At 43.2% G+C, this 72,089-nt stretch overlaps 2 protein-coding genes across 6 annotated transcripts in view; one reads left to right on the forward strand and one right to left on the reverse strand.

Moving 5' to 3' along the window:
• CCDC146 (coiled-coil domain containing 146) overlaps positions 1-5,348 on the forward strand; it is a 71,907-nt gene extending 66,559 nt beyond the window's left edge. The window contains exons 17-20 of the mRNA XM_083464012.1: positions 1,151-1,279; positions 1,919-2,056; positions 2,807-3,055; positions 4,637-5,348. Of these exons, the coding sequence (XP_083320138.1) occupies positions 1,151-1,279; positions 1,919-2,056; positions 2,807-3,055; positions 4,637-4,840 (720 nt within the window). The 3' untranslated portion in view covers positions 4,841-5,348. The remainder of the gene's footprint in view (positions 1-1,150; positions 1,280-1,918; positions 2,057-2,806; positions 3,056-4,636) is intronic.
• A 2,422-nt stretch (positions 5,349-7,770) lies between these two features.
• Positions 7,771-59,237, reverse strand: GSAP (gamma-secretase activating protein). 5 transcript variants are annotated; one of them, XM_083464014.1, is made up of 32 exons: positions 58,939-59,214; positions 57,755-57,886; positions 52,608-52,684; positions 50,143-50,199; positions 48,109-48,178; positions 46,860-46,916; positions 46,680-46,768; positions 46,272-46,341; positions 45,390-45,436; positions 44,379-44,483; positions 41,313-41,372; positions 40,998-41,041; positions 38,418-38,503; positions 36,644-36,721; positions 34,164-34,241; positions 32,646-32,738; positions 30,145-30,362; positions 28,567-28,636; positions 28,113-28,195; positions 27,577-27,630; positions 26,664-26,792; positions 25,249-25,301; positions 23,777-23,808; positions 22,067-22,128; positions 21,179-21,274; positions 20,343-20,413; positions 19,375-19,469; positions 17,136-17,255; positions 11,313-11,374; positions 9,389-9,493; positions 9,039-9,132; positions 7,771-8,471 (listed from the first exon to the last, which is right to left on the reverse strand). In XM_083464014.1, exons 1-32 carry the CDS (start codon positions 59,030-59,032, stop codon positions 8,380-8,382), a joined length of 2,673 nt encoding a protein of 890 aa, XP_083320140.1. In that variant the 5' UTR covers positions 59,033-59,214; the 3' UTR covers positions 7,771-8,379. The 5 variants fall into 5 exon arrangements, with proteins under 5 accessions (XP_083320140.1, XP_083320142.1, XP_083320141.1 ...); XM_083464016.1 differs by lacking the exon at positions 57,755-57,886 and having other exon boundaries at positions 58,939-59,237; XM_083464015.1 differs by lacking the exon at positions 50,143-50,199 and having other exon boundaries at positions 58,939-59,215.
• Between the last annotated feature and the right edge of the window lie 12,852 nt (positions 59,238-72,089).

Genomic DNA, 72,089 nt, shown 5'->3' on the forward strand with positions numbered 1-72,089 from the left:
GGGGAGGAAAAAAACCCCGCAGGAACTCACAAGACATTTTCATCTTGCGAAGCAAGCCCATAGGAGATTCGTTTTGCGAAGCACCTCCAAAACGGAAAACTCTTTCGTCTATCGAGTTTCCGTCTTGCGAGGCATTCGTCTTGCGGGGCACCACTGTACCTAAATTCACACTTTCCAAAATAATACACAAACCAAATCACAGCCATCATTTGAAATTCACATTTCTCTGAATTTTGCAATGCAAAGTAATGGTGCATAAAACTCTATACAGTAGTGAAAGTAACCTACAAAAAGGCATTATATCAGGGGAAATTGCTTTGCAAAAGTGTGTCTTTTAAGATAAATTTGCATTAAAATGCTGGGCTTTAAAAAATAAATTGCTAACTGGTGTGGGAATGTGGAGAACTGAATTTAAGAGTGGAAAAACTAGAAACTGAGAGAAACCAAAATGGTGGGATTTGTCCACCCCTCATCCCTACTTGTACAGCAATGGCTCATGGTAGATCATATAAAGAAAGGGGTACATTTTGTATAGTGCTGAGCTGCCTACATGACTGCTCAAGGGAACACTCCCCGCATCCTGTTATTTATGAGGTACGGTGGTGGTTTTGTGTTTTAAAGAAAAAAATCATTTCAGAGCACACACGCTGATGTTCTGGTGTTGATTAACAAGCATTTCTCAGTTTCCAGAAATTTCACAATCTAACCCAAGTTTTAATGTGTTAGATTATAATGTATTAGAGAATGTGTAATTGGGAGGGGCAGTTTTACCTTGTTTTTGTGCATCAAAAACCCCTTTTAAAAGTTCTTTTAGTGTATTAAAGAAACCAAAACCTTCCTTTTTCCTGTGATGCAACTTGACTTCTGAGAACAGGAAGGACTGGATGGCTCAGCTTTGTAAGAGGGGGGAAGAACTCGACAGAGGGAATCACCTGCTGATTGTCCATTTCAGATCAGCAGATGTTTCTATTCCACAGAATAGGGACTTTTGTGTGTGTGTGGAAATGGAAGTGTAACAGTGCTGAGTTTGGTTTCCCTGGAATAGAGATAGATAGATAGATAGATAGATAGATAGATAGATAGATAGATAGATAACAATTATGGGAGAGTTACCAAACCTATTTGTCACTCTTCTCTCTTTCTCTTTCAGTTTTCTCAATGCAAGGACAAGATTAAAAGCCTGGAAAAACTGTTTATAGACCCCAGTGGACAAAACAGAACAAGAGCACTACCAGGGAAGGACCTCACTCTAGAAGAGTTGTACCAAAAAATAGATGAGGTAATCACATCATTTGTATGTCCATGAGACTATTGCGGACAAGTGACCATGTTTCATTGTTAACTTGAAGTTGATTGAGAAGGGACATCTTTGAGCAGAACCAGACAATGTGAAAAACAGGTTTCTGCTAAAAACAGCATCCTAATGTTGCCATCTCCCCAGTGCGCTCTATGTAAAAACACTTTATTCTATGTCCTGAAGTTGTCACAAGTCCTTTACCCCACCCTACCAGCCAGGGATGTTGAACACCAATGGAGAAATGTGGAGCATCACTTATGCCAAGTGACATGGAATAAGTCATACTACACGTTGTGGAGGGTAGAGGCAAGAACTCACTCGAGGATGTTGTTTCAATGGGATGCCCTTCACAATAACTGGTTATTGTTTGATTAATTTTATTAAATTTATATACCACCCTTCATCCAAGTATCGCAGGGAGTTTACAGTCAGAAGAGCAAATTTAATTTTTAATTCAGATAATTGAAACCCATGAAATTCTCCTGAACCACTGCCAACCAACCCTGAAACACTCTTTTATTTTAGAATATATAATGCATAATCAACTTTATAAAATGGATTTTTGTAGACTTCGTCCCTGATGATTAATTGCATACATTAATGAATCTGTTTACACTATAGTTAGAAATAAAGTTGACACAAAAAGAAGAGAAATTGCTTGAGAAGGACTTTATCTTTGAGCAAGTTGCCCGGCTGACGGACAAAATACATGCCAAGGCTGAAAACGGCAAGGAGGACACATTAATATTGGCAAAAAAGGTAAAGTCATCCACTATCCAGTTCAGATACAGATATCCACACATTTCAACAGCCTTCAACATGTCTGTTGGTTGCTTAAATTGGAGTGGGTACATTTTCTTATTCCAAAATCCAGGTGCTTTAACCTCCAATGACTTCTATCTTATTCCTAAGAAATTCTATGAACACAGAATTGTGAGGTGCATATATTGATTTCAATAGATTGAGATTGAAATTGCAACATTAACTCGCATCCAGTTGTAATATGAACAGAATTCAAATCCACATCCTTGTCCACATTCTGATGCAGCTAGATTTGCGTAAATACCTTGAGTTGTAAAGGAGTCCTAGTATAAAATTATTTCTCTAGAGAAAAGTGTGGCTCCATATTATTTTTTATCAGATTGTGCCTAAGCACACAGAAGGGTTAACAAAGCAATCTTATGTACACAGATGGGGAAAACATGGAGTGGCTTTCTCTCTCTTTTTTTGGCCAGGGCAGAAAGTTAGAGTGACAGACTTTCCGGGCCCCTCCCCTGGTCAGCCATTGTTGTTTTTAATGTTTTTATAGGAGGGGAAATAAAGTATGCGACTCAAGGGCTGACACAGCTTGTTGGCCTTCCTGGGGACATGTTAGAGTAGCTGGAGACCTTTGGATCCTGCAGCTCTCGAGATGGATGATTTTCAGGTGCTTCAGATGAGACAGCAGCAGAGCTTCCTGGCTGCTTTGGGGAACTGGGTATATCATGGTGCTTTTGCTGCTCATTTCAGATGAATGGACTACAAGAGAAAATAAAAAGTACAACCCAAAAAATGATGGCTCTTATTGCAGAGCTGTCTATGAAACAAGCACACGCCATTAAGCTGCAGCAAGAAATGAGAGACAAAGAACAGTTTTTAATGACCATCACCTCCAGGTTGGAAAAAGGTCTCCCACTTCCTAAGGATGTAGAGACTGAGTGGTCAAAGGTCTTGCGCGATGAAGAAGTGTATAAAGCAGCAATGGAAGCCAAAGCAAAAGTGAGTTTCTGCCGGGATACTGCTCTTTGCAAGCTCATTTTGTGTTTTCTCCAATGTCAATTTACAAAGAGGTTCCGGTAACTCTTTGACGTGGACTTCTAGGTGGTAGTCAAAGGCCTATGTTGCATTGGTAGCACCATTCTGACAGAATCTCTACTTGGCTGCATCTTATAGCCCTTCAGATCCTTAAGCAGCTCTTCAGAGCGGGTCTGCCCAAGAATATCCCACTTTAGACAAGGTACCTAAGAGATCGTTTGATGTTGCTACAGCTCAGGTTTATCATTTAAAGTAATTGTTATAGACCGTGCAGGAGGTGCAGGAACTCGCAACTTTTTTTGACTGACAACCCTAAGTTGTTGAGCTTCTTTCAGGAGGACACAAAAGTTGTTGAACTTTTTCTGGGGAGCTTCTGAAAACAGGCGGCACGTTGCCTCCTTTAACGAGCTTCTTTTGGAAGAGAAGCAAAGCGCCGAAAACGCGCACCACGCCAACTCCCAATCTATCTCAGTTCCTCCACCCGGAAAACGTGCTTTCTGCCTGCAACACCAGGATGATGATGGACACAGATAGGGTCTGCTGGAACGCTCTGGAGAGATGCCAGAACTAAGTTCTGGAGCGTTCAGGCTGAAAAAAAATGCTCTGGTTATAACATCTCAGTAATAAGAGAATAGCGAGGAGCGAGCCCAAGTGCTGTTGAAGCTGGCAACTATGTATAATTTGTGGAGTGAGACTACAGCCAGATATATTCTCTCAGAAGAACATGCTCTTGCAATCTGGTGGCATCTAGATTTTAGAATTTCTACTCCCATCAGTCTCTGATAGGACAGCCATGGAAGACAGCTGTGGAACTTATCAGCCTTGATATTCATATTATTATCATTGCTGAACCCAGATATCAGAGCCATGGCACTAGACAGGCTCCTTAACTGAAGCTTGGGGCCAAGCTAGACATAATGTAGATGATTTGTGATAAGGACAGGTACTGTATTGACAATCTTTTTCCTCTGCAGTACTAACAGTAGCTTAGAGGAAGGTGACAAATTAGGTTGGAGAAAACAATGCCATGGGAAAGAGCGAAGCTTTCCCCTCCCCATTCAATTCAGCAGCCAAAACAATGAAAAAATGCACAATAGTACAAACTGCTTGATATCTTACCTATCTGTGCTCTTGTCTACAATAATCCTACCGTTGAAGAACACTTAAAGTGCAAAATTTTATTCCATGTGAACCAAAACACAGAAATCCTCCCAAAATTCACACTTCTCCAGATTTTGCAATTCAGCCAAGTAATGTGTATGTTTTGCATTAGGGGAAATAGCTTGGTAAAATGTGTATGTTGGGGGGGGTTGCACTTAAATGCTAATTAATTTTCATAAGGACATTGATTAAGAAACAACAAAAAATGATGTGGAATTGTGGAGAACTGAACTTCAGATGGGAAAAATGAGAAACCGAAAAATGACAGGTTTGCTTATCCCTGGTGCACACTAATGTCCTGGTTCTTTTGAAACATATAGCACTCATAACAGCTGTTTTAATTAATAGCCTGCATTTAACCAGTTAAAAATTTTGTGTTTACAGCGTGCTACAGAAGAGGAGCAATATTCCTTACCAACTTCTGTATTCACCACAGCCGAGCAACGTCCCAATGCCTACATCCCAGATGATGAAAATGTTCTCCCTCTGCCCCGGCCCTATGGCGCACTGGCTCCTTTCAAACCAGGCGAGCCTAGTGCAAATATGAGGCATATAAGGAAGCCAACTGTGAAGCCAATTGAAGTCTAAAGAGACAGAACCTTGCAGAAGTTATAATTCAGGGCCTACTCTTAAGTTCAGAGTCAGAACTCCCCACAATGTCATTACTAGGGCATAACAGACCACACAGTGTTGTTGACAAACATTCCCTAGTGTCACACAACACTTAATGAAATGAATGGTGTTGTACAGTAAGGGGTTGGCAAATTGTACCCTCTTAAGTATTTTTTATTTAAAAACTCTAAAGCAGATTTCCCCATATATTTGTGTTGCAAAAAAAATTTGTATTTTAAATAATCACAAGTAGTAAATTAGACATAGATCATCATCAGTACAATCCTCTTACCTGTATGCAGTTAGTTTCCAAACATTTAAGGCAGTATTTTGAAATGTTTGGAGGCTGCCAAGTAGTTTGGTAGCTTTATCTCCCATACTTTATACAATCGGTTATTAACATTTACTACCTGTGCCTTCTTGTTTTCTGCAGATGTATGAAGTACTCTTTCAATGAACAAATAAAAGTAACTGTGAAATAAAATGAGGTGGTTGTGCTTATTTAAATTTGTGATTACATTCCTTCCTCTTAAAAGGCAAAGAAGATGGTTTGGTAACTTTAGATATCTGCATTACAGTAGCAAGGAAGCATTACCACAAAAATAGGAAAGGAGTAAATTCTTGCACTTAGATAAACAAAAGACCAGTATGTTTTCTAGGGTGTGCACCAACCACAGGAATCTGTTTGGCACTTTGTAAAGCAAACTACCTTGGTTGGAGGAGATTTATTGGTTGCCTGATTTAATTGGTCCACCCAAGTCTACTTGATTTACCTTCCCCCATTCACTATTTTGGGAGTGGTTTTAAAAAGATTTCACTTAACCCCCCACCCCCAAATGTTTTGCCAGCAGACATGTTTTGAAGATTGCAGACATGACAGAGGTGTCCCTGCCTGAGTAACAAAGCCGCTGATTTGTGTAGACAAGTAAGATATGAGTCTCCTGTGCTGGGCACTTAAAAGCTTGACCTGTCAAGTCACAATGCATTCCTCCTACTTTCCTCTCCCCATCCTGGCATTATCTTCAAGCTTGGAAGAGACAAGCTATTGCTCTTGAAAACCTGCATCCTGCCAAGAGCAGGAGAATAATAATAATAATAATAATAATAATAATAATAATAATAATAATAATTTCTTATTTATACCCTGCCCTTCCTGGTTCAGAAAACCAGGCTCAGGGTGGCTAGCAACAAATTTAAAACAATTGATGCAAGAAAAAAACAGCATAAAATACAGTATAAAACATGAATAACAATAAATTCAGAATTCAAAAATCAATTTAGGGGGGAAATCCGTCCAATAAACATTAGATGGTCATCAGGGCTACCTAGCTAAATTAGTCCTATTTGGGCTAGTGAGGAGACCAGAGGAGAATTAGCTGTGGGATCCCAGAGCAGGTAATCTTCATAAAAAGGGGGGGGGGGAGGGAAGGAAGGGGAATAAAAGATCAGGCTAAGTTCAAATTGAAAGCCAGGCGGAATAGCTCTGCAGAAGGAAGTTAAATCCTGTAGGGCCCTGCTCTCATGGGACAGAGCATTCCACCAGGTCGGAGCCAATACTGAAAAGGCCCTGGCCCTGGTGGAGGATAATCCGACTTCCTCAGGGCCCGGGACCTCTAAACTATGATTATTCATGGATCTTAAGGTCCTCTGCAGGGAATGCCAGGAGAGGCGGTCCTGTAAATACGAGGGCCATAAGCCACAAAGATTAGAGTGTGTTGTCAATTACAGACTAAACCTGTCAGCCATTAAGGAGATCCCCCAAATGAGGGCTGGTCCTTTAGGGCAAATGAGGCACTGGCCCCCTCCCCAACTTCAGTCTGCCCTCAGCCAGCCCTGCCTGCCTGTCTTCTTACAGACAAGCAATCCAGAAGGGGACATGGCTGTCAGCTTCCTCTCCCCGGGCCTCAGGGTTGGCATTTTAGACCTCAGGAGGAAGGAGGTAGGGGAGAAAGTAGCATCAGTTGCCTGTGCCTGTCAATGTCCCTGACTCCAGCTACAGTTGTCCTCTCTACCTTCCAGTCCAACCACCTCTGCCCCCTCTTCAGCTGCTGGCGCTTAAGCTAGAGACTTGAGTTGCAATTTTTCAACGTTGTTCCCTCTCCCCCTCCTCCATCCTGGTTAAACTTAGAGACACAGTTTCACTTTTCTACAGCTTTTTTTAAATGTCTGGATTTATGAGCCAGACAAGACAGGCATTCCCACTTTGATTCATGTTAACCTTGAAGAAGCCTCCGATCCTTTTGAAGTACCCTGTACAATATTTTGCACTTCTCCACTTACTAGATCTGAATCCCACACATATTTTAATCCTGTTGCATAGTTTGTGACTAATTTCAGTGGGACTACTCTTGAGTATGAAGTAATGGGCTTAGGTAGACCATGACATAGTTGGGTACCACCCATTAGGCTTATATAGCAAAACAGTTACCTGTTTAAAATGATGCTCTGACTAAAAAGACTTTAGTACCCAGCACTCTGATGGAATAAATTTCAGCTGCAGTTTTTCCACAATTAATTATAGTTCCATCCTACTGGAATAGGACATTCAAGTATGCAGAGTCTGACTTAAATATGTGGAAGAAGTCTTTGTTCACTATAAGTCCAACGCTTAGATAACGGGGGTTTTTTGTAGCTGCAAGGAAAATGACATCAGTTTAATGCTATGCCAGCATGTAGGAAACTGAAAATGTTCCTGATTGGAATCCAACTTTTCTATTGCTGTTGCTGTTCACAGCTAAGAAAACAAACAGAGAAGCCTAGTGCTTTACAAAAATAGGTGAGAAGCAAGAGCGAGATGCGTGACTTTTTTGATAGCAACTATTTCTTTTCGCACTGACACTTGATCTACATCTATCGGCAAGAGAAACATTCTTGTCCTACTGATTTAAATGCAAATCACCTCTCACTTCAATATCAACAAGCTTTAATAATGCTTAACTTAAAAGTGGATCATACCCACTGATTGCTAAGGGAGAATACAGATATAAATATGCCTCAGTTGAAATTTAGTTGCCTTGCAGAAGTTTCATGTGATTGTAGCAAAATATACAAAAGAAAGATGACATTTTACATAAGCAAGGATATATTAAGTTTCAAAATTATACATTTATTCCCATTATTTACAGAGAGCTATTTTAATCATACTTCCCAAGTTCATAAATCGATCGCCTTATACATCAGTGTACAACAGCTGCTGGTTTCTTTTTGATCTGTTATATAGTTACTCCACATTCAGAATTTATTTGCCAGAATCTGAACTGGAGTAGCAGGCAAATTAAGCGTAAGTTCATAATTCCATGTAGGTACCTGAAAGTCACCACATTTTGGGAACAGCAACTTTGGCATGTATCCCATTACTAATAATATGTAGTGACAATGAGAAAGTCATTATACTAAACTCTCTCTAAGTAGTCAGCGGAAGTTTCAGTAGTTCTCCTGAATCAGTACATGTCACTAACAGACATAGCAAGGCTGAGATGCAGCTGAGGTAAGAAGGTCGCTTTCGATAAGTTTCACTAAAGACCTAAGAGCAGAGTCGTGTGCTTCAGTGCCAACTCTTCCACACATCTTGCATTCATGTTTTCCTGTGCCACAGAAGTGATCCATCCTAGGAAGGATACAAAGGGCGTGAATTTGAGAGGCTTATAGTTAACGCTGGTGGATACGAATGCGAAAAAAAGCACAATTTGTTTTTTAGCACTCCTAAAAAAACCCCACTCATGTCACACGGCTGGCATATGGGAATCTCATCACAATGGTTGCTTCTCACGGCAGCAGACGCGAAAGAGGAAGGTGAGGTTCTGTAAGTAACCAGTGTGATCTGGAAGGAGCTTCTTAGCAGACACAGTGCCTCATCTGAAATGTGTAAATGTGCACCAGACACTGATGAATTTAGTGTTTAACAAGCGTGCCACAATAATTTTGTTTTGCTGCTTACCTGCTTTTCCGGTGTATTTATATGTAACCAACATTCAATAAAAATGTGGTTTTTTTGGAGGAGAGGGGAGGATAATTTTGCCACTAATTAGCATTAAGGAAGCTGCAAATTGGGGCTTAATAATTCTATATTCCAGCAAGGTACATGTGAACCTCAGAACAACATGGCAATAGCAAGATGAGATGCATTTTTAAACAATCAAGGAACTTGGGTAGAAAACTGCAGGAGTATAATTACCTTGACTCTCCACCTCTGCCAGCATATTGACCAAGTAGTTAAGCGGAAGAAACTCTATTTGAGGTGACAAACTCTCCATAACTAGCATACTGTACTGTGAAGGAAAATGCATTTTAATTATTGGATTAATACTAGGAATAACAGCAAAGCCCTTTAACTTCTAAGACTCAATTTATCCAGATCCCCTCATCTCTCTTCCCCGCTTTCCTGCTACGCCATTTAGACTAAGACACTCCTGTCTTCCAAACTTCTGATCTGGTGTTCCACTCAAGCAAATGGAGGTTTGCAAATTTCCATGTGGACAAGAATCACAACAACTTCAAGTTGAGGTTTAATCCCAAAATGCTTACCTGTTTATTGCTGAGTTTCTCAAGCAAGAGTTTAACATAGTTCCTTGCAATACTGTTGGTGCTTACAGGGTGATTCCAGAGTTGACTAACCTTACGACCAGTTGCCTATAAGACAAAATAAAATAAGGTTAGATATCTAAAGGGCAAAGCAGCATTGATCTGTTCCTTTTTGGATGATGATTAATTTACACTCCAGTCCAGTCCTAAACCACATCGACTCAGATATGAGTCACACCAAGTTCAATGCTGTTTACTCCTAAGTAACTAGGGTTAGGACTGCAACCTTATTCTGCCTAAATAACTATTATTAATAAACAATAATAGCACAAGCCACAATTTCAGATGTAGGCTTCATGATAAAGGTAAAGGTAAAGGTACCCCTGCCCGTACGGGCCAGTCTTGACAGACTCTAGGGTTGTGCGCTCATCTCACTCTAGAGGCCGGGGGCCAGCGCTGTCCGCAGACACTTCCGGGTCACGTGGCCAGCGTGACGAAGCTGCTCTGGCGAGCCAGCACAGCGCACGGAAACGCCGTTTACCTTCCCGCTAGTAAGCAGTCCCTATTTATCTACTTGCACCCGGGGGTGCTTTCGAACTGCTAGGTTGGCAGGCACTGGGACCGAGCAACGGGAGCGCACCCCGCCGCGGGGATTCGAACCGCCGACCATGCGATCGGCAAGTCCTAGGCGCTGAGGTTTTACCCACAGCGCCACCCGTGTCATGATAGCCATCTTCAAATATCTAAAAGGCTGTCACATGGAAGATGGAGCAAGCTTGTTTTCTCCTGATCGGGAGGGTAGGACACGAACCAGTTGAATCAAGCTACAAGAAATGTAGCTCTAATAGCAAATGACGTGCTTTCTCCACTATAGTGAAAATCCTGCTTGTACAATGTGGTCAACAGCATTCTTTAGACTCCAGAATTCTTCCGCTAGTGCCCAAAAGGTCAAATGCAGCCTAGCAGAGGGTCTGCAATGGTCTGCTTCCATCCCACAAAGCTCTGCCCTGTTAAATGCCAGGTAGCTGCTTTTGTTACTTTTCGTATAACGGCTTTTTCCCTACCAATTCACCAATAAAATCATCAGGGCAACTGAATCAAGAGACAAGTGTCAAAAAGGGACAAAAGATTAATGTTCCTAATAAGCTACATACAACAAAAGAGGCAAAGTAATATTAGTTCTGGCTCCAAACCTAAATTAAAGTGTAATTGAAGAGTTCTGACCCTAAGGCTGATGAGGATTTAAGATGCAACACTGCAGCCCCTGAAGGAATGCCATTCAGTGGACTCCTTCCACTCCCTAAAACAAAATGTAGCAAGGACAGAACCAGCTTTGTTTTTGCCATGCAGCCAAATAAAGAACCCCTTTCTGTAAGGAAGTTCAATTAGCCCTTCTTGTTTCTTGAAATAGACATGGCAGCCTATAGAAAGGAATGCAAAACTACAAGCCCAAGTTCAGGCAGCATACAAAGCTACAAAGCTGACTGATGGCTGAGCTCAGTGCAGTCGCTGGAGAGAAGCAAAGTGGTCACAATCTCACCTTGGTTGTCCACACTAAATCTTAACGTTCAAATGAAGATCCTGTCTCACTGGCTCTGCAGAAGTGAATCAATGGCCAGAGACAACACGGTCTGGCTTTCAGTCCATGCCATTTTAAAACATTTCCCCTGTTAAAAGCTAATTACCAGGACTCAATGTTGTTTTCTCATTACCTTAAGCCAACCTTAAGCCATGATAAGCTTTTGACACACATTCTACAAGTGGCTATTTTACAGTTATTCAGATCACTCTCCTCTAAGCCCCACTTCCCAAATTGGGAAATTGTTAACCTTTTAATGGAATAAAAGTAGTACGGCTGACTTCATCAATAAACACGTATGTTCCCCACAAACAGATTTAATACGAAACAAATAAATCACACAGTTACCTCAGGAAGCCTTATAAGGATACTCAGTTTGAGCTTCTCATTCTTTTCGGTGTTATCCAGCTCTGAAAACAAAAGGATACGATAAAAAGAAAGGGAAAAGGTCACTGACTATACAAATCCTCATTCAGCTACATTTACTCCAAGTGGCACTAACTTAAAAAGTTAATCACATCCTATTCCCTTATGCAAGCTTTTCCTTTCTTTTTTTATAGCCTTTTTAAAGCAAATAATAATAATAATAATAATAATAATAATAATAATAATAATAATAAATTTATATCCCACCCTCCCCAGCCGAAGCCAGGCTCAGAGAGGCTAACAACAGTAAAGTAATACAGCATTCTAAAATCAATTCATTCTAAAATCAGTTCAAAATCAAATTAATGACAACCATTGGACTAAAGTTCTGTGAGGAAATGGAAGCGGGCAGGAAGGGCTGAGCTGCCATCGCCACAGCTGCCTTCCATTTGCTGCACAGAAACAACATATGCCGCTGGGAAGAAGTGAAATACAGTGGAACCGCAGTTTTCAAGTGCCTTGGAAGCTGAACGTTTTGGTTTTTGAACACCGAAACCCTGGAAGTGAATGCTTCTGTTTTTGAACACACCTCCGAAGCCTAACAGCTTCTGAGGCGCATTTCTCCATTTTCTCAATGGAATTTGCTGACTGCCCATTGCGCCTTGGTTGTCAAACATTTCGGAAGTCGAACATTTTTCCAGAATGGATTGCGTACCGAGGTACCACTGTAATGTTTTCATTTCCTTTTGAAGGAATATTGTATGGAAAAAGAAATGGCTGGATAATATAACGTCTCTGAAAAAGAAGTCGAAACAAAGTCATCTCCCTTCTTCCTGGGGCATTTGTGGTTTCGGAACACAGCGCATGAGGTGCAGCAATGGTGGACCAGCTGCCACTTTGCCTTTTGGGCTTCAGCAAGGTTTAAAAAATCCTGAGCAAACACCAGTAGCCACCTCACCTCAGTACAGATCCGCCTCCCACCTCCCAAAGGGAACCATGATGTGCCTCCTGCTTATTTTGAACTGTATTTCATTCAATTTAGAGGGATAATGGTGTGATAAATGGAGGTAACTGAAGAGAATTTGATTTTGGAGGAGGATCAGGACAGGAAATTAATGGGGTAATGGGGTAATTAATTGAACAGATCTGGACGACATGTGAAGATATTATCTGGTGATTAGGACAGAAAATTAACTAGCTTGCCTTTCATGAAATAGAGTTCTAGTAATTGTTTCTCGATATGCATATATGCATATAAATTAGCATATACAAATTTCATACAATGTTGTGCCTGTGGGCTCTGGATCACTGTAGCATTTTTGCACCTCCCTGCTACCTGCCCACCCAGACACATTTCAGTACAATCATTCAATATCACCACATAAAACTAGAAGAATGGGGCCACAGATAATAAACTAAATCCCAGTAGTGGGCACATCCCACACAGTCATTAGGAAAACAATAAGTCCACTTCAACGGTTCTCCCTTTGTCTATCACTCAAGGGGGAATCCCACCAAACCAAACTGACCCTCTACCCTGTTGGAGGAACTGGACATGGTGGAAGAGGTTAATTTCCTTCATGAGAACAAATCACCCCATCAATAAGGTAAGCCAACAGGTGCATGGTTAGCCAAGCCAGTTGCTATGGCAACAGCCCAGTGCCCCTTATCTAAGTGATCGAGGCACATCAGTGGGTCTGGGGTCTTGTGCTGTAGTGTTGGAATCAGTCTTGTGAAGTGGGTGAGTCTGACTAGACGCATGAGTGTTATGCATGTGTGTTATGTCTTGAAGTGCTGGAACAAGAGAAATACTTTGTACTTGTATATCTCTGTATCTGTAGCTACAAAGCCTACAAGCTGTATGCACATATCGCTGTCTGGAATTGTATTTATTGAAGCCTTATCTTCTGCAGCAGTAAACTATTTTGGACCTTAAGATGCCTCTGTGTGGTGACTGGAACTTGGGGAAACATCCACTACATGTCTCTCTCACCTCAGATTCCCAACATATCAGGCTGTCACCATGGGTGAGGGTTAGAGAACTGTTTCCCACCTGGCTTACAACATCCTATATCAATATCCTGACTGAGTGTCCCTTTTGTGTCAGCCTCTTTGGGGATGGCATCGCACGGGCCAGTTGTGACCGACTCTGGGGTTGTGCGCTCATCTCACTTAAGAGGCCGGGAGCCAGCGCTATCCGCAGACACTTCCGGGTCACGTGGCCAGCGTGACGAAGCTGCTCTAACGAGCCAGCACCAGCACAGCACACGGAAACGGCGTTTACCTTCCCGCTATAAAGCGGTACCTATTTATCTACTTGCACTTAGGGGTGCTTTCGAACTTCTAGGTGGGCAGGAGCTGGGACCGAAGGACGGGAGCTCACCCCGCCGCGGGGATTCGAACCGCTGACCATACGATCGGCAAGTCCTAGGCACTGCGGTTTTACCCACAGCGCCACCTGCATCCCTACCGCCAGCCATAGCAGAACCTTATTTTTTTGCAACCAGCCCTTCCCTGCTTAGTCCTCAGTAGGACTGCTCCCAATGGGGAAAGTGGGGCAAGGCAGGCTCTGGACCCCACCTGTATTCATTTAGCCTATATATAGTATTCATTCAGCAGTGATAATTACAGCTATCATATAAAAGTAGCGAGAAAGAATGTGACTTGCATTATGAACACACATAGACGTATTTCACTCGGTAAGACTTTCGGAATGAAAAGAGGATTAAAAATGACACTTACAACCAAGAATTCTAAACAATAAATATAAAAGAGACCATTGAACTTGCATGTTTTTTCCTTCGTGAAAATTAATCAATTACCGTATTTTTCGCTCTATAACACGCACCCGACCATAACATGCACGTAGTTTTTAGAGGAGGAAAATCTGTAGGCATGCCACCCGTAGGCATTCCCTCCATAACACGCACAGACATTTCCCCTTACTTTTTAGGAGGAAAAAAGTGAGTGTTATGGTGCAAAAAATACGGTAATCTTATCCAAGTAGGGGAAGCACATTAACAGAAGCAGAACTCCTACAAGGCATTAAATCGCCCTCCTAGCTTTGGCAGTCAAACCAGGAAGGTACCATGGTTGATAGTATCAAATACTGCTGCAAAATCAAAGAAAACCAACAGCATCACATTCCTTTGTCTGTCTCCCAACACAGGTCTTCCTTCATGCAGGGCAGCCAAGTCAGTCTCTGCCCCCAGCCCAGGCGTCCAATTGAAGTTATCCAGGAAACTGGTTTCATCCCAGAGTATCTGGAGCTTTAGCTACAAAGAACTAGGGCTTAGCTTTTCAAAAGGGTGGAAACCAAGGTATAGCGTCATAACGAACAGAACACCCAAGCCTGTGCCGCAAATAAACCAGATTTATATAGAAAACTGATCCAGATTTTCATGTAGTGTCGTGCTGGCTAAAAATACCCTCCATTTCTTTAAGAAAAGATGGCCTTGAATTGCATTGAGGACAGTATGCAGAATGTGTCTTAATGGTGATTTTATTAATGTATATTCATATCCAAATGTATATTTGTACTTTGCTATCAACCCTGCCCCCCTCAAAACACCTTGTAAGCAAGACAACTTATGAAACCAACGTTTTAAATCTCAGTTACCTTAGCTCACGATCTAAATATGTTTGAGCAAATCCGCTCTCAAATATAATTTTAATGTAATTGCCTGATTGCATATTAGCATGAATTCAAGAACACAGGATTTTACCATAGCCTTTCTAATGTATAACCCTATTTGTGCATTACTATTAAAATAAGGGACGCAGGTGGCGCTGTGGTCTAAACCACAGAGCCTAGGGCTTGCCGATTGGAAGGTCGGCAGTTCGAATCCCCACAACGGGCTGAGCTCCCGTTGTTCGGTCCCAGCTCCTGTCCACCTAGCAGTTTGAAAGCACACACAAAAAGTGCAAGTATATAAATAGGTACCGCTCCAGCAGGAAAGTAAACGGCGTTTCCATGCGCTGCTCTGGTTCGCCAGAAGCAGCTTAGTTATGCTGGCCACATGACCCGGAAGCTGTACGCCGGCCTATAGAGCGAGATGAGCGTGTAACCCCAGAGTCGTCTGCGACTGGACCTAACGGTCAGGGGTACCTTTACCTTTACTTTTTTATTAAAATAATACTTTCAAGTTAAGTGGCTGGGACCAAATTTTTATACAGCTACAAGAAAAAGTTAAAGAAAAAAGAAAAAGAAAGTCCAGTTACATTGAAACAACTGCTTCTTAAATGCCAAACGCAGTTGACACTGAAAAAGTACATCTGCTCTCCCTGTAGTGTGTAGCTGCAAAAACATGTGCTGCAACCTATTGGCTGTTCATTTCTCCAGCAGCAACCCATAATGTTTAAGGGGAAAACACATGATGTAATCACATGATGTCACACATTTCCTTAACAACAAATTACAGAAATAAGAGGGTGCTGTTTCGATCATCATCACATACAGTTCTGGTCCGATGCATCATACTTTAAGTATGATGACCTTCAGAATAATAAAACATAAAGCTTTTAAAAACTGGAATATTTGCTCTTTCTACAAATCATAACATCTCTTTATCATGGCAAAACACAACCATTAACGAGAGTGAACTTGTTCGGGAGAGAATTTTGTTAACCAAACTACTTCAAAATCCTAATGAGGAACCAAAACATCAGTCCCTCCAGGCTGCTTCACAGTTTAGAAGTCCACACTTCCAAGGCGGAACAGACTATTAGTTCAGTCAACTTAGATGTTTTATGGTTGTTGGAACCACGCCTCCTCCCCTAATAAATGCCAGCTGAACAGAGCTATATAAAGCAGAAGCACAAGAGATGAGATTTGCAAAATCGATGGAGGTGACAGAGAAACACTGTGGGTGTGTTATTGTAAAGCTGTAGCAACGAGTACTCTGGAGGAAGTGAAGTCCCTTTCCAGTATTTCCATTTCCGAGGTAAATACATTACGACCTGTGCAAGGAACACAGTAACTGGAAAGGGCCCCAGAATTGTAGGATCAAAACCTACATGCAGAAGACTTCCACCCAATTACTGCCATGTATGTCAATTTATTTTAGATCTACTGTTTACGTAATTAAACCATTCTAACACAAAATTTTCTCCTTTCTATGCTCTTCTATCAGCATGAATTCAGTGAAATCAAATATTTCTGCCCACAATTTACGGTGTTCTTTGTTGCAGCTAAAATATTTGAATTGAACTTAAATATTACAGAGATAACATAAAATGTCTTGTGGCATCTTAAAAGAATAACAAATTAATGAGGCATAAACTTTTGTGGGCCTATGAAAGGTGAGGCAAGACACTTCTGTTTATGCTACCCTTCCAAATATCTCTCTATCAGTGCTATAAACACAAGAGTATGAAGAGCAGTGAAAGACTGGAATGAATCTTAGTCTCATGTCCTGCCCCTCTGGAGAGGTTAGTGTGAACCAAAATCCAACTCTTTTTGGTACACATCCTCTTTTTTAAAAACAAAACAAAACCCAGACCCACTTATATGGGCATATATTTATTTACACAGAGAGAGATAGAGAGATAAGAGAGATATACATGCAGGCCTCATTTCATACTGAAGTTTGTGCTATGTATGTGGCAGTGGAAATTCAAGACTCTCTCCTGCAGGCCATCCCAAATAACAAATCTACTTACTAGGACACGGCGTGATGCCAGCTTCCGTCACTTTCGTGTAGGACAGGGAGACTTAATTTCCAAATAACAGTTGTTACTGTTCTAGTGTTCTATTCAGAGCTGCTCGCAAATAGTTAACGATGGGATATGGAAAATCCATCTTACCTTTCAAAAGTTTCATTACGCACTTCTCCGTCAAATGTAGCACTCCATGGTCAATGTAATGCAAGAGTGCATGCAAAGGGAGACATCGGATGCCCAGCGCTATATGCAGAGTATGAAATCCTGCAGTTTGAGAGAGAGAGAAATATTCCTCAGCAAAAGCAAAAGCAAAGCAAACACCCTATTCAGAACTGCTGGGTGAGGTTCGACTAAGCAGACCTACTGAAATTAATAGACCTAATTTAGTCATGTCTATTAATTTCAACATCAACATCAAAAAGCTCAACATCAACAAAAAGCTCAACATCAAAAAAACGAAGATCATGGCCACTGGGCCCTCCTGGCAAATAGAAGGGGAAGAAATGGAGGCAGTGAGAGATTTTACTTTCTTGGGCTCCATGATCACTGCAGATGGTGACAGCAGTCACGAAATCAAAAGACGCCTGCTCCTTGGGAGAAAGGCGATGGCAAACCTAGACAGCATCTTAAAAAGCAGAGACATCACCTTGCCAACAAAGGTCCGTATAGTTAAAGCTATGGTTTTCCCAGTAGTGATGTATGGAAGTGAGAGCTGGAGCATAAAGAAGGCTGATCGCCAAAGAATTGATGCTTTTGAATTCTGGTGCTGGAGGAGACTCTTGAGAGTCCCATGGACTGCAAGAAGAACAAACCTCTCCATTCTTAAGGAAATCAGCCCTGAGTGCTCACTGGAAGGACAGATCCTGAAGCTGAGTCTTCAATACTTTGGCTACCTCATGAGAAGAGAAGACTCCCTGGAAAAGACCCTGATGTTGGGAAAGATGGAGGGCACAAGGAGAAGGGGACGACAGAGGACGAGATGGTTGGACAGGGTTCTCAAAGCTACAAACATGAGTTTGACCAAGCTGTGGGAGGCAGTGGAAGACAGAAGTGCCTGGCGTGCTCTGGTCCATGGGGTCACGAAGAGTCAGACACGACTAAACGACTAAACAACAACATTAATTTCAATGGATCAACTCTGAGTAAAAATAAGCAACAGGTTACACCATTACTCTAATGGCCTCACAAGTGACAAGATGATTAGCCACGTTCTCTGGCAAAAACATTCTTAATTGGATTGAAAACCAGCCCAAGTCTATTGGGTCAGATGAGAAACCCCTTGCTGTTTTGGGAAACTGCCCAGCAACATGGGCAACAAGGAAATTTCTCCAGAGCTGCTTCTCAGAAAGCTACAGTGCAGTCAACATCATAAGGACCATTCCTCTTTTCATGGATAACTCCTCTGAATCTTCCCTGCTAAGAATAAGATTCGCCCAGTGGCTCATGAAGGTGAATTGGTTATGGAAGCAGCATTTGTCACCAGCAATTTGCCAACATTATTTGTGCATCAGGAATATTTCTTAGAATGGCGTGGGGATGATGGCATAGGACAAATTCAAATCAATGTTCACCTGTTAGTTTTGATTGTTTGTACTGCTAGATAAGAACACCTTATCTTGACATGAAGGCGGCTGGGGGGGGCACAGGAGGAAGGAAAGATAATGCCAAGCATCCGTTCCAGCTCTGCCAGCCCCACAGAGTCCCCTCTCGCAACTGCCTGGTAGGAAAGATCCTGACTTATGGTTTTTTTATTGGGATTTTATCACTGCCTTGGTAGGATCTGTATCATGAGGGGCAAGATATAAATTATTGTACTAAACAACCAATGTAAAAAAATTCAGTAAAGTTTCCTCTGTATACAGACACAGGTGGGGACTGAAGAAAGCTAGCCCCCAGAAATGGGCACAATGACTTTTATATTTCTCCCTTTCTTACAAGAAACTGAGGGTATACGTGGCTTTTCTCTCCTACAAAATTACACTCTGACAACAACCCCATGGAGGTATGTCAGAATGAGAGAGAGAGAGAGAGAGAGAGAGAGAGAGAGAGAGAGAGAGAGAGGGGGAGAGAGACTGGCCCAAAGTTCAGATGATCAGCCTCACAGTTAAGCATAGCTGTCAACTTTCCCTTTTTTTGCGTGAAATTTCCTTATTCTAGCGCCGTTTCCCACTGCTATCCCGGATTGTTAGATATCCCGTAGACTGTCCCCAGGACAGGTGAGGCTGCTGATCCCTCATTTTCAAATCTGAAAGTTGACAGCTATGCAGTTGAGCAGCAACTTCAAACGCAGGTCTCCAGTCCAGTGCATCCATAATTACTACAGCATTTTGGCTCTCCCTGCCTAAATGAATGGAACACACAGCTTGACTGTCCTAGGACTTACCAGGAGGCAAAGGCATGCACATTCCACTGGTGGCCTGTAGAATCTGACACATGATACAGAATACGACCATCTCATCCAATCTTCCTTCCTGCCTACTGCATAAAAGATAAGAACAGCATGGAATGTAAGAACGGCAAATTCACATACTTCCCTGAACTCCTTTCATTATTCATAGTCCAGCTTCATAAACCATATGCTCACCCTTCCTCTTGCAAGCCAGCTGCAATCTGGAGAACCTGCTTTGTTAACCAGTTTTTCCAAAACAGGGAACTCCGATTTACTGTAATTTAATATCAGTTTACTAGCCAGGACATTAGGTCAGCCTCTCCGGGTCAAAGCCACACTGGCAAGACAATGAAGCAAAGGATGAAGGGGTTTGCAAACTTGTTTATGCATCTAAAATACTTTTAGCCCATTCTTCATTGACAAGTAATCCCAGGAGAGAGTATAATAAAACCATTTAAGGTGCTACTGGAAGGAATTTTTTTTATTTTGTTTCGACTACGGCAGACCAACACGGCTACCTACTTGTAACTAAAGTGCCTCAGTTTCCCTTAATACAATACAAGACTTGACACCCATTTCTGACCTCACAAACCATGTATTACGTAGTAAGGAATGCTATGTCTAAAATGACCCTTCTGATGCTTAAACTGGAACATAAGCATGAAACAATACATTACAGTCTAAAAATTAAAGCAACAGTTGTAGAATAACTACATTTTGTGGTGTTTCATAAGCAGAACATGTTGAATGAATTTGTCACAGGCAATAACAAAAGATTAAATAGACCTTTATGCATATAAAGCTCTGATCAATGTTTTTAGCAAGTCTACCATGTGTGGAGTCAGGTAATCATGACACAATCTCACCACCCCAAAGAAAAAACACAACACTCTTTTCAGCTTTTGTGGGGGTTCTCTTTTTTACTGAACTTATTGTGACTTAATGGAAAATAATGTACTTACCATGAGAAGATCCAGGGACCAAGACCATATTTCTTCCAAACGTTCTCCATTATCAAGCATATTAGATCCAGCTAGAAAGGGGAAGGGGGGTATATTTGAATTCTTATGTACAAGACTTTCCAATTTTCTAACTTATTCTCAAAATTCTCACAATTATTCACCAGTCATCACTACAATTAAGCAGATTAAAATCATTTACTATGGCTGAAACCTCATTAAGCAAAGTATAGTTTAATTCTGAGTAAACATGCTTAGGGATTGCTCTGCAGGGGACCAGTTCTATGAACAATTACTTTAGAGTAAGCGCTACTGAACTCGAAGGAAACATATCTGTGATTTCCGAGTAACATTCATAGGACTACGCTGTAATTGGACCAACAACATGTGCTGCAATGTGAAAGAAGCTTTCTGGGTAGAGTTGGTGGCCCAGCCAATGTGGTCAAAGAGCTTGCCAACGCACCTGAACCAAGGAGGAGTGAACTCCCCACACATCAGCTGCTAAACAGAGAGTTCAATCCTGCTTTCTCCACAACGTTTGGGTGTGCCAGTAAGTTCCCCATAGGGAACTGTCTGGTGCAGTCAAACCAAGCAGGACGGAGCTCCCCTGCCCATCAGCTGATGCTCCCCTGCTTTCTACAGGGACTGGCACCCATCCTGCCGCTTCTCCATCACACAAGTTGTCGAGTGCAGGGCAGGTGAGTGCTGTTTGGGGGAAATAGTCTCACGGGCTAAATGGTGAGGCCTGACAGCAACACACACATTCTAAAGGGACAAAATGAGGTCTTGCTGTAAAACATTGTTTTACTTTTATACATAGATACATAAAAAGAACCAACCGATTTCGAAACATAATCCACAGCTATTTGGTCAACCTTCTTTTTGGCAACATGCTGCAGGTGCCTTGTGAGATGATCTTTCAACTGTGCTACCATCTGAAAATACAAACCAGTAACTTACAATTCTAATATTGTATTTCTTTTCTTTGTTTTCATTACCGTTATTTTGTTTAATTCATTACCATTAATGAAAATCCTCAACAAAAAATAATCTACAGATATGGCAACGTGCGTTTTAGTAAAATCGTTGGGATATACTTTTTCAAATGCAGCATTAAAAGAAATTGGGTACAAAAATATCCCAAAACAATCCAGTAGGATCACACTGAAGATATCTGTGGTGAGTTCAGATGCAGCACTTGAAGTCATATGACTCACAGCAGCATGGTGCATGAATTAATGTGTTCCTCTCCCTCCACCCATTGTATCATCTTATGCTGTATAAGTATAGAAAAACATGGGTTTATATGCTTTCCGACTATCATGTATTTCTGTGACCTCCACATATACCTGTGACATGGAAACAATAAGTGAACCAATTTATTTTCTGTGCATGCAACCCATACTCCCACTTATTATGTAAATTCCAGAAGTGAAAATTGGGGTCTAGAGCCTTCTATACAGAGAGGGTCTTAGTAGGAGGTTGCCAGTGGGTATTACATGGTATTTTCTCTTCATTCCAAAAGCTCATATTCAACATCAGAAGATTACCTAAGAGCCGTTTACAACGAAAAATTCAACCTGAGGAAATGTGTGAGCATTTCTGTATAGTAGTTTTGCTGACCAAAGAAAACAGAGCTTCATGAGGAAGTTGAACTCTAACATTTGCATTCAGATTTTCCAAAATCCTTTCTTAAACAACTTGTGCCACCTATTGCCAACACGTACCAGTCCTGTTAGCAACCGTTGCTGGTAATCTTCTTCCTGGAAGAGAGGAACTATATTTTCTTCTGAAATTAGACAAGAGAAGGAGAGGCCATATTATGTTGTTGTTATGCAGGGACTATGCTATACATCATACTCCTCTGGGTAACAGGGCACATGTTTGAGCAGCTTCTGAATGTAGTGCCAACATGTTGCCTTCATTTGGATGATCAGGGAACACAGAAACTGCCTTAAACCGAGTCAGCTCATTGATGCATCTATAGCTTGCCAGGAATGGAGAAGAGGGATCCTTCAATGTTGGCCACTGGAGCCAGGACCATTTACGAGCGAAGTATGTTCTCAACCACTGAGTGGTGGTCTTTCTCCATAAGGAAATAAATTTCTTATCAATTTTTAAAAAATATCCATGCATGGCTATGTAAGGCAAGCTCAGTTGAGGGTTGAACATGAGAAAACTTGGGAGTTCTGAGAAGCCTAACATAGGAACAGGCTGGTAGTATCCAAGATGCCCCTCTAACCACCACAAGCCCTTTAGAGCCAGCAGGTCCAGAGAAATCAGGGGAAATAATACAAAATGCTCTTTGTTCTAAAGTTGACATTCATAGCCCACAGCATGCACAGGATCCTTGAAGAGGCGAACAAATGATTATTGGTGTGTAGGTTGGGGTCCTAGAAGCAAAACATTGCTTACTTGCCACTTTGCTTCTTTAAGCACAATGAGCAGTCCAGCTCATGTTTTAGGCCCCCAAACGTAATGGGAATTAACTTGCAGATGCCTTTGAGACAGGACTTTGGTACTTCCAAATGGTACCTCTAAGTTATGTGTAACTGTCAGCACCCTGATCTTGGAACACTTTACTAAAAGTTGCATGATAAATAAACATATTTAGCAAAATACAGAGGGGCTGGGTTCCCCACTGGAATGAAGCAAATATATTTGCCTGCAAACTTATTTCCCACAGCAATCTTTTCATACAAGTACCTCTCCCGAGAAATCTAGAGCAGCGTTCTTGCATTTTAATTAAATGCCCCCCCCCACTTACTTTGTCTTCAGCAAATCTGTGTGATTCACGGTACCAGGCAACTCACCATTTACACACACACAATTTGCATGCAACCACGCACACACGTGGTGCCAGGAACCTGGAAGCGGATTCTGGAAATGGGGAGCACCCTGAATAGTCTTCCTGGCTCGCAAGGAGACCCTCCCCAGAGCCCAAAGTAGACATCCTGTTTGGGCTTGGCAGGGGGGGGTCTCGTCATGAGCCAGAGGGGCAGCAGGGCTTTGTGGAGCTGCTGAGCGTCCCCGCTTAACAGCTGACATGCGGAGTAGCGCAGCCGCCACAGCCACTTCCCTGCATGTCAGTTGTGCAAGCCACACAAGCCGGAGGGGCAGCGTGGCTTCCTTGACCCACTCAGCTGACATGAAGGGAAGCGGGAGGGGGGTGCTGCTGCACTATCCCGCATGTCGGCTGTTAGGCAGGGAGGCTTAGCAGCCTCAACAAAGCCCCCAATGGAGTCTCCTTGCAAGCTAGTAGGACTCTCCAAAGTGCTACCAATATACATGATTTCAGTTACACATGCGACAGTGTAACCCCCATGTAAATTGGGAGTTGCCTGTATGACAAAAATGTCAAGTCTACAGCGAACACTGGGAAGGAATTTAAATATCACTATTTGTAGTCATTTAGTATCAGGGAATACTAGTCTTACCTGTGTTCCATTTATTCAGGCTGGAAAACACTCTAAGTGAAAAGAAAAATGTTATTAATGTGCTTCAAAGGCGGAACTGCTCAAACATATGTAGAAAACACACACACAATCTACACAACAACCACTGATTTCTGAAATGAGAACACAACAGAAACTGAAAACAGTGTCCAGCAAGACATTGGGTCAGTATAAGTGAGTATGTGAATGAGTCAGGATTAGGTCTCTGGCCGGATGGCTAAAAAGAGAAATAGATTATGTTGCTTTATTTGTTTTGGTTTTTTTTCATTATTAATGACCAGTGTAACGTTTTGTAAATAAAAAAGACTCTGAGAAACAGAACCAAATGGTGTTTATTCCTGTAATGGGAATTTCACTAAGAGACAGCTGGAATGCTGCTGCTGCACAGAAGTAAAAGATTCAGGAAAACTTTTCTGTAAAAGGAACTCTGCTGCGGAAAGAAATGAAAACCCAAGAGTAGATGCTCACACACCAACAAATAGAACAGGCAGAAGCTTGCAAAAATGCAAACCCAAACAGGATAAGGTATGAATTATATCACACACCAAACCTGGATAACTAAGTGAATACTAGTAACACAAACGCAGGGACGCAGGTGGCGCTGTGGGTTAAACCACAGAGCCTATGACTTGTCGATCAGAAGGTCGGCAGTTCGAATCCCCATGACGGGGTGAGCTCCCATTGCTCGGTCCCTGCTCCTGCCAACCTAGCAGTTCAAAAGCACGTCAAAGTGCAAGTAGATAAATAGGTACCACTCTGGCGGGAAGGTAAACGGCGTTTCCGTGTGCTGCTCTGGTTCGCCAGAAGCGGCTTAGTCATGCTGGCCACATGACCCGGAAGCTGTACGCCGGCTTCCTCGGCCAATAAAGCGAGATGAGCGCCACAACCCTAGAGTCGGCTGTTTCCATGCGCTGCTCTGCCACAGATACGCCAGTACTGCAAGGCATGCTGTTTTGTCTTGGGGGCAGCCTGAAAATGACAGGGAGGGTGGCCTTTCTGTGTCAGGTGATGCCTGCCTCAGTCAGAATATACAGAAGCAGTTGTCACATGGATCTCTACCATCACACTCTGAACTCCAACATAAATGCCAGTGCTGATGAAAGTGAAGAGGGTGAACACTCAACATCAGAGGTGCCAACTTTTGTTGCAAATGGGGGCATTGGTGTCATGTGTCCCTCGGGGTACATGAGAGATGGGATCAAATTTTGGGGGAAGCCCAACATAACTCAGTCCCAACAAGATGGTGTCCCTGCTTAACCTGATAGCAGAAACCCACACGGTTTGAAGTTACCAATGAACCATTGACTGTTCGCAATGAGGAGCCAAAGTGTTTTTTGGAGGCATCTGCAACTTGTTCTCCAGCTAAATTTCACAAACACACTAAAAACGGACAGACCCTTTAAAATGCAGTCTTTCACTTTCTGGAAACAGCAACGTTACAGAAATCAACTTACTTCTTTGCGTTTTCAAGCAGGCTTTCCGTATATATTGTTCTCTCTTCAGTTCTCTAAATCAAAGTGTAAATTACTTGAATTAAGAACATTATGAGATACAGTCAATTTTATTCTATCAATGTCTGATAAGAATTTTTAAGTCAAAATAAAAGGAAGGAAGGAAGACAGGAAACCTACATTGTCAAATTATGTACTCCAACTGTGCAAGCAACAGCTTCAGAAGTTCTCAGTTAAGTTCCAGAAAACCAGAATACAGTGGATGTGACCCAGAATAAAAGTGGGTCCTCTGCTCCCCAGAATGTTCTTTGAGCTGGCCGAGATTACAAAAAACATGGTTTCCAGATATGTGAATAAGCCTGCCTTGGCCTTCCCACTTCCCACCTCTCTTCTTGTTTATACCGTTGTCTCAGAACAAGCAAGGATGTTACACAATGTTTTGATTCTGTCTTGTTCTAACAAACTGCAGTTTAACCACTCACAGTACTCTAAGTCAGGACACAACGGAGAGCTAATCTCCTTGTGGCTTCACAACAGTAGGATAGTGGGAAATGCATGAACCTGAGTTTCATGTAAGCTAATTCACAGAATGGGAAACTGGTTGCTCATTACACCTGAACCAGCCCTTGCACTGAGTAGGAGAAGCCACGTGTACAAAATCCATAGCCTACATTGGTCACCCCAGGCTGAATCACACCTGTCTGGATGGAAGATAAAAGGAGTACTGAAATGGGATTAGGCAAAGAGATGTCTAAATGAGCATTTAAAGTTACCAGTGAATGTGTGAATCCACAGCAAGGCCCAGTTATTTCTTCACTGTAGGACAAACCTTTCTTCATGAACACAGAACCAATTACCAATAAACGGTGTTTTTTAGTTAAAGAGAAATGAGTGAGTGTGCAAAAATGTGTTATTTCTCTAATACAGCAACCATATATTACAAAACTACTTCTGCCAACAAGCAATTCACATAAAAATTGTCATGCGGTTTAATCAATATGCAAAACCATTTACACATCTGAGTTCTCTAAAGTGTCTTGTGGCTATTTTGTTTTATCTTATCCTCTTTTTCTGTTAGCTTGATGTGGTTGTGGTATATCATACTGTTAGGTCTTTGAATTATTAACTACTAAATGAACTACTTAATGTGATTATAACATTGATATTGGATATTGTTTTGTGGTCTACTGGTACGTCCTATTACATTCACTTAATCTTCTCATATGTTTTTAAATCAACTGCAATTGTTGCACTGGTTGTTATATAGTAATGTATTATAATTGTGGTTACTATACTCTATATATCCTATGAACCACTCTTGAGCACAATGTACTTGTGAGGAACAGAGTATACAGATAAATTGGCTGTGACAAAATGGAAAGTCTGAACCATAATATTCATTACTGAGATCCATTTACCTCAACTGAAAGCAGTTTATCCCGTTCCAGCCTAAGCAGCTTGCTGTTGAAACACATGTGTGGGTCAAAACACCTGGAGCATTCCAAGCTTGAACCTAGCTTTTCCCAGAAGCCTTTGCACTTCTGTACCTTAAGAGAGAGAGCAGAGAAGTTATTTCCTCCTATAAACAAAAGTTAAGCAAAAGAAGATAATGAGACATGCAGAGTCCAGCTTTGGTATGCAAAGAGCTTTAAAGTGAGTGATAGAGAAATTTTGCATCACCCAGACATTAACCTGTTGCACAGCCTCAAAACTGCTAAGTTCAAATGTTTATACACTGAAACAAAATACATGCAACCATCATTTTTCTCCTGAAGATGGGGAAACTTGAGGGTAGGTTTGGTTATGCTAAATCTTCAGATATTAACTTCAACAATTTAGTTGCATGTTGAAGTATTTGGCAGTGACCTTGCTTGTAATTTTAACGCATGCTCAACGTTTTCACATCAGTACAACATAAAACGATTATGTTGAATGAAACATTCACATGGATTCTGAAGGAAATATGAAGTCAAACAATAGTCCTTGAATCCTGCCTGCTCCTGCTTAAACATCTGCCATATAAAATCCACGAGGGTGTGGAATTCTGATATTAATCTATGAAAAACAGTAAATGTTGGAATCACTTCAAAATCCAGGAGCTTAAGGCATTTAGTGCACCATTCAGTCTCAGAGTTTGCAGGTATTGCCTCTTGCAGCAAGTATGCGACAGTATTTGATAGAACTGTTGAAAAACAACGTGGAACAATAGTGTCCCCTAGTGGCAATTTTGTAAAATATGATGAATTACACATACAGATAAACCTACGTAAGTATTTCTGAAAACCACAAAACTCACTATCCTGCTCGCAAGTGTCTCTTATGCAGACATACCTTTAACACAGGTAGTGAGATAATGTGTGTTCTGCATACGATTCCAGGGATATCCTACAAATACAAGAACACAAGATCTTAATCTAGGCTAGGGATGTGGCACCAATTTTCCCTGCAGACTTGGATAGCAGGCTATGAAAAAAAGGGTAATAGTCTTCTCTTCTGTGCTCAAGGTTGCTTCAAGACAACCTGCTTATTAAGCATTCATCCCAATTTGTTTGCAAAAAAAACTGCAGGGAGGCTAGACAACTTTGTGTCAACCAACTGTTGCCCCACATTTTTCAGTGCATTTTCCTGTAACTTTGGGAAGTCCCATTTTGGCCGTGGGTTTGTTGTGCAAGAGTAACACATCCTCTGTAACTGCACAACCTAAATTTGCTGGTCTGTGACTGAATCCCACACAGGAACAGTGGCAGCCTGATACCGCCCCCCAGTTTCCAATTATGAGGCCATATTAAAGAGGAGCGATTACAGACTCTTAATTAAATCCTAGCTGAAGAGAAAGGGTAAGTTCTTCAATTCTGCATTTGTCTTACCTCATTCCAGTACAGCAGTGGTGTATATGGTAAAACACTATCCAGTTTGTTGTCCTTCAGACACATTCTCCAGTACAAAGAAGCTGAGAAAATTGAGAGAACATTTCAATGAAGGCTTTTGGCGACCTCCAAGTCAACGTATTTCCTGCAAATGTTCCAAAAAATACCAGGAGTTCAAAGAATATATAAGATATGAAGAATCGGCATGGGTTTCCTTGGGCTTCTCAGAAGGAGTGGTGTATTAGCTGGACCAGCCCCTGAGAGTCCATGGTTCAAATTCTCTCTCAGCCATGAAGATCTCTGAGTGACCTTGGGCTAGTCAGCCTGACTTAAATTCCCCTCCCAATGGGTTTCTCCTCCAATGATTCGTGACCTCTGAATTTTTAGGCAAACAACCTCATGTGTACAGACCCCACACCACTTCCAGCTTGACACCAATCCTAGAAACACCTACCAATGATAAGTTCCTGTATGGGGTCAAATGTAAAACAAGTGGCTGCGTTCTCTATAATCCACTGGATAATCTGTGAAAGTAAGAATATAAAATGGTCAGCAAAGATTGAGGTGTGAAGGTTTACAGTAAAAATATAAGGACTTTAAATCTCTGTGCTTTGCATTCCTGAGTCAAGACTAAACACACGCCACCTTCCAAATAACCTACAAGCAACAAAGCTTCTTCCTCCTGCCATTTTGATTGGCCATCAAGTCTCCCCAAATCATCTGAATCTTACTGTCGTCTAATTTTTTGAATGCAAATTTATACAATGAGTGCAGATTATCTCTGGAACATTTTCTAGTTTCCCCAACTCTCTACCACTGTACCCATCCCAACCAGATTGTGGTTTTGTTCTGACCTACTTTAGGGCAAGCCAGTGAAACTCATTGCGAAGCTAAACTTCTGTAGGAGCTGGGTTAAAATTCGTACATACCGTATTTTTCGCACCATAGGATGCACTTTTCCCCTCCTAAAAACCAAGGGAAAATGTGTGTGCATCCTATGGAGCGAAGGGACTGGCCGCATCAGTCCCTTCTCCCTCCCGGGGGAAAAGCCCTCTTTAAAGGCTGTGCGGCTCCTGCAGGCTTTTCTACGAGGTGGGGGAATCCCCCCACCTCCCAGAAAAGCCAGGAGAAGCCGCGCAGCCCCTTTAAAGAGCGCGCGGCTTCTGCGGGAGGTGGGGGAAGCTGCAGCAGATTCCCTCCTCCCGGGCTCCCTTTGAAGCAGCAATGTGGGAGGGGAGCAGCTTACACTCGTGTAAGCAGCTCCTCTCCCACTTTCCTCCTTCAAAGCAACTACGGAGGAGAGAAGGAAGGGGACCATGGATCCTCTGCTGGTAAATGCAGCAGATTCCCTCCTCCTGGGCTCCCTTTGAAGCGGCAATGTGGGAGGGGAGCAGCTTACACTCATGTAAGCAGCTCCTCTCCCACTTTCCTGCTTCAAAGTGGAGGGAATCCACTGCAGTTGCGAGCAGAGGATCCATGGCTCTGCTTCCTTCCCTCGAAGCAGGGTGCGGGGTGCAGGGGGAAAGAGGGCAGGAAATAGATGCCGGGCAGGAAGACACAACCACACTTTGACCACTGGAAAGTCCACCCCAGCCTCCCCAGATTTCCACTGAGACGGCCAGGCTAATCTCGATGGCCATAAGTCAGGCTCAGCATTATTAACTGGACTTAGATAAACCATGGTTCCCCTTCCTACCCTCCTCTGAGGCTTAGTTTAAAGCAGCAAAGTGGACAGGAGCCGCCCGCTTTGCTGCTTTAAATAGTTTAGTGCAACATTTGATTCAGAATATTTTTTCCCGTATTTTCCTCCTCTAAAAACTAGGTGCGCCCTATGGTCAGGTGCGCCCTATGGAGCGAAAAATACGGTATATATGGGCTCCTGCTTTCAGATTGCGGCATATTTTCAACGCCAATATTGGAACACATGGCTTTAGCAACTATTTGCTTAATAAAAGGAACTGGGCTGTTATGTTTGACACACAAAATGGCATCCACCTTTGTGCTGCATGAAAAAAATGAATCCTTTCCCCACCTGGGTTTCCAATTCCTTAGTGCTTCCAATATGCAGAAGTAAACAGTGAAGCGCTGCCAGTCTGTCGTTATCCGACTTGCTGTTCCACAGAAACTGCAGCAAGGCCTGCCTGTTTATCGCAACGGTAAATATCCTTCCTGTGCTGCGATCCAAGACCATCGACTTGAGAGGGGAAAGGAGGGTGTTCGTGTGCAAGCTATTAATTTTTGCATTCCCACCTGAATAACACAGGGTTGCGGAGAAGTAGTTTACATTTCACACGGCACATTGAAATATACAAATCCCCTCGTGCCCCAGTGTGATTTCCATGAGGAACAAGCCCTATAATACACCAGTGACTTTTACCCTTCGTTTTGCATGCTTCAGTGTATGACTAATGTCCGGTACATACGGTGTGCTTTTCAGGCGAGTAAGGCTGGTGGCATTTCTCAGAAGGGCTGCAATGCTTTTGCCTTTAGGAGACTGAAAACATGAATCAAGGCAGGAAAGGAACCTCCCGCATCACATGTTTGCCTTTATTCTAAGAGCTTTCGAAAGCTGTGGCTCCTGTGCTACGTGATCAAAGAAAGCTAGCACTGACACATGACCAGTATTTACATTAAACTAATGAAGGGCTGGGACGCGGGTGGCGCTGTGGGTAAAACCTCAGCACCTAGGACTTGCCGATCACATGGTCGGCGGTTCAAATCCCCGCGGCGAGGTGCGCTCCCGTCGTTCGGTCTCAGCGCCTGCCAACCTAGCAGTTCGAAAGCACTTTCAGCTGCAAGTAGATAAATAGGGACCGCTTACCAGCGGGAAGGTAAATGGCATTCCGTGTGCTGCGCTGGCTCGCCAGATGCAGCTTGTCACGCTGGCCACGTGACCCGGAAGTGTCTGCGGACAGCGCTGGCTCCCAGCCTATGGAGTGAGATGAGCGCACAACCCTAGAGTCTGGCAAGACTGGCCCGTACCGGCAGGGGTACCTTTACCTAATGAAGGGCTCACCAGATTTGAAGGGAGGGCAATGGAGGATGCTCATCCACCACATCCAATCTAACAACTATATGGCTTGGTAAAGGTAAAGGTAAAGGGACCCCTGACCATTAGGTCCAGTCGTGGCCGACTCGGGGTTGTGGCGCTCATCTCGCTTTATTGGCCGAGGAAGCCGGCGTACAGCTTCCGAGTCATGTGGCCAGCATGACTAAGCCGCTTCTGGCGAACCAGAGCAGCGCATGGAAATGCCGTTTACCTTCCCGCCAGAGTGGTACCTATTTATCTACTTGCACTTTGACGTGCTTTTGAACTGCTAGGTTGGCAGGAGCAGGGACCGAGCAACGGGAGCTCAACCCGTTGCAGGGATTCGAACCGCCAACCTTCTGATCGGCAAGTCCTAGGCTTTGTGGTTTAACCCACAGCGCCACCCGCGTCCCTGTATGGCTTGGTATTACATATTTATTTCTTAAATTGATATCCCACTCTTACTCACGGAGAAGTCCAGGCAAGCAAATAACAAATGAAAAAGGATTTAAAACTTGACATAGAAGCCCCAAATACAGCCCCCCCTCAGGGGGTATAGCAGTTTTGTGGGGGGTTTGAGGGGTAATTTTTGTCAGGATGTCAACATGGAGAGAGAAACTTAAAGCTCCCGTCTTGTCATAAACCCATTCAAACCTTCCTATGGGGTCATGTTTTCAAAGTGGGGGGAAATATCCCACATAAACTGCCTAGCTTGTCTCACAGTTGGAAGAGGAAAAGGTAGGATAACATTCATGTTTTTGTTTTATATTTGGTGGGTGGGAGCAGGTAAAAGAAAAACTAGAACCATGCAAGCATGCGGTAAAAATGAGAAGATAAAACATTGAGGCTGCAATTCTAGACACAATTCTATCTGGAAAGGAGCTAGGGTTGCCTTATTTCAAAAAGTGAAACTTAGCCAAAGTTGTTGAGTTTTTGTTGTTGTTGTTATTGTTTTGGTTTTGGAAATTTGCCAAAATCCAACACGGGCTGCCATACGTTTAAATTTTCACGGACATTTCAGCAATTTCTGCCCAGACACTGCTCCCAAATTATTGCGAGGTCAAACTCAGTAGTTCTCATACATAGTTCTCCCTTTTTGAAATTAATGGGGCCTGCTCAAGAGCGCACAGTGTATGATGCTCTCCTGTGCAAACACCCATTATCTCCACGGCATATGTGGTGAAAATATGCTGGTGGAAGATGCCCTCAGGGCATGATCTGTCTGTGCACTGAGTACATAGTGGTGTAAATGGCATCTTTGCCAATTTGCCCGAAATTTCATCATTAAAGAGCCAGTGCAGAAAACTGGGAAAGAGCATGACAGTACACACTGGTTAGAGAACTTGAGGCTTTGCTTTTAATTTTATTTTTAAGTTTATTGTTCTTTCTATTTTGCATTGTCCATGTGGGTTTCATTTCTGTAGGGGCACCTGAAGGAGAGAGACAGAAGGACTTTCTGTTGAGAGAAGCTGCTGAATAACTAATTGTTAAAGAATCCACTGTACCTGTTAGAAAGAAGTTATAGCACATCAGGTCAGGATGCCGAGTGTTGAGAAGATGCAGGAAGTGTCCAGGTAAGTAGACAGCCACATAATAGTCTGTAGTTGGTTTCACAACAACCAAACATACATACATTTGGGGGGGACGGACAGGAGAGAATTGTTAATTTTGAGCACTTAATTATCCCTACAGCTCAGGTTTATTAGAGATATGAGTTATTCAGATCTATTGTATTCAAAATATTGTTATAGATTTGGAGGGGGGACCCCCTAGACCCTAGAAATTAATAAATGGTAGGATTTTGATTATTTGGGATCTGCAGAGAGAATACAAGCTGCAGAGGAATTCCTGGGCTAGCCTACGCAAAACGACCTGGCCAAGCTAGGGCCATTAAGAAACAATGAAAGGCCATTGAGGGCCACTGGCAATGCAAGAGAACTGCTTTCCCAACCTTCATGTGTGAACAGAGAAATGGGTTTGGAAGGTTGCCTGGGTAACTGTGTGTCTAGTAGCAAGGGGTTCTGGGAATAAGAAGAAGGAAGAAAGCAGCCATCTTGAGCAGGCTGGCTGAAAGATGACTACACTGCTGCAGGTATAGGGTTGTATACAATTTTTTAAATAAGAAATAATAATAATAATAATAATAATAATAATAATAATAATAATACAAGCCCCTCTTGAAATAACCATGTTGTAAGTTCTGGACTCCCTCCATGCAGCCCAAACGTGTAAATAGGTGAACAACCTCCGGTTGTACAGGGGTTCCGTTCCGGAGGAATTCGCAACTGGAGGTACCTGTTCTGTGCATGCGCGCGGTAGAGTACTTCTGTGCATGTGCACACGGCGAAACCCAGAAAAATACTTCCGGGTTCACCGCATTCGCATCCTGAAGGATACGCAACCAGAGGTGTGCGTATCCAGAGGTACCACTGTATATTTTTTAAAGATACAACAGCCTCTGCCATATCTCAATTCTCCAAAGGACCATAGACCCTAAATGAGTGCCTGGAACCCCAGGGGCTCTTGCCGCTGCTCAGCAGAAAGAGAGGGAGGCACCCAACTTTTGTAACAATATTCTATGTATGTTTAATCTCATTAAAACCAGAATACTTGTATCCTGTATGTGTGCCAACTACATGACTCCCAGCCTAGTTTCCTTTGCCAGCAAAAACCACTCCTGTGTCTCAGAGGCACAATACACAAGACAGCAAGATTTATGCATGTCGTGCCACAGGAAATAAGCAGCCTGGTTATTCTCATTTCCCCCCAAAAGCATGCTATGGTCTCATGACTGTAGACAACTAAAGCTACTTGCTAATGCCAAACGAAATGAAGGTCAATACAGAAAGATTTGCTTATTTAGCAATCATCTTGGGAAAGCGTAATAGACTCATGTAAGACAAAGGAAGGAAAATATGTACATTTCCACTTTTCACAATAAAAAAACCACTTAAGGATTTTTGATCATAATTGTATGTAATCAAGGGAAGTACTGAAGGAGAAAGAGGAAGTTAGAAACTTACCAAGATTTAAAAAAGTAAGATCTTTCACTTCTGAGGAATCCCCCCTTTCCAGAGTAATAGTATACGTTTTACTATAACCTGCAAACGATTAAGAGGGGGGTATTTTGGTATACCAGACACAAAGTCAGCTTTCTACAACTATTCCTGAACAAATAATAGAAAAATAGAAATTGGAAAGTTCCACCTCAGCTAGGTTTCCACCTTAAATTTGAAATTGTCATTCATGTGCATCTCTGCCGTTCCCAGTGTCGCACACATGCCTCTCTGCGTGTGAACATGCGCACCTCTGCATGCTGTGGTGGAAGAAGGGTGTAATTCAACAAACGTGTCATGTGAGAGCCTAACTCTATTGCCCCATCTGCGCATGCTCAGGAGTATTTCTTAATTCAGCATTAAAAATATCTTAATTCAGCATTAGAAAGACACCACTGCCTCACCTCACAGCAGAGGTTACTCCTGAACACAGCCCTAGGAGGGGCTGATACCCCCAGGTCTAGACCCCAGGCTGATATCACCAGGTCTAGACCACCATATGAGGAGGAAGTGATCTGCTTCCCATGTGTACATGGCCAATGGGAGAGTTCGGTGGTGGTGTGGATACAACCCTACAGCCTGAAAGGTTACCCACCCCTTTGCTAGAAGCTTCTTAAAGGTAAAGGTAAAGGGACCCCTGACCATTAGGTCCAGTCGTGACCAACTCTGGGGTTGTGTGCTCATCTCGCTTTATTGGCCGAGGGAGCTGGCGTTTGTCCGCAGATAGCTTCCGGGTCATGTGGGCAGCATGACTAAGCCGCTTCTGGCGAACCAGAGCAGCACACAGAAATGCCGTTTACCTTCCCGCCGGAGCGGTACCTATTTATCTACTTGCACTTTGACGTGCTTTCGAACTGCTAGGTTGGCAGGGGCAGGGACCGAGCAACGGGAGCTCACCCCGTCGCGGGGATTTGAACCGCCGACCTTCTGATCAGCAAGTCCTAGGCTCTGTGGTTTAACCCACAGTGCCACCCATGTCCCTTAGAAGCATCAGAAATCTGCCTCAGAGGAAGTTGTGGATTAAATGCTTTGGAGGACGTTGTGGATTAAATGCTTTGGAGCCTATGCATATCTACTAAGAAATGAGGCCTACTGAATTCCCTGGTCGTTTCTCTCAGATAAGTGTGTGTAACATTACAGAACCAACTCTTCTGCTTCCGCTTGCATCACAAAGTTCAACTTTGAGCTGCAAATTATTATTAATTGAATCTTCTTGGGTTGTGTCCGGTGTTGCTGTTCTGCTTGCACAAAAACGCCTCTCGCCTGCAACCCCTCTCCCTCGCACCCTCAAAATCTGTTCCTGAGGGTTGAGGGACTCTCGAGGGGAAATACGCATAAAAGTGCTCCCTTTCATAGGACAGACAGGCACTCACATTCACACATACCCGGGGACAGAAGAGACAAGAGCTTTTGCTCATTTTTTAAATGTATCACAATGAGCAGGAAACATACTTGATGAAAATACAAAAACAGAAACCACACGGAACTCTTAAAAAAAAAGATTTTGTCACAAAACACTTTGTTGTCATAGTTAAGTTGATTGTAGATGGTAATTGAATATACTCCTTTGAAAATATTTCATCAAGTATGTTTCCTGCTCATTGTGATACATTAAAAAAATGAGCAAAAGCTCTTGTCTCTGCTGTCCCCGGGTATGTGTGAATGTGAGTGCCTGTCTGTCCTATGAAAGGGAGCACTTTTATGCGTGGGGGAGCACAAATGCAGAGGCAAAGAAGGGAAGTTCCGTTGTGCAAATAAGACTCCATTTGTGCAGCACTGGATAAAATCCTCTGGTTTATTCACTGAAGTGCAGATATTCAGGTAATCGTGTCTGGGGGGATGTGGCTCCCATTTATGAATCAAGGAAGCCAAGAGCAGGCTTTGAATAAAATTTACTAAGCAAAACCCCAAAAAGCTTTGTTTAAATAAATAAGTACAATAAATTTCAAGCAGGCAAATTCCAAAGTCCTCTTGCAAACCCTAATATTAATGTTGTAAAAATACAGCTTAGATTGTGTTGACAATGCACAATTCTATGATGGGCAGAGAGTACTTTTGAATTTGAATTCTTGTATTTTACATCAACAAAAACAATGAATTCAAGAAGATGTTTTCCATACAGTTTTATTAAATAGTTCTTTCCTTTTGGTGCTGTCACTATCTACTTTATTCTTTACAAAATTAAATAATTGAAATTAGACGTTTCCTTTTGAAAATTTGGATATGAAACAAAAGCAAGTGTCAAAGGGGTAAGGAGGATTGAGGGGACAGAGATTAAGATAAATACAAATCCTATAACAGAATGAGGCCTTCTAGAATACAAATAGCAAAGTTTGGACAAGATGCATTAAGCTGCCATCCTATCCACACATACCTGGAAAAGCCTCACTGAACTCAATCGGGCTTACTTCTAAGTAGACATGCACAGGAGTGCACTATTGACATACCTTTATGTAAAAAGGACACCGAGTATGTTACTTCTTCAGGACTAGCAGGAACCAGGTTACAGCATATGCAGAGACATCCTAGAAAAAGAAGAAGAAAGTGTGTTCCACACGAAATTGCAACTATAAAATGTCCACTTTAATATTAAGAAAATGAAGTGATTAAACCCCAGTGAGGAATGATACTTCCATGGCTACATGCATATCTGTGAGTCATCTCCCTGTGGTGGTTTAGTTAACAATATCAATGACTTTTCCTTTGCAGACTTAAAAGGAAACAGAATGGTACTTGGACTAGATCCATTTCTTCAGTTCCCCAAACTCTTTCAGTCCTAGAAGCTGAAGGAAGGAAATTTCAAACACATCTCAAACAGTTTGACCCCTTGTGCTCAAAAACATGGTGGCTCTAACCTTTCCTCTCTGCACTACACATTTCGTTGTTTGCTCTAGTAACATTCAAGCTTCCTGGGAGGAACAGCTGTCCCTTCTCTCAGACTCCCTGAAAAAAGCAACTTGTTAAATACCGTACTTTTCCATCTGCAAGACGCCCCCATGTATAAGGTGCCCCCTAGTTTAGGGAAAAAACCTAGTCCTATACATGGAAAAATACGGTACTTAAGTCACTTGCAGCTGTATTATACTGGAAGCTGCAGAGGATATTTCATTTCAGTTTTTCCAGCCTACCCAGTATGGAAGAAGAGTTCAGATGCAGAACACACGTTATCTTCCTGTACAGTCATACCTCGGGTTATGAACACTGTGGGTTGCGGACTGTGCTGAACCTGGAAGTACTGGAAAGGGTTACTTCCGGGTTTCGGCGCTCGCGCAGAAACACAAAATGACACCATGTGTATGGACAGAAGTGCCAAATTGCGCCATGCGCGGGCACAGACACGGTGCTTCAGGCTGTGAACGCTGCGGGTTGCAAACATGCCTCCTGCACGGATCACGTTCGCAACCCGCGGTATGACTGTACTGCCAAAATGTGTTGTAGTCATCTCTCACACACCTGTAACACTTTAGAGGACAAATACATGTGATATTGTGCACTTAAGGTGTGAATATCAGAAGTGCTTCCTAAAAAAAACCTTTATGCATGTTGGATAGTTGTGGCTCAAAGATCTAAGACATATATGCTCATTTATTATATAATAATGTGGTGTGTCATCAAACAAGATCATCCTTAAACCTGAAGTACTGGTATTACATTTTCGGAGTTCTAGTAAAATTTTCTGCTAGTAGTGGAAGTGGAATGAATTCAGTTGAGAGACAGGATGATTACACCTCTGAAAAAAGGTTTGCTTTTCATGTCTGTATCAAGGCAGAACACAGTAATCATCAAACACCCTTCACGTTACCAAAAGAAATAAAAAAGCAGATCAGTAACATACACATTAATATATTACTTTGAAATGCAAGAGCTGTTTCGTTACACCACTCTTGAGCTCAGGCACTGATGTGAATATATCATTTGTGCCTTACATGATTTGTGATGCAGACATGCTCTTCTCAGCAAGTTTCATGGAAGGAGTGATAGAGAACAGAGTGGGTCCCAACTTAAGTAGAGAAGAACAGTAATTTAAATAGGCATGTTGCTCACAACAAATGCTAGGTTCATGCATGACGTTTCCTGGCATTTGTATCCAACTACAATAAATACCTAAAGGGGATAAGTTTACTGTATGATGGTGAAAGATAAGAAAGAATTAAGCTGCAAGTAAAACTCAAAGGTTTGGGTAAATTAGGTTCACAAGTCTGTGTCTCATGTATACATTACCTGTTTCACTGGTAAAAACTTGAATATTTAAAGGTTTAGATATCATCTCTTGGTCTTGAGAATAATTAAAATCCAAATTCATAGATCTAGGAACAGAAACATGAATTTGCTTCTTTACTCAAAATAGTGACATCTTTGAAGCCTTGCCAAGATCAATCTGCAGCCTAAGTTAGACACTGGCAGCCCTCAGGCAAATTTGTCATTATGAGACTAAACTGCAGGGAGTCTTCTTCCCCTTGGCACACAATAGGAGACTGGAAGCTTCTGCTTCTAGTCTGCAGCAAACCAGTTTGTGGTTCGAGGACCCGATCCCTGCTTTGTGGAATGAAGACACACGGACACGGAATACAGTGGTGCCCCGCAAGACGAATGCCTCGCAAGACGGAAAACTTGCTAGACAAAAGAGTTTTCCGTTTTGGAGGTGCTTCGCAAAACGAATCTCCTATGGGCTTGCTTCGCAAGACGACAATGCCTTGCGAGTTCCTGCGGGGTTCTTTTCCCTTTCCCCCCCTTTTTCTAAGCCGCTAAGCCGCTTATCAGCTGATCCGATCAGCAGATAAGCCGCTAAAAGCCGCTAATAGCGCTAAGCCGCTAATCTGTCAATGGGCTTGCTTCGCAAGACGAAAAAACCGCTAGATGAAGAGAATCACAGAAAGGATTCTTTTAGTCTTGCGAGGCACCACTGTATAAGGTTAATGGGCAAGAAAAGGCCACAACTTTATTGATTACAGCAAGTGAAAAGGTATTGGCTTAGGCATTGGACCACGACAGATTGACTCCACCCACTCGAAGAGGGGTGAGCCCGAAAGGGGGTTTATTCACCAGAAGGTGGAGCCTGTTGATGCTAATCCAACTATAAGCTCTCCCCTGATGTCACCGAGGGTCGTGCCATGGCCCCCGGCCACAAAGGCATTGGACAGGATCCACGACCACTGGATTCCTTTAACGGAATACCCAAAATTGAAGGGGTAGGCGATGGCCACATCTAGCCCTTCCACACACCACGAACACATTCCAATGCCTAACCTACCAAGAAAGTTGTGACGATTGCTACGAGGTAGGCGAACAAACCACAAGGCCTAATGCCAGATGGAAAAGTTCCTACCAGGCCCCCTGGACAACATGGGCGACCAACCTAAGGTCCATAGCAAGGCCAAGAGAAAACTGAAACCCTGAGCTCTAAGGGAGTGGAGGGCGGGTGACTTGCGACGGGAAGGCGGAAAATGAGGCAGAATGCTGGCGCAGCAGTAACTTAAACTGCAATCCATGCCCCCTCAAGCCGCCCAGTTGGGCGCTTACCTGTGGGCATGGTGCGCCAGCCAGGTGAGTGGGTGATGCAGAAATCGCATCCCGCCCTCTTGGAGGGAGGAGAGGCTTTGCTGCTTTGTCTAAATGTGACAGGCTGTGGCTTGTGCAAACCACAGTATACCATTAAATTAGGATTCCTAATACAATTTCATAATTGTTTGGAAATATGATGGGCTGGCAAGCCATTGTTTCCACAAGGCATAGCTTGTTGTGTTTTATTAAGGATATGAACTCAGTGCTTTGCTTGGACTCTTCCTCATAATGACACCATTACGTCTGAATTACCGTATTTTTCGCTCTATAACACGCACTTAGTTTTTAGAGAAGGAAAACGAGAAAAAAATATTCTAAATGAAACAGTGGATGTATGATTTTTGTGGTTCATGCTATGGCCACAGACATGTGATCTGATGGTGAGTTTGGGGTAGCCCAATGCAAAAATCCTGAGGATCCATGTGGATCCATGCCTTGTAACCACATTTTAAGTGGGGAGGGAAGGAAAAGCACTCAAGGGACAAGGAACACGCATGGGGTGGGTAGAGAAGGATGCTGTTAATAATGCAGAAGAGGGGTATAAGAGGAGAAGGCTCCTCTCCTCTCCTGCTTTGCTCCTTTAAAGCAAGCAGGCTCTCTGTCCCTCTCTCCTCCCCACTCAGCGGCTCTTCTCCCACTTTGCTGTTTCAAAGCGAGCCACGGAGGAGGGAAGGAAGGGGAACCATGGATCCTCTGCTCACGACTGCAGCAGATCCCCCCACCACCCATAGGCATTCGCTCCATAACACGCACAGACATTTCCCCTTACTTTCTAGGAGGAAAAAGGTAAGTGTTATGGTGCAAAAAAATACGGTAAATCTTCAGGAGATGGAGTCATCTCCATCAATTCTTGCATCTTTGTATATATGCAGGAAAATTTAAAAAGAACTAAGTTGTTGCAGCATTGAGGGAAGCATGAAACAATCACTGATTGCTTTTAGGCTTGCCAAACAGAAAACCAATTCATAAATACACATGGGATATCAAGATGCAGAAATAAATCTGCAATCACCATCTACATTGAATAGTGTGCCACAACAGCGCTAAGAGAGCACCCCACAAGTGGTCTCCTCTAGAATTCGCCTTCCCAACAGCAACACCTCCTGACAGGAAATGATTTTACAACTGGTTTGGAGTGAGGAGATGTATGTGTAGCAGCACACAAAGCTGAGATATTGCTTAATTCAATTCTAAATAGCTCTGAGGAAAACAGCTAGAAGGCACGTCACCCAAACTCACTTTAATCCTATGTCATCCAAGTTGATATCCAATGGTGTTTCAAGCTGTTGGAAAACAGAAAGGCACTAAGTAATGGACTCTGCAGAAATGGCAAAGCTGACAGCGAAATTAAGAGATCAAAATGTTGAACTTTTCATGGAATGGAGGCCTTTTGTGGACTATTTAAACAGCACAATCCTAACCATGTCTATTCAGGAGTAAGTCCTACTGAATTTAATGGGCTTTACTTCAAGGTAAATAAGGCTACGATTGCAGTCTAGATCAACAGAAGGTTTGTATTTTGAATTGAACAAATAAAAGCTTAATAGAACTTACTATTAGTTTAAAGTTTTTATCAGGATAAAACTGGATGCAATATAGTGTGTCCCTTGATTCCTACAACAAAGAGAAACTTTATTGGCATACATTTAAACCACTGGGGAAGAATTGGACATTATCTTGGCAAAGCATGCTCATGCTGGCTAAGTCAATGGGAATGCATGCATGGGGAGAATAATTCTGTCCTCTGCTCTTGAACCCATAGTTTCCCCCTAATGCATCTCCCTAAACTACTACTCCTTACAAAGCCAGGCGCATTGCTAGCTTTAGAGCCCAATTTGTGAGAGAAGAAGAAAAAGCATGAGAGCTGTGTCTGACCTTGTAACATCTAATTCTGCCCTTAAAAGCTCTCCATCCTTAAAATATATGACCCTTCTTTGAACATATGTGCCCTGAAGCAATTCAGAAAGAAAGTACAAAAAATTCACCACAACACAGCTTTGATACTTCCTTCCTGCCTCCCCCAGACTGTCTACCTTCTGTCTGTAAATACTTATGGTTTTGCTTACCATAAAACATTGTTTGCAGTTTCATAAGAGGAAACCTTTTGTGGGTGTCAAGCTGCTTCCCATTGCCTTTTGGCACAGACATGTTAGAAAAACTGCAAACACTATTCTCAGTTCAGAGTGGATCCTGAAAACTTAGAGCAGCTGTGTGTGTGCGTTTTAGTTTTAAATTACAGTCTACAATTTGCAACAACATTTCAGTAGGGTTAAGTACATTTGCCCTGCACAGTTTTTAACAGTTGGTACTAGGAACGGCGTTTCCGTGCGCTGCTCTGGTTCGCCAGAAGCGGCTTAGTCATGCTGGCCACATGACCCGGAAGCTGTACGCCGGCTCCCTCAGCCAGTAAAGCGAGATGAGCGCCGCAACCCCAGAGTCGGTCACGACTGGACCTAATGGTCAGGGGTCCCTTTACCTTTACCTTACTAGGAACTCTATTAACAACAACAGCAAAAACCACCACAAAAGTATACCTCTCCTGCAAGTCCTTATGAAATGTGGCCTCATAGCTAGATCAGCAGTTCTGAATTATTGGGGGGGGGGGAGATGCCAGGCTGTGACAGCTGGGCACCCTAATCTACACACCTGGGTACACTTCTGGTGCCAGTATTTTTTTCCTTTCAGGAAAATGACATTTTTACAGGCTTGCTACCAAGGAACTCCGACTCACTGTCATTTTAAGCTTGGCCATAGCGCCTTAAGTTAGAAATCTCCCTGATGCCTTTCAAGTGCTAATATGCAGATACATTAGGCACTCAGAGAGAAGTTGAACTTGAAGTTTGTACTGGGTATCCTCAGTTTAGGTCAATAGTGGACTCTTGCTGGCAATTTTCAATGTGTGTATGTCTATGTGTATATATTCCACACACACACCCCCACACACACCGGTATGAGACTTCCAGAACATACAAGTGCCTCTCTTTCTACTTGACCTCCAACCCACATCATGGTTGGACCTACTCAAAGCCCTGGTAGAAGAAGCTCTGTGCCCATGGCAGATCAGCACTCCCTGACATGACCCAATGCAAATATATGCCCACTGCAATCTGCCTGTACACCACAGACCTCTGCACTGTGGTTGGAAACGTGAATATCTTATCTAATGAATCTTGTATTGCGTCACTCTTCATTTAGTATAAACCTCCCAGGAAGAACTTTCTGACAGTAAGAGTTGTTTGACAGTAGAACAGTCTCCCTCAGGAGGTTGTGGACTTTCCTTCTTTAAACGGAGGCTGGATGGCCATCTGTCATGGATGCTTCAGCTGCAATTCCTGTATCGCAGGGGGTTGGACTGGATAACCATCGAGTTCCCTTACAACTCTACAATTCCATGAGTCTATTATTCTCTCCCGCAGGGAAGTTCTTTGCCCTAAAACATCAGTCTTCCCGGTGCTCTTCCCCACTCCATCTTTTTGTCATTTTGTATTCAGTTTAATTAATGACCAGAGGAAAGCACAGCCTGTTGTCTCGCGTTACAATCCTCTAAGAACCTAAGAAGAGCCTTTTGGATCAAGCCAATGGCTCTTCTGGCCCCGAATCCTGTTCCCACCGTAGCCAACCAGATGCCTGCAGGAAACCCGCAAACAGGATCCAAGCTTGCTGCAATTTCCAGCAACTAGTATTCAGAAATAGTGCTGCCTTCAACTGCAGAAGCCATGTGTAACATCAGGCTTTGGAGACCTGTGGGACTCTGCTAGTCCTCACTTCCCCATCACAGACCTAAAGGGCTTTATAGTTATTGCCCCCTAAAGAAGAAAACTTCTTCCCCCCTGCCTTTGCTGTAAGAGAGATACTCTCTGCCCTCCAGCTTCCTCTTTCATACCCTGTTTCTGCCTCTTTGCTTCTCCAATTCCTCCATCAAGTCACGCTGCTGGTAGAAAGAGCTGTTTATAGTCCAACTTCCCACCCTAATCTGATTCAGCCACATATGTCTCGCTGGGTCCTGCTGCCCTCTCCCCAGAACTCTTGGCATTGAATCCATCCAGCCTCTATCACTTTGTAGATTTCACCCCATAGCTGCCAATCCAATTTGAATGCTGCCTCTGTAACCAATTTTTTACTTTCATCACAAACTGAATATTAATCACTCTCTTTCGTAATCAATTGTTCTAAGCTTTGGCCTGCAGTCTTTTGATTGCTAATACCTTCTGGTATAAAATGCAATTCATTCCATGGCTGAAGACTCTGCTCGTGTTCACCCCAGAGATGAACATGGAACTGTAGACACATAGGGGAGAAGCTTCCGCTGAATTTTGCAAAATCAACACTTTGTCACTCAAGAATCCACTCTCACTACTAGATTCCCAATATTCAACTCAGTAATACAGGATCCCGTTCCGTCTCCAATAGGTAATCACATTTCCCCTCCCCCTACTCAATTAAGTACCAGGGCATAAATGGCAGATGGCATGAAAGTCTAATTTTGAGGTATATTTCAAAACACATTTCTATCTCCCTTATTATCAGAAACCCTGCTACTATTTTAAAATGTAACATTTTCACTGAATAAATAGCATGCAAGTGCGTAACCAAAGCAACAAAATAGTGCATATTTTCAACCTTTGAGGCAATGTAAAATAATGTTTGCTCCAGCGTATCCCACTGGGCCCAAAAGATGTCGTCAACAATTCTTTGTCTTGAAAGCTGGCTTGCATTTTCTATCATCTAGAAGGGACAGAAAATCAGCATTAATCAGGAAGAAAGTGAAACAATGTGTGTCAAATCAAATACACTGCAGTAACCAGAGACCTGTTCAGGTAACACTCCCAGAAACTCAACATGTGCAGTTTAGATAAGAATGCAGGTAATGTTTCTTTCCGACCATCCCCAGCATGTAGAAAAACACCTGACCTGAATAATCCTGCAGCTAGTTTAGGAGGACAGCCAAGACCAGGGGTCTGCAACCTTTAAGACAAAAAGAGTCACTTGGACCCGTTTCCGAAGGAAAAAAACCTGGGAGCTGCAAAACTCGTCATTATAAAAATAACTTTTTGTCACTTTTTTATTATTTCTTTGTTTGACCCCTCAGAATTACTCCTCCTCATAGAAATAAACGTTAAACTAACAAGTTACCTTTTTTGTGTGTGTGTTCTTCACTCCCCTTCAAAACAGTGACCAGCGTACATGCCCCCTTTCAATGCAGTGACCAGCGTACATGCCCCTTACAATGTAGCGGGCGGGCGGGAAGGTGACGTCGGGACGGTGCGTGACTAACGCACGCACCGCCCCCATGCGACGTCACAGCCAGTACAGCGCCCGCCACAGTGGGGAGTGTCGGGGCGCACAATGCACCTCCTCCCCTGGCTAGTATCCGCCCCAGAGCCGCGGCAAAGGTGTAAAAGAGCCACATGTGGCTCCGGAGCCGCGGGTTGCTGACCCCTGGCCAAGACTATGAGTCACCAAACTAGATTAATGGCAAGATCTTGCCAACTTGTACTCCAGCTGGGGGCTGAATTTGGCCATCTAGTTGCTGACCTTATCTATATTACACAATGACAGTCCATAAAAATATCAACCCAACCAATTCCACTTGAACAAAAGAATTAAAGGGGAGTGGGTTAAGCTTCTTACCACACTGTCTCCTTCTCTGACAACTTTGATGTCGATTTTTTCAATATCTTAAAATTGAAAAACAATGTCATTTTGTGACTATTTATGCAGTACAGACACACAGACCATCAAACAATTCAATGGATATTTTGCTTCTAAATGATGAGCACATTTGTGCCAGCATATCTGCACATGAGTGTTGCATAATAACACAATGCTGGTGCAATATTGAGTTTCCGAAAGCATACTAGTACAGATTTAGTGTGCGATCCTCTGCTTATTTACTAAGACTTAAGTTCTATGGTACTTCCAGGAAGATGGGCATAGGATGGCAACCCGAATGCCACATTCTAAGACTCTGTGTGCTGGTGCTAATGTTCAACCTGGCAATTTGCAAATGGGACACAACAACATTTTTTTTACAAATAAGGGCAAATTGTCGGTTATCCTTCATAAACAAACAGATCTGAAAGTCATGATGCATTGACAAGAATCAAAGCTTCCAGCCACACAGAGTTCTCTCTTGTGGTTCTAGGTCTGCGTGAAACCATTCCCACAGTTCATCTATAAAACTTAATGCTTTTTCAAAGAACCCGGGAGGTTCTGGAAAGAACAGAACAATGCATTTTCACAACCACAAGGTCATTTTAAGAGACCTCCCCCTGCTGCCAGCATTTAATCAGAGATGGTTTTCTAAAATTGAATGCCACCCATGAGTGCCACTCAGGGCTTAGATCTTTTTCTTCTCCCAACACTTCCTAAAAGCAGGATTCAAAAAGAGAAATGGACCTTACAACCATATTGTCTCCAAAGCAGGAAAAGACAAGACACTGCAGAACACCCTACCAACCTACAATCAAAATGTACATTTTATCAAAATGCTTTTTAAATTTAAGTACTTACATTTATCTTCTGAAATGAGCAACAGGTAGCTTGCTGGAGAAGCAATTGTTTCTGCAACTGGATAAACAAACTGTAAAAGGAAATTGTTCAAAGATAACAGGCTTGCTGTATTGAGGCTAGATAGCTGGCTAATGGTGTACTGCATAGTCTAATTGAGAGAATGGTATTGTTATTTTAGTGTATTTTTCATCTTTGTTGGAAGCCGCCCAGAGTGGCTGGGGAAACCCAGCCAGATGGGCGGGGTACAAATAAATTATTATTATTATTATTATTATTATTATTATTATTATTATTATTATTATTATTAAATTCTATTTAAGATAGGCTTTATGTCACTTTGGCACAGAAAACAAATCTAATGGCTGTTACTACACACCTAATCATGAAAAGTTTGCAAATATGACTTACCTGCACTCTGATCCAGCTATCCACAGCCTTTAAAACTTTCACATTATTTACTGGGTGAATTTCAATCAGCAAGGTCAGACATTTAGACACTAGGATAAAAGCAGAATTAACATAAATTAGTCTGCTGTTTGTAAATTATATCCAACATCCATTTAAAGGTGTATCAAATGTTTTAAGTACCTGGGGGAAACAAGAGATTTGCTCTTTCTTCTGTTGTTGACTGGAGAAAACTGACCGCTAATAACAACAAATATATAGAAATTGTAAGCGTCATATATTGAATTCCCACAATTTTTGTTTGAGGGAAATTAACAAGACTTTCAAGGGATATTGCTACAGTGGTGGGGATCCTCAGCCCTAGGGAATGAATGTGGCCTGTCTAACGCAATTGTATTACTACTATGTTTATATTACTTTAAAGCAATGCTATAATAAAAACGTATGGTGGTTAGCTCATATTTAAAAATGAATACTCATGTGTGCAAATCATACTAAAACCATAATTTAGCGTCATGGGCATGAGAAGGAATAAGATAAGGCAAACCTTGGAATTTCGTACTTCCCCCTCCTCTCCTCCTCCTGCAAGACTAGGAGCAATTCAGAAGCTTTGATTTCTGCTTCTGATTAATGACAGTATTCTGTGTTGGCCAGACCATAACTGTGCTTAATTCTAACTATGTTTATTTTAAACAAGCCAACTCCAATAACGTGGTTTGAAGTTGGCTTGATTGAACTGGCCAGTGTAACTATCCGCAGATAAACAAATGTGGAACCACATGTTTCCAAACTCCTCCTCCTCCTGGGCTTGGAGGAGCAAGAGGAGAAGAGGAGCCCAAGATTCCTTCTTGCTCATTCATGTTGCACTAAACGATGCTTAAGTGTACAAATGTGAAACCCACAGCCCACTCCCTCACCACACTGCATGCTAACATGCCAAAGCCTGCATTAAAAATGGCATAACTTAGATTATACTGCAACACTTGAAGGATTAATGCTACAAGTTAACAAGATACAAGGAGTCTTCATACAGAACCAGTCTTAGAAATTAGCCAGGCGCGTTTTGCAACTGCCATGGGTCCAACTGCAACTATGTGAAGATTTCTGGGGCCAAGTTGGTGACCACAGTTTAAAAACCTCTCCCTCAGTTCATAGTTAATACCATTTCCGTTTCCACTGTGTGTGTTTCTCTTCCTTGCATACTGGGGCAAGTGAATTGTTGTAAGACCAAGCAATGCAGTTGAGATCATAGAACTGTAGCGTTGGAAGGGATCCCGAGGGTAATCTACTACAACCCCCTGGCAAATAGATATTCCATTGTGGTGACTGCAACCTAGATTTTAGGGGCCATTTATCACATAGCTTATATATCTGAGTTTCTAACACTGTACAGAACATAACTTTAATGAGAAAGCAACAGGAAGGAGCTTACCCAGCAATGTCTTCTCACTGTTGACAGAGCAGCTGATCATGTGCAAGTCCTTTTCAAAAGTATATAAGTGCTATTTGGGGGGAAATGTTTGGACATTTTATGAGCAAGTATATCTTAACTACATTTAGTTCTCTCTTTCTCCTTGTTCTTTACATTCACACACTTTAGTCTCCATAAAAGGTAAAGGGACCCCTGACCATTAGGTCCAGTCATGACCGACTCTGGGGTTGCAGCGCTCATCTCACTTTATTGGCCGAGGGAGCCGGCGTACAGGTTCCGGGTCATGTGGCCAGCATGACTAAGCTGCTTCTGGCGAACCAGAGCAGTGCATGGAAATGCCGTTTACCTTCCCGCCGGAGCGGTACCTATTTATCAACTTGCACTTTGACGTGCTTTTGAACTGCTAGGTGGGCAGAAGCTGGGACCAAACAACGGGAGCTCACCCCGTCGTGGGGATTCGAAACGCCGACCTTCTGATCGGCAAGTCCTAGGCTCTGTGGTTTAACCCACAGCACCACCCGCATCCAAATCAGTTTTAGTGCAACCCCCTTAAAACTAGGTTCCTTAACGTTCATACCAGGGGTCAGCAAACTTTTTCAGAAGGGGTCCAGTCCACTGTCCCTCAGACCTTGTGGGGGTCCGGACTATATTTTGAAAAAAATAATGAATGAATTCCTATGCCCCAGAAATAATCTAGAGATGCATTTTAAATAAAAGGACACATTCTACTCATGTAAAAACACACTGATTCCTGGGCTGCCCACGGACCGGATTGAGAAGGCGATTGGGCCGCATCTGGCCCCTGGGCCTTAGTTTGCCTACCCATGGTCCATACCCTCAAAACCAAGCAATTTTATGCTATGGAAGTATAGAGAATAGAGGTATCTTACCTATTATGCTAGACCAATCAACACCTGCACATCTTATCTACTGGTCATGTTTTGTTCAAGTTATTTATTCTGAAAGTTCTCATAGTTATAATAGATGCCAATTTCTGACAGCTTTCCCTCTAATGCTGGGTCTTATCTTGACTGTGAATCACTGTGTCTAGATATGCTAACAGGATGATGGTTCCAGTGGCGTAGCGTGGGGGGTGCAGGGGGGGCCGGCCGCAACATCTGGGGGTTAGGGGGCGCAAATCCACGGGTTAGGGGGCGCAAATTACTTGCCTTGCCCCGGGTGCTGACAACCCACGCTACGCCACTGGATGGTTCAATCCAAGGAGTCACATGGAGGTACAGGAGATTATGAGCAGTTTTAGGGATATGACTTTAACTACACATTCTCTCCCTGATTATACTGGTTTATGATATGATGGTTTTGCTGGACCTGCCTTGGCTCCTGGGTGGCAGCGGTGCCCAGGGAGACCTTTCTCAATTACATCTGTGTTGGGAACTGAGTCCCTTTTGGAGAAAAGGTATCTCCAAATATCTCATACCCTGACCTGCAACACTGCCTGCATGGACCTGCACCCGAGGGTGGTTATAAAAATTGTAGGTGTCACAGAATGAAGCCATTCATTTACATTGAAGAAAGCCAGGTAACATGTAACACCAGAACACTTGCGACTCACTGCATGTTTCCTGCCAAAACTGATTCAAACCCAAGCCCCAATTCATAAGGAGAATTACTTCCGCCATGTGACCCTCACTGTGCCAATTAAGATGCTCAGGCAAATCAGCCCCTAAGGAGGTTCATTCTGAGGGTCTAATAATAGAATGATTTACCCGAAGGCTGCATTGCATCTTTAAATCCTACCCCATCTAGAAGATCTGCCAAGCTTCTTCCCTCTAGTGTCATGATCTTGGCCAAACCCTTTTTCTTCTATGAGGATTCTGGAGAAGTCAGTACTGCTGCTTTATAATGATATGTCAATATTCATAATTTTATAAACATTTGTATATATGTGTGTGTATATATCTGTTATAGATTTTACATGCTTGTTGGTTTTATTGTAGCAATTGTAAAAGCCTTGATTTTGGACACAGCCAAGCTCTATAATACTCCCTATTCTATATGGTGGGTGAAGCTTACCTGGTTCTTTTGACTACTGGGCTCATACAATCCAATACAGGTGTGCGCCTGATTCCCCTGCAAGGGAAGTGATTCAGCCATGAGAACAGAACATTTCAAAAACATTCAGTGTCACCTGTAATAATATAACCATTTATCTTCAATTGTTCAAATTTCACCAGCTCTGGTCCCTTATCTTTAAGAGCCCAAAATATATGATTACATTTTCCCCTGTCATGAAGGGAGGTGAAGCTTTTCTCCTTGTGGGTAATGTCAGGGACCATGGATCAGTGCTAAATGTGGCAGAGGCCAGAAATCAGAAAGGCCACAGCCAGGAGTCCTTGTTCTCTTCCTTTCCATTCTTCCTTCCTGCCCAGCAGACAGCCAGGGAGAGGAATCTGTTGCTCTCGCCAAAAGCCTGAACTGATCACCTACAGGGAGCAGGGAGGTGATATCAGACCAAGACCTGTGTGTGGTCCTAGGGCCACAGGTTGCCCATCTCTAAGATAAAAGTGATGATGATAATCCTTCACCTACTTAACTTCTTGATGCCAAGCTGCTATGAGATTCAGAAAGCAGGCCAGGATAGAACGAGAGAGCAGGCACACACATAGACAATCCTACTTCTGTCATACCTTCTCTCTCAGTTTCCTCAACTAAATATATCCTCCCTTTTCCCTTTCATGGTAAGGAGAAAGAGAAAAGGCACATAAGTCTGTATTCTAATGCCTTGTGAATACAATTTTGAATGAACTTATAGATTTGGGTTTTTTCTCCCAAGGAAAAGCACTCATCAAAACATGTTGGGAAATTTGGAATCCCATTTTAAATCATCTCATCTTTGCACCTAGTAGTTTTACTTCCTCTTAAGTCTGCTATGCAGTGTGACCATCCGCCTGAAGGCTGCCAACTTTGACTGACCCCATTTCTGTGTCTTTAACAGCAGCTCAACAGAAAGAAATTGAGCATGTGGTGTTTGTACTGGTATGGAGATAAACAGATGTTTGATTGCTATGTATCAGGCCACTGTTAACAGAACAGGAACAATTAAATTAAAAGCAGCTGGACAGACTATTGGAGGAACCAGCATGGGCTGTGCACTGCCACCATGTAACTAACTGGCACATCCAATCTGTATCACCAGATCAGAGGTCTGTGGAAAAACAACAACGATCTCATGCTTTAAAGTCTGGGCACAATAGGGGAAGCATCACAGCTCAGTCATGAAGCACCTGGTCAGTGGTCTGCGGAAAAAGCAAAGAGCAAAGTGGCGAAAAACATTTTTGCATGTCTAAAAGTACCAGGTTCAACCAGTTTCGCCAGTTAAGAAGACAGCAGTTGCTGGAAAACATATTTGCATGACCCAATGATCACGAGCAGTCAGTCGGTGGTGGGAGAGTTCCAGGAAAATTTGGGTAAGACCAGTCTTTGTTCAGAAACGAAACTACTTCAGCTGCCACAGTTTGCAAAAGTTGTCCACTGTTGGACGGAGGGAATGCAACCCTGCCCACTCTTCTGAAGCTCAGAGGCATTTGATACTAGAGACAAACAAAGGCCTGGGGGCCGGATGCAGCCCAATCGCCTTCTCAATCCGGCCTGTGGACGGGCCAGGAATCAGCGTGTTTTTACATGAGCAGAATGTGTGCTTTAATTTAAAGTGCATCTCCGGGTTATTTGTGGGGCATAGGAATTCATTCATTTCCCCCCCCAAATATAGTCTGGCCCACCACATGGTCTGAGGGACAGTGGACTGGCCCACAGCTGAAAAGGGTTGCTGACTCCTGCTGCCCCAACCCTTCTGAGGAGCAGCTGATAGCAAACAAGGAAAGAGAGTTGTACAAATTGTTAAATAAATAGGACTGGATTTTAGGAGGGATTACAGGTAATCGGTCGTCCCAATGGAAGGGTCTGATAAGCACAGTGGTGCACTTCCAAGAGCATCTTGGTGGTGAAAGGCAAGATAGGAGGACAGCTATGTACGTTTGTTCAAATTAAATCCTACTGGTTCCCAGGTAAGTGTACCGTATTTTTTGCACCATAACACTCACTTTTTTCCTCCTAGAAAGTAAGGGGAAATGTCTGTGTGTATTATGGAGGGAATGCCTATGGGTGGCATGCCTGCGGATTTTCCTCCTCTAAAAACTATGTGCGTGTTATGGTCGGGTGCGTGTTATAGAGCGAAAAATACGGTATGTAGCCCTGCAGTCCAAAATATGCTAAATAGAAGCACTCCACTGATTATGAACGAAGTGGGATATGAAGTCAGCATTGCAAATTAATCAGTTTTGTAATGATAAGATCTCTAATTTCAGAGAAAAATTAAAGTTTAAATTAAATGAAGGGATGGACACACTTATTATTTGCTATATAACACACCAAGACTTACTTGAGTGCAATGCCCATTTGTAGTCAGTGTTACTTCCAGTAAAGCAGACATAGCATCATGTAGACCATTTCTTAAGTCTTATCTCTCTTTCTTTACTTACCTTCCAGGTATAAATAATATTTCCATTTCTTTCAACATTAACTGTGCGGAGTGTCTCCAAGGTATTCCCCAAAATATCTGAAATAACAACCATAAGATGCTTCAGGGCAGTTTAAGCTCAATTATATTTTTTAAAAAAGACTGACAAAGAAACAAACAAATGTCATTAGGACAATAATGTCATGTAATGTTATAGGAATAATTAGTAGTTTTAAACTATTGCTTAGTGGCCTTATTAGGAGTGCAGCTCTTTCAGCATGAATGGGGAAATTGTTTAGAATTCTAGTCTTCTAATGTAATATAAGCCACAGTGTCCCGTGGATATTGTTAACTGGTGGGACAGCGGAATGGGAGATTTGATTTCATCTATAAGAAGGAACTTTGAAAATCACATAAACTTATCTCAAGAAGCTGAGGAGCATGCAGGCAACTCCCCATTTACTCAAGGGTTGCTTTCCAAGGCACCACAGGCAATGGTGGGACGCCCATTAGCCCACCCTGCCCTGTCCCGCCCCCACTTTGTCCCTTTCCAATGCCCAAAGTGGCAGTCACGCATGACTCGAATGGGGAGCTCCCTATACAGTTGTAGTAGTAATAATAGTAATAATAATAATAATAATAATAATAATAATAATAAACACTACAATGCTGAAGATTTTTCACAAGGACTGTTTTGTAAATATGAAAATGTTGTGGAAATGTAGAGAACTGAACTTAAGAGTGGGAAAATTAGAAACTAAGAGGAACTGATATGGACAGATTTGCCCTTCCTCAATTGGAACACAGAATCTGAGTGGGTTGGGATTGCTGCCAGCACAAGAGCAGCAGTCACCATTTGCTGCTCTCCCTCAGCTTGGGCTGGCCCTTGTAGTCAGGAGGGAAATATAAGCATTCTCTGCCCCAAAGCCTTAGCACAGGTCAACCCACAAATATGAAACGCTTTATAACTAACCAATAATAATAGTAAATTTAAAATCCACTGTGCCAAAATCCGCCACAATTTTTTGAGGGCTGCAACATTTAACCAATTGACATTCAGCATTTAAAAAGGTGTCCTTCTTTGACGGGGTAGATTTTTTAAAAATTAAAAGAAATCGTTTCATGCTTCTAAAGATTACTGATGGCAGTTTTTAAAAGAGTGGTCCTCACCTCCTTCTCATTGCATGCTGACTCTAAGACGCCTCCCATGGCATGAGCATGAATAAACTACAATGCAAGTGTGCTTCTTACTTCTGCTTTAATCCAGAAGCAAATTTATTTGCTGGACTAATTTGCTAAAAGTCACTGGTGATTATCAATTCATAGTGCATGTCTACTCAAACACAAGCCCCACTGAGATCAGGGGAGCTTGCTCCCAAGGAAGCATGCACAGGATTGCAGCCTGATTTATTTATTTATTTTTTAATTGAGTGACAGCCCTAATTTATTGTTTTGCCTTACCCAGAGTAATAACTCTTGCAAAATGCTATAACCTGCAACCTGAACAATCCTTCTACAGTGGTACCTCGGGTTACATACACTCCAGGTTACAGATTCCGCTAACCCAGAAATAGTGCTTCAGGTTAAGAACTTTGCTTCAGGATGAGAACAGAAATCGTGCTCCAGCGGCGCAGTGGCAGCAGGAGGCCCCATTAGCTAAAGTGGTGCTTCAGGTTAAGAACAGTTTCAGGTTAAGTACGGACCTCCGGAACGAATTAAGTACTTAACCCGAGGTACCACTGTAGTTTAATTAGCATTTCCTTGTTACACATTTAGAGTTTGAAGTCAAGAGAGAGAGGTGCTATAAATGTTCTCTTGCCACATTTTTGACAGGAGAAAAATGGAAGCAAGATAAGTTGTGACACACCAAAGGAAAACTGGTGCACATGATAGACAGTTAGTAGGAAGCTGAATCTGCAGAAGGGTTTCCTGCTCTCTCATGCTTCTCAAGTCTTTTGTGTGAATCACCAGCATTATAATGCTAAAGGTAAAACAGGGTCATATTTCAAGGAAGTTTAAATTAAAAAGAAAAATAAACTCTACACTTCCAGAGCTTTCAGGCTGTATCTGATATTGCACTCCATTTCGATATGCCATTCCTGGCAGTCACACGGATTATGCAACTCTTTACGGTAACTTTGGGGAGGATCCAGCCAAAGGTTAAGTACTTTTAAGTATCATTGATTTCAACCAGAAATACTTACTAAACACGTTTTATGCTTGCCAGGACTAAGCAAATTAAAGGAAACCATCACACTTTTATTTTTACAAACAGAAAAAAGTCACCTTACTAAGCGGATTTCACTCTAAAAATTAAAGTTTGTATTAAGCTACTTGTCAGAATAAGAGCAATAATGTTGCCAGAACTATTTGTAGAATTACATATCCAGATACTACTTGTGGAGATACGTATTGAAGAAATAATCAGAGAAGACAGAGGACTTTCTTAATATAGTGCTATTTTTTGGCCACAGCAAGAGCCCTCAACACAGTTTACAAAAAAGAATAAAATACCATCAAGTAAACTATTAAACCACATGGAATGTTTTCACAGCCCAATTAAACACTACCAGGGATGTGGTTAATCTCACCTCTTTTGGGAAGGAATTCCACAACGGGTGTCTTAATAATTTTTTGAAGGATCAAAAAAGCACAGCAAGGACAACAGGAATTTCCAGGGATTTATATATTGTGGCAATAATTCATTAAAAATGCTTGACTCAGGAGCAAATGTTCTGAAATACACCCTTCCTGGAAAATGACTGGGGTTCTTTATTCCACTGCCCCTTCTTAAATAGTGTTGATTACAATCCTATGCAGTGTTTCCTAAGAGGAAACACCACTGGAACTCACTTTTCAAGTAAGGAGATTACAGTCATCTAATCCAGTGCCTTTCAAAGTGGTGGTGAACAGACTGGTGCCAGTCCACGAACTGTTGACTGCTGGTTCCTGGTGACTCCACTACAGCCCAGGTTGGATGGGATGCTTCAAGGTCCAAATATGGTTCTGGTCCCTCCTGCAAATATGGTGGGAGGATTCCAGGTCTATTGCATCAGATAAATTGAGATTCACTGATCTAACCCAACTTTGAAAATCACCTAAACTGGAATCCATTGCCACATGTTGGGGCAACATTCTATGGTTTAACCGCAAATGGAAAATTAAGTCCAGTGTCAACTCTCCTCTGGCAAGTTCCATGGCTAACCATTCCAAGACACAGTTGCTGAAGTTATCTTTAATTTTTACCTCTTTGCCATAACTTGCAGACACATTCACGCTGTCTGTGTTAGGGTAACTGAAGCCATCTAATACTACAATACTAGCCACTTACCACTAGGGATCATATTCCTCAACCACCAACCCCTATTATGGGTAGGCCGCTATCAGGTGTTTTGTTTTGATGATTGATTTCCTGTATTTAGTGCACTTTTAATTTATATTTCTTAACATGATTATGCTGCTCACTGCTTTGAGGGCCTTTGGGTCTAAGTTACCACCAAGGTCCTAGGCTGTATATAAGCAAACCATGACCCGACATAACTTGGTCTCCATTTCAAGATCACCCAGAGCATTTTGCTTCAGGGGAGGGGAGTCTGTTTCATCTGAGATTTCTAGTTTATTCCCTCTGAGATACACCCCACCATTACCATATGCCTGTCCTTCTTTTAGAGGTTTTTTTACAGATACAACTATATCCCACTGATTCTCTGCATTCCACTAGAATACTCCCTAAAGTATCTTTGCTCACCTTTAAAGCCAAGCCTTGTGGATTTCCCATATTGGCTCAGCAACTTCCTAGAATTGGCTTATCCAGACCTATATCTCCAAATGTCTGTGGCATGTGTGTCTTCCCATACAGCCCTCTGGTCTCTTTGGCTGGATATTATGCCCTATTGAACACCTAGTTCAGTTGCCTTATTCTATCCCACTGCTATTTGGGAATCAGAAACACTATCATGCTCATCTCTTGTGGACAATTCCTCCCAAACTGGGTGCTCCATTGCTCCTATAATTTTTTTCCCATGGCTCAGATTAAAAACTGCTCTACAACTGGTTTGCTATTAAATGGCAGCAACCTGGTTCCATTTTGAAGCCTGTCCCTTTTGTCCACACTCGGGTTCCAAAATTTTGCAAAACTCTGCATTCAATACATTAGATATGTTTGAGGGGTCAAAGTACACCTAATCCATTTGATACAGTATGGTTTCTGCTCCTAACTTTCACAAATGCTTCTCTTGAGAGTTCATGACCTCCAACTACCCACACTGGGTTTTTGAGGGTTTATATCAGATAGCTGCTTTAGTTCTTGTTTATCTGATTTCAATGGTTATCACTTCTCCAGTCATATGCTGTAATAATGACACGTGGGGCTCTGTAACTTCTTGTTTTGTAATTGTTCTTCACTTTACTGAAGTTTCTCCAGAGTGGCTGGGGAAACCCAGCCAGATAGGCAGTGTATAAATATTATTATTATTATTTGCAAAACAAAATTATTTGCAGTTAAAAAAACAAACAAAAACAGCACATTTCTCAACTTCTCTGGTGTTGACATGACCATTAGTGCTTCTCCAACACAATCACATGATCTACACAATCTCTGTGTTTCTAATGACCAAATTTTCTCCTGGCTGGAAGTACCCCATATTTTGTCTCTCTCGGGCTTTTGTTTTGAAACACTGAATAGCTTCAATTAAGTCCACTGATGAATCTACTCTGAGTACAAGATAAGCTGGATACAACCCTCCCGTCCTAAGAATAGATTCCACTTCTCATCCACCACCCAAGCAGCTGTTATTTATGATAGGTTTAATGAGACCATAGATATAATCACACATCTCCTTTATCATGTCTAGTTTGACCCGCAGGCTGCCTGCTTCTTCATGTTATACGTCAGACAAAGTGATACAATAGCAGTCCGCTTGTGATTAGGATCATCATTGTTATTTTAGGGAAGAGCTAATACATTATTGGTCAGAAAATAATGTGCTGCTAGTAATACAGTAGATTGTGCATAGTACATAAACTTCTCTGTCTTCCTATATGGGTGATATTCTGTGTTTTGAAAGGAGGCTGGCGTTTGGTAGACAACATCATTCGTAGAACCATATACAAAACAGCACCAGTATATAAGACATTCACTTTAAAAAGCAATAGTCCAATTTTACTTACAGTGACCTTCAGCTTTGTAAAGGATTTTATTAGACGGAATTATCGTCTCCTCTGGGATCAGCTTATCACTGTTTTTGATCAAGACTGACGATTGGTGTTTTGCAGCAGGTTTAAACGTCCGCTTTAAGCATCCTGTTCTAATGTAAGCAGAGGAAGGCTGTATTCAAAGCACACCTGAAGCCCATTCGTTCCCTCAAAGAATTCTGGGAACTGTAGTTTATGGCTTCTTGGTCATAGTAGTTCTGTGAAGGGGGTAAACTACAGTGCCCAGAATTCTTTGAGGAGCAGAGAAGGGGAAACTATGAATGCAGTGGCGTAGCGTGGGGGGTGCAGGGGGTGCCGGCCACACCGGGCGCAACATCTGGGGGTTAGGGTTAGGGGGCACAAATCCATGGGTTAGGGGGCGCAAATCCACGGGTTAGGGGGCGCAAATTACTTGCCTTGCCCCGCGTGCTGACAACCCACGCTACACCACTGTATGAATGTGCTTTAAGGGTACCGCAGCCAGACATTTTAAAGATTATTTCTGGTTCTCTTAGAAGAGGGCAGCGCTGTGAGAAGGGAGGGAGGCTGCGACGGTCATGAGGGGAACATGCCCTCCTGACTTTGCCGCCGCACTCCTGCTCACAGGTACTCAGCTCACCTGCCTGAGCAACGTTGGTCCCTGAGCTGAGGCCGAGATACGTTTGTCACCTGGCCGGGGCTTCCCTGCGCTGGGAAAACTGCTTCTAAGTTTCCCAAGTACGAACCCGGAGCGGAACAAGGCGAGCCAGCAGCTGAGTCCCGCCGCCCCAATCCCCCCCCCCCCAAAAAAAATGCAGTTTGGCTCGAGAACACATTTAACAGGTCGTGAGGGGGTTTTTTTGAGCGGGCAACAAGGACAGGACGTGCCTCGGCAGGAAACTCCCCCGATATAGTGTTAACCCTTCCCCGTGTCTCCAGCAAATGGGCTGGAGCCGGATAGTCGATAGGACCAATGCCTAAGCCAATGCCTCTCATTACTGAATTCAATAAAGTTGTGGCCTAATTCGTCCATTTAACCTTAAATTATGGTGTCTCGTGTCTTTATTTATCCTGGTGGGGGGGCGGGAACTCGCCACGCAACACCGTTCAGGAAGAAGAAGAAGAAAAATAAGAATAAGAATAGCAGCAGCAGCAGCAGCAGCAGCAACAGCAACCCTCACCAGCATCAGCGTCTCCCAGCAGCGCCGCTTGCTCGGAAAGCCAGGGCCCCACATCTCTCTGGGGATCAAAGTGGGCGCTCAGCTGGAGCAGCATCGCCCCTCCTGCCTCTGCCCCCTGCCCAGGGGGAGCCCGGGAGCAGCAGCCCCGCAGAAGCCTCCCGGCAGCAGCCTCCCGAAGCAGCCCAGCGGATGCCCCGCCTGAGGCCTCGCCCGCCCTGCAGGGACCCGGGGCTCCCCGAGCGCCTTTCGCTTTTGCCCCGGGCCCGCCCCTGGCGGGGAATCTCCCAAACTAGCCGGAGGCGCCGCTGCCTATTGGACGCGCCGAGTGTCGCTCGGGGAAGCGCCTGCCCTGCAGACTTCGGAGCCGGCGCCTCCCCCGAGACGCGCGGGGAAAGGGAGATGCGCCCCTTGCGCAACAGCGGGCGGCCCCTGGCGCAGCGCCGGCGGCAATGGCTGGCTGGGTTGGCCCAAAACGCCGCCGGAAGGTCTGGAACTGGGGCGGTGAAGGGCCAAACCGAAAGTAAATGGGTCGCATCCTCTCCAGGGACCGCTTAGGATTGCATGCGCTCGGAGTAGCCCGTAGTAGACACCCCTCGTCCGCCCCCTTCCTCCGCTATCTGCATCTTGAATGCGGATCCAGGTCGCGCGTCGGTTTTGCGGGGTGAAATCGCCTCTTGCTTCTGCTGGGAAGTGGCGGGGGGGGGAGACGCGCGCGGGGGCCCCGTTAGTGTTTAAATTGCACCGGGAGTGTTTCCCTAAGTGGCGCTTGCAGGCGCACCTTTAAGCTCCCCGATCTTCCCCTTTTTCGCCATGTTGAATGCCGAGAAGCTAAGTTTCACCATTCCCGAAAAGAAACCGGGTGTTGGTGTGAAAGCAAAACAAGCTAGCTGCGGTTTAAAGTGCTCCGCCTAACGGGCGGGATCGGCTGGAGCTCGAGAACTTGTTACATATTAAATGCAAAAACATTTCAGGAGGACCCCTTGTTCTAACCTTCTGCATACAAATCGACATGTGCAAACCTTCCAGGACGAAGAAGTCTCTTTCCAGTGCAAAATACCGTAGCAGGAGAAAACTTGCAGAACAAGGATTCAACCATGCAAGAGCTTTTTGGATGCATGGAGAAGGGGGGGAAGAGTTTTTGCGCAGGGAGAGGCGGGTGGGTCAGAGATGGACACTCAAGTCAGAGAGCGAGGAACAGGGGTCTTGCATGGGCCTGTTTTTTATTATTGAATAAACTACTGTAACCCCCATGGGCCATTGTAATGGAGTGCCTTGAAGTCATTTCTGCAGCAGGTAAAGTACTTTTTAGCCCCCCCCCCCAATTCCACCCCAACCTGTCCTGTATTTTGCCCGACCGTAGCAACCCCCTGCAACCCCTAACCAGTGGCGTAGCGTGGGGGGTGCAGGGGGGGCCGGCCGCACCGGGCGCAACATCTGGGGGTTAGGTTTAGGGGGCGCAAATCCACGGGCTAGGGGGCGCAAATTACTTGCCTTGCCCCGGGTGCTGACAACCCACGCTACGCCACTGCCCCTAACAACTAAGGCTTCCAGGAGTCTTTGGGGAAGTCGTGGCTGCTCAAAGTGGTATCATACTGCTTTACGTGTACAATGCGGATGGAACACTTTCTTGCAAGTGATACCAAGAAACAGCTGTCGGAGCTCAGTGGTATACCACATGTTTTGCATGTGTCAGTTCCCATGAGCAATCCCCAGGAGCTCAGCTAGGTGGGAAATGCCTGAGACTCGAGAAAGCCGCTGTCACACGGAATAGACAGCGCAAGACTAGATGGATCTGCATATGTTGAACAAAACCCTTATAGAAATATTTATGGTTCAGAATCAGACCAACTGGAAAAGTTCTTTTCAAGCAGCCTCGTAAATAACATTCACATTATTTTCAGCCCCCTTCCTAACTTTAAACTTCATACACATGTGAAGTATTAGCTGGTCATGACTGCCTGGATTGCAGGTCCCGATTAAGAAGAGGAAACCTGACTATATTTGGTTCTGAATCATTTGCAGTGGGGGTAGCAAGAAGCTTTAAAGCAGAAAAACATGAATGATGAATGAACTGCTTTCTAATACATGAAGTATGAGGATAATGTTGTGCATTTTCACTCCTCAGATAAGATTCCCCTGGTTTAAATACTACTGCTTTAAATGTTGCGAAACCAGCACACCAGTCTTTGTGTGCTATTGCTGAACCTAATGGGTTATCATGTTAAAAGGAAGTGGTAAACAATATCATTTGCCGGAAGCCATGGCAGTGTAACAATTAGTTGTGAATAGAGCGGCATTTTCTCATAACAGGAGTATGACGTGTCCTCACTTGCAATCCTTGTTCAGATAAAAGTTCATATCAGTATCAGTTGAAATTGCCTCTTTCTTCAGAAAACATTCCAGATTGAATTTATAACGGGAAAGGTATTTCCCAACATACACCGTATTTTTCGCCCCATAGGGCGCACCGCCCCATAGGGCGCACCTAGGTTTTTTTTTGGGGGGGGGAATAAAGAAAAAAAAATTATTTCCCCCCCAGGCGCGGGGGAAGCCCGAGCTTCCCCCAATCCCATCCCCGAGAACAGCCTGCTATCTGCAAGCCTAGGGATGCCAGCGGTAAGTCGCGCCGGTCTCCCCAGGCTTCGGAATGCAGGCAGCTCTGCGCAGCCATCGAGAGGCAGGCGCGACTTCGCGCCCCGCTCCCGATGGCTGCGCAGAGCTTTGCTCGCCCCGGGACAGCAGGCAGCTCTGCGCAGCCATCGGGAGGCAGGTGCGACTTCACGCCCTGCTCCCGATGGCTGTGCAGAGCTGCGCTCGCCCCGGGACTGCAGGCAGCTCTGCACAGCCATCGGGAGGCGGAGGCGACTTCGCGCCCCGCTCCCGATGGCTGCGCAGAGCGGCGCTTGCCCCGGAGCTGCAGGCAGCTCTGCGCAACCCTCGGGAGGCGAGCGCGAAGTGGCGCCGGTCTCCCGAGGGTTGCGCAGAGCTTCCTGAAGCCTGGAGAGCGAGAGGGGTCGGTGCGCACCGACCCCTCTCGCTCTCCAGGCTTCAGCGAAAGCCTGCATTCGCCCCATAGGACGCACACACATTTCCCCTTCATTTTTGGAGGGGGAAAAGTGCGTCCTATAGGGCGAAAAATACGGTAATTTGAATTAAGAGGATTCAGGCTAAAAGCATTATTTTAGTATTATATATAGCTTTCGTTCTGGTCAGTGACTGAAATAAATTGATTCATTCATATATAGCTACGCAGCAGAGGGTTTTGGTGGTCAAACTGAGCCACCAAAAATTGCACACAATAAGATGGCAGCTGTTCAGCTATCACAACAGAGAGAAAGAGAAGATTTGCAACCCCTTGCCATAGTGGGGGAAATTGTGACCTGTCACCACGTGCTAACTATTTATGGACATTCTTAAGTCCTGTGCTCTCCCTTTTTATCTTTAAGACAGACTATATAGTCCTTCAAATAGAGCCCTGTCTGCTGTAAAGGTGAATGCATGGCCAGCCCAACAGCTTCACTGCTATTGGAGGTTCCACTGTTAAATATACAGTGAGTAACTTCACCATACGGCGGTAATTAGCTACTTCTTTCCCAACAGAAAAGGCCACATGCTAGCTATGCTGCCATATGTAGTGATTCATGCTTATAAGAGGTATGTAAAGGTTAACAGTCCCTTTTCCTACCATTTATTCTGTGTATATCTTTGTGTGTACTGGTTTCTCTATGCAGCCATATAGATTATAATAACTCAGATAGTTATTTATGAATTTTTTTTGGACTGCTTATTAGCACTAATGAGGACTCCCAAAGCTCTCTCTGTATATATGCATCTAAAACATAATAAATAACAGAAATTAAAACTAAAACCTGAAATTCAAAAGAAACAAAGCCTCAATCCTAAATTAAAACCTATGTGGAGCAATAATGTTTTCAGTGCCCACCTAAATGACAGTCAGAGATCATGCTAATCTCACCTTCTTTGAGAACAAATTCCACAACCAGGGTGCTACCGAAAAAAAGGCCCTGTCTCATGTTCCCACCAACCAAATATTTTTTTGTTAAGGTTTATAAGATGGCCTTTAAAATGATATCAATTTACAGGCAGGTTTCTGTGGGAGAAAATGGCCTTTTGGATATCCTAGTCTTGAGCCATTTAGGGTTTCCACCAGCTCTCCAAACTTTATTGCTCCCATCAGAACTAGGCTAGGCTTACATATTTCAAGGAGTAGTTGGGCTTTTACTTTGTGTGTTTGTTTGTAAGTGATGTGTACCCTGGGTTTGAGGACTGGAAAAGATGATTTGAGCGATGTGTGTGGATTGTTCCCTGGTCTCTTCAAAGTTATTCAAATTAATTGAAAACTACGCTTCCGAAACTCACAAAACAGCAGTACACTTTTTAAAATACGTATTGCAAATAACTTGAGAAAAAATATGGCACTGCATTGCAATTTTAGTGTGCTAACTTTTAACTTCGGAAAACATATCATTTGATTGAAGTATTTCTTGGTTGGTCCTGTCAAAGATCACAAAATTATTTATTTTGAAAAGTATCTTCATAGACTGGGATGTACTTGTAAGAAAGTGGCTCCTAGATTCTTAAATGAGGTGGAGGCAGAAGTATAAACCCTTGGGAAGAGAGAGATTTTCTTTTCTTCTTTCAGTTCCCTTTCCATCTCTTAAGACTCTTTGTTCTTTTCACAGGCTAGCTCCCCCTGGGGTTGATCAAAGCTCTTTGAATACATACTGACTGAATTAAGGAGATACTTAAGTCTATTTTTCCAGAAGCAGTCTCATTAAGCCCAGTCAGTATACAGCAGAACTTTCTTTCCTCAACTTGGCTTGGAGATTTGGATCAGATTAATTGAGGAGAATGCTCTTGATATGCACAAAATGGCATAACATGATTTCACAAGCTAAAAACTTGTGAATAAATACAGCACTATAGCTCTGTGGTAATGCACATTCAATATGTCCCAGGTTCAATACTGGGCGTAGGGTGAATAGGTGGGAATAACTCCTCTTAGAAAACCCAGGGAGCTTTTGCTAGCCACTGTTGACAATTCTGATCTAGACCGACCAGCAGTCTGACTTGGTCTAAGGTGGCAGGGGCAGATTTATAGCTGTGTGAGGGGTGCACATGGCACTAAGCTGAGGGTGGCTGTCTCAAAGCCCAGTAAGCGAGGTGCTGGGCTTTGGGAAGGAGGCATGAAGCTCTGACAGGGTCCCAGAGACTTCCAGCCTCCTTCCCAAAGCCTAGTTAGCACTTTCCCAGTGTGAGCAAGGAGGTGGGAGGACCCTAGGAACCTGCCCAGAGCCTCATGCCTCCTTCCCAGAGCCTAGTGCCTTGCTTACCCGCCTTTGGGAAGGCAGCACAAGGGCTTGGAGGGGCGTTAAATTTTGGCCTTGCATAGGGCGCCATAGTACCATTGTCCACCATTGAAGGTAACTTCCTCTGTTCCTGTACCAACTGTGGAACCTTGACCAGCTGGGCTACTCTACGCTCTCTCTTAAAAAGGGGAAAGTATCGACAGAGGCAAGGGAAGCATAGAATTATAGGTTTGGAAGGGACTCTAAGGGTCATCTAGCCAAAGCCCCTGCAAATTAGTTAAGAATAAAGAAGTAAAGAATTAAGAGAGCCAGTGTGGTGTAGTGGTTAAGAGCGGTGGACTCGTAATCTGGTGAACCAGGTTCGCTTCCCCGCTCCTCCACCTGCAGCTGTTGGGTGACCTTGGGCTAGTCACACTTCTTTGAAGTCTCTCAGCCCCACTCACCCCACAGAGTGTTTGTTGTGGGGGAGGAAGGGAAAGGAGAATGTTAGCCGCTTTGAGACTCCTTAAAGGGAGTGAAAGGTGGGATATCAAATCCAAACTCTTCTTCTTCTATAGGGAACAGAAGTGAAATCTGCAGTCATTTGTGTCAATGCATAACTACAGGCTGAAGCAAGCATTTAGCATTTCTGGCCCTTAAAATAGATTCTTTGGGAAGCATGATTTGGAAGCAAAAGAAGATAATGCTGTACACAAGGCCCAGGATGTCACTTCACGATGCCAGATCATCTGTTTAGGATAACCCCGGCATTAAAGTAACACTGTTAGTTTAGAGCTTTCATATTGTACCAGATGCTAAGGATATATTTAAAATCCTGCCGTGCCATAAGGACATGGTCAGAATTGCCGAGAGTTGTATTCGGCGGTGCTCATTTTGAACACTGTAATCAGGTCTTAAAGATAGCTTTTTGCATTCCACCCACGCTTAAACCACAGAAGAAGAGCTGAGGAAGGACGCACGTTGCAGTTTGCAAGTAGGGAGAGCAATAAAAGCTGCGAGAAATGAACTCTTGAAAGTTGGAAAGCAACAGAAAATGGAAACTAATTTCAGTAGAAGTGTTTTTAAGTTTTGTGTTTTAATATGTTCTTCTTTGTCAACTGCTTTGCGGGGAGCCTAGCTGGGGCCAGAAAATGGTATTACCACCCACCCAGAAATTATAACACTTGATCTGCAAAATGCTGTGCAGATATACCTGGGAATAAGCCCCATTGTACAGTGGACTTATTTCTGAATAACTGCGTAGGAGTGCATTGTTAATGCATTTGATGCAGTCCATTGTAAACCACAAATGCATATATCACAATCTTTTTGTGTGTGTTTTTTTAACTGTTTAAGGGGCCAGAAGAAAACCTGCAAACAAGGATCATCTTAAAAAACACACACCCTCCTGTTGCCTGTGAAGTGGTTAACAGAGTTGAAAAGGAACTTCTTTTTTGCAAACCCAAAGAAACCTATGTGTAATGTCCCTGTTGCGAAAACCAATTATTTTAAACCTCCCAACCAACTTTAATGCCTGACTTTTGCACCCACCCTTGCCAAATATGTAATTCTGCACCACTGGAAAAGCAAGCTTTCTTTACGCCATGAGGACTAAGTGCTGGAGAGGTTAGAGCAGCCAGGCTGGCAATATTTGACCTTTGGGAGACAAGGAAACCCAACCACAGCTAGGCTCCAGTTCAGGATGTGGCACGGACGGTCAGCTTCCTCCTGCTTAGTGTTGCCATTGTAGGAACTCAGCAGGCAGCAGGATGGGAGCCAAACAAGAATTAGTTGGCTCTGCTTGTCATTGACTCCAACATTGCCTACTATTGGCTTCTCTCCCTTCTGCCCATCCATGCCAATGGGCACCAGCCACCATGGGTTCCTATGCAAGGACAGCCTTTGGTCTTTCAAATTTCAGTGGCAAGGCCAAAATTCAGCACCCCCACCTCTCTCCTTCTGTTCTGTTCAATTCACTGTGTCACAGTTGCAACACCCAGCGGATGCCCTAAACCCGCCTCTGTCCTGTCCCTCATTAAATGCTATGTTTTCATGTATTCTGAAGGGAGGGGAGGATAGGGAATAGTTTTTCTGTATAAAATGGGGAAAAAACATGTTAATAACAATTCAGTCAAAATGAAGGTAGCTATTCTATTGTACCGTTATTGGGAATAAGCCCTATTAAAATTGGTGGGACTAACCTCGTAGTAATGAGTTAGATCATTGGTCCACCCATCTGTTGAGTGGCTATGGCTCTCCAGGGTTTCAGACTGGAGTCTGTTCCAGCCCTACTTGGCAGTTATGGGGATTAAACCTGGAACCTTTTTCTGCATGCAAAATGGATGCTGTTGTATTGAGCTTTGGCCTGTCCTGATCAACATGGATATGATAAGCCTGCACATACTTTACAAAAAATGATTTGAGTACAAAAATATTGGGAGACGTGGTGTTTCAAAGCAATTAAAATAGATAATGCTCAGATCACTGTGATGGACATTTCTTACTAGCCTGTATATGTTTAAAAATGTGTATATTTTTAAATAAAACCTAAAAATTAGTAGAATAGTGTAATAGTCTGCATGAAGTAGCACTTGCTATTGTTGTTCCTATACATCCATCCAAAAAGTGGGTTCTGTTTTCACATCTCAGATTACAGTTCCAGTGATCCCATATAATTTGATCAAAATCAGTTGCATTTGGGGTAATAGAAATAGATCTGTAATGTTTTTATTCTGAAATAGATGGATGAAATGCACATCAAATAGGTTTCTACAGACACTCTGACCTTTAAAAGCTAGTATGAGGCTTATTTCCTATTCAATGCTAATTCAGAAGAGAATAGGATAGATTGCCCAGTAATGGGCAAAAATGTACATCCAGCAACTTAGCAAGCAATCAAGGCTACCGTAATTTGCTATGATTGATGGCGTATACTCAGGAGATGCTTATAAAAGGCTAATGGAGACAATGAATTACTTCTCAACCTTCAAAGGGTCGTCCCTCAGAGCAACACCCGAGGTCACTAGTAGGTCAATATGTAGGACAGGCTAGTAGAGAGGTGGTTCTTTTATTTATGCAAATATTTAAATACCACAGTTTCATTAAAAAAAATCAAAGTTGTTTCACAAAAGAGAAATAATTAAAATTGATCACCAGCTGACTATTACAGAAGTTTTTCTTAATTGTCTGCCTTAGGCATTATGGTATGCACCCAGGAATTCCCCCCCCCCAAGTGAACATTTCCTGAATACATATTCATAAAAAGGTAAGGTAAAGGTACCCCTGCCCGTACGGGCCATTCGTGTCCGACTCTAGAGTTGTGCGCTCATCTCACTTAAGAGGCCGGGAGCCAGCGCTGCCCGAAGACACTTCCGGGTCACGTGGCCAGCGTGACGAAGCTGCTCTGGCGAGCCAGCACCAGCGCAGCACACGGAAATGCCGTTTACCTTCCCGCTATAAAGCGGTACCTATTTATCTACTTGCACTTAGGGGTGCTTTCGAACTGCTAGGTGGGCAGGAGCTGGGACCGAAGGACGGGAGCTCACCCCGCCGCAGGGATTCGAACAGCCGACCATACGATCGGCAAGCCCTAGGCACTGAGGTTTTACCCACAGCGCCACCCGCATCCCGTGCACCTCCCGCATATTCATACCCTATCACAAATGACATTCTCATTATTCCCTAACAAACTAAACAAGCTAAACCTTAACTTTCCAGCTCCCCCTGCCCTATACAGTGGTACCTCGGGTTACATACGCTTCAGGTTACAGACTCTGCTAACACAGAAATAGTGCTTCAGGTTAAGAACTTTGCTTCAGGATGAGAACAGAAATTGTGCAGCGGCGGCAGCAGGAGGCCCCATTAGCTAAAGTGGTCTTCAGGTTAAGAATAGTTTCAGGTTAAGTATGGACCTCCGGAATGAATTAAGTACTTAACACGAGGTACCACTGTACTTCATTGGCTTCTGCAGTTTGCAGTGTAAAACCCTGAGCCTGAGGGATTTCTAAATTCCCACCTCTACAGCCCCTCCTAAGTTTTGTGTCTCAGGGTGTGAGACTCAAGCCCTTACAGTTGTATGGGGGTTTTTGGTCTAAAGGTCACAACTGTGGGTGACTGTGACTCTGCTTCAGGAGGCATGGAAAACTGCCACCTTACATAGGAGACACCAAAAAACATGCCCACTCTCTCGCCCCCTCAGTCCAAATGCATACAACCACGCCACAGACAATATGCTTGTTGTGCATATTGCTGCTCAGTCCAAAGACAGATTACAAAAAATTGTCAGGCTGAGGAATTCTTTCTGCATTGTGGGATCAGTTGTGATGTCAGTGTTGTGGGGAGAAAGTTATGAAAAGGTGGGAGAAAATGGGAAAGAGAGATTTGCAGGACTAGAAAATAGGCAGGGTGGGGAAAATGTTCCCCATCAATCTGTATGCTCACATTAGAGTTCACCCGGCACCCAGTGCACTGCCTCTGCTAATTTGATCCTGTAGTTTCCTAACAAATACCGCTGTTTGGTGTATTTTTGCTCAAATCAACTTCAGTCTGATTACAAAACTGAATGCAAAGTAAGTGGCAATGTGAACATACCCCAACAGCCGTTGCGTGGGCGCAGATGACAGCTTAATGAATAGAAGTTGCAGAGAGGGTGCAGGATCAGGGAAAACCAAAAAGGTCATCTTTGTCAGGTGAAGACATCCCTGCCCCCGCTCTGATGTGAAGAACTCCATGCAAATTTGGCTTGAAATGCAGGAGGAGGAAATGACCTCGCTGTGTTGCAAGCCAGTAAGGTGAACATACCCCAAACCAGGAAGGAGCATAGGAAAGGAGATATTCTGCTGAATGTTAGGGAACTCTTAAAACACCAATGACTAGGGTTATGAAATAGGTACTGCATTTCCAAAGAGCAGAAGTCAATAAATAACATAGACATATAATTTGTGTCCCAGAAACTGAGTAGAGTGTGTTGTAAACAAAAATTGCCCTTTTCCCTTATGGGGTATCCAAGAGCCCATATAGAGTGCTTACATAGGTTCCCTATTGGTAGGAGAGAATAACAGAGGCCAACCAGAGAATATTGAGAAGCAAAGCAGCTAGTAAGCCTGATCTTTATTGATCTGTTGCAACAGGGTGCTCCCCTCACACGCAGGAGAGAGGAGGGACCCAGAAAAATGGCATGCAAGGCCTTATAAAGACTTTTGAAATTGCCACCCTGTAGATCAAGACCACCCCCAGAAACATCATACATACATCACAGAAGGGGTGTAACCTAAGACCACCCCTCAGATACATCACACCTACATCACAGAAAAGGCGGTCTAAAACAGAAATTCGAATATTGTTTTTCTCCTGTTGTTGTTTATCTCCTGTCTGGCAGGTTACTTGATTGGATTGCCTGGGGAGCCTGGCCATTCTTTTGTAGTGATAAATACTTAGTTCCTGGGCCAGGTCACAGGTTCACACCCTATTCATATCTTAAATGTGTCCTTAAGACAGGATTTGTGAGGAAAGAGACAATGGGGAGGTTTCCTACTTTGACCTTGCAGAGAAAACATTTGGTCAGTTTAGGAATCAAAATGGTTCCAGGTTGGCCTTCCTGTGCTGATCTCTGTATGTGCTTGGTTGGTACACTTATGAACATTACCATATATCTAAGACCATAAAACTCCTATCAGAAGTGTTTGTGTTTTCTCTTTCCCTCTGCTGTCCCCTGCACCCCCTAAGATTTGGGGCAGGTTTGGGTCATCTGGGGCAGCCTGGAGACTGCAGTAGAAAGCCCCCTGCTTCCCTGGTGTGTTCAGAAATACCTTCCAATCACACAAGCCATTATAACCAGGACAGTGAATACTTGTCTAGTTGGGTTTAATGACTGCTTAATGAAATTATTCCCCCTCCTCCTTAAAATATGTTTAAAGTATTGCAAATATTTAAAGAGGAGATATTTTGCTGGAACAAAATGATCACATTACAGTATATTTTGGTTCTGTCTAGGTGAATTTTATTTAAACGTCTCCTCCAGTCCCCTAGTCTTGGTTCAGATTTAATATCTGAACATGAACATATAGGAAAATATTTCTGGTTGTATAATTTGCTAAATGTGAACTTCATTCTTTCCAGTTAAAGAAAGCTTTTTGTGTCATGTGCTGTGATTTCAAGTGTAGCAGAAGGCATAACTCATCTTAGGTCGTGTGATTTGAATTTTTTTAGGCACCCTGAACAGTATGTTGCATAGTTCCCAGTCCCCTTGAGAGACATAACTTGTACCAATGCGCTGCAGGCTCTCTTTGCCTCCTTTTGCATGAATAATTTCCTTTTCATCTGGGTCATCTCCAGAACAGTCTACTGAAACAGTTAAATTGCATGACTACGCCACTGTGCCTTCTCCCTGTCGACTTGTGCTATGCTTAGGGATGAGATGAAATACTATCTGTATTCGCTGCCATGGATGACAAACCACGTTTATAGATGCTAATAATTGGTCCATTGATCTATAGGCAAAAACCTCTCTGGAGAATATCAAGTATCCAGATGGCATTGACTGATGGAGTTCCCATTTTGGTCCTTGAACTGGATGACAGATATGCAGAAAGAGAGAGCCCTATTGATTGATTGTCTGGCAGTGCATCATGCAAATTTATTTCAGTGAAACACATGGAAATATGATACCTTCATTAAATATAATTCCAGATGTTATAGTTTGTGACCAATGAGAGATAACATTGTTTATTTTGTGGAGGATAGGGGGCTCATGTTGCCATATGAGATGCTTAAAAGGGTTGCCTTATTTTTACTAGGATGACATATTTCCTGTTCCACATGATTTGAAAGTTCACTGATAAGTAGGACATAATGGCCATCGTGGCACTGCTGTCCATACCATGGAGGAGATATGTGTATAAGCAGAAAATTGCCAGGAAAGTCCAAAACCATCATATTTCACTTCAAAAGAGGAAACTTCATAAAAAGGACCTGTCAGGATCTTCCAAGCCAGAGGACACAGCTCTGTTGCCCTCCTCTGATTCAGTGGAGAAATCTCCCACAGTTCCAACTTCTCCTCAGACCCTCAGGACCCAAAGACTGTAAAACAAGGTGAAGGCCCTTTAGGAGCCAGCCATATCCTCTGGAGAGACAGGGGTTGTTGTTTTTTAAACAAAGAACCCATGTAAGATTTTAGTTGGATCCAGGGACTTGCAGACCTATAGCTACCTCAGCAGGACCTTAGGAGCTCTCCAAGGTCCTGTGGGTGCTCCGGGTATCTTGAATGCCTGCCTTGGCCTCTTGATGGCGCACTGCTTTGTTTCCCCTGTAAGCCTTGCGTGCTCACTGAACAGAACATGGACTGGATGAGGGCCAATAAACTGAAGCTCAAACCAGCCAATTATTGCATCCATTAATTGAGGAAAAAGAGAAATCAGAGTTGTGTGTCATCCTTGGCATACTGATGACACTGTACTCCAAAACTCCAGACAACCTTACTTGGCAGTTTCATATAGATGTTGAATACAGGGATTGAGCACAAATCCTCCAGAACCACCTTCTGCAAATGCCCGTCCAGGTCTGAGTGCCAACCACAGTCAATTCAAACAGCCTCTCTAAAAGAATACCATGGTCAACGTTATGGAAAGCCTCCGAGAGATCCAAATACCGTATTTTCCCGTCTATAGGACGCCCCCATGTATTTTGGGGACTCAAATTAAGAAAATGGGGGGGGGGGGCGAGATGTATCTGTGTATAAGACCCCCCCCTAATTTTTGACATTATTTTTAGGGGGGAAACCTAGTCTTATACATGGAAAAATACAGTAACTTATTGTTTTGCCTAGTGAAAACACACTCATGAGGA

This window comes from Podarcis liolepis (genome assembly GCF_965112155.1).
Source record: "Podarcis liolepis genome assembly, chromosome: 10".
Lineage (NCBI taxonomy): Eukaryota > Metazoa > Chordata > Lepidosauria > Squamata > Lacertidae > Podarcis > Podarcis liolepis.

What these genes read in the sequence shown, in the direction of transcription:
- GSAP (XM_083464014.1), bottom strand. Translation starts at nt 59,032, where the DNA reads ATGCTGCTCCAGCTGAGCGCCCACTTTGATCCCCAGAGAGATGTGGGG. An exon ending in CCTGAATAAATGGAACACAG is followed by an intron (nt 22,129 to 23,776) that starts GTAAGACTAGTA and finishes GTCTAATTTCAG; the next exon opens with AAGAAAATATAGTTCCTCTC. An exon ending in GTGCATGCCTTTGCCTCCTG is followed by an intron (nt 17,256 to 19,374) that starts GTAAGTCCTAGG and finishes CTCAAACTGCAG; the next exon opens with GATTTCATACTCTGCATATA.